The sequence below is a fragment of the Apium graveolens genome, chromosome 9 (assembly GCF_009905375.1).
Source record: "Apium graveolens cultivar Ventura chromosome 9, ASM990537v1, whole genome shotgun sequence".
Taxonomy (NCBI): Eukaryota; Viridiplantae; Streptophyta; class Magnoliopsida; order Apiales; family Apiaceae; genus Apium; species Apium graveolens.
Genome location: NC_133655.1, coordinates 173,897,908 through 173,969,996, shown reverse-complemented (window position 1 = coordinate 173,969,996; position 72,089 = coordinate 173,897,908).

The following is a 72,089-nucleotide window of genomic DNA, read 5'->3' as shown; positions in this document are numbered from 1 at the left end:
ATTGTCAACAAGTTGCCGATCTGCACCTATGTCAGATCCACTATCCGCAGATGCATCCAGGGGATTTAAGCCTGGGGAGGTAGACACTGACCACTGACATATGGCTTTTGGATCAGTATCCTCTCCTAACACCTGTAAAGGCAATTGGTCCACTAACGAACCTTGAACAATCGAATCTGACCTTAAAATGGTCGAAACTCTTGTTTCCGTCAACTCATCCTTTGTGTGTGTAACCTCTTCTTGTGCATCAAGAATTATTTATGTTTGAAGTGGTGACACTACATCGGATACCTTGGCTGACAGGAAAAATTCAATAGACGCACCCTGTTGAGAGAATGAATCTAGTAACTGTTTTTGTGCCTTTTCAGCCATTACATCTTTTTGAGAAGATGTATGGGGGCTAGCAGTTGTCTCGGTTTAAATACTACTCATCTATGTAGGAGACAGAGCTACTGGGTTGACTACAAAACCTTCCTTATGTGGTGCACTAAGGCATTATCTCCCTCACGCTCATTCATACTACATTTAGTGGTAAGAGAGTGTTGGTTGGTTCTGTTTTTGTGTTTGTCTTTACAGTCTGGGATAGATGTTGTGGGTTTTCAACCTCATGACTGTCAATGAAAGAAAGTCATTGGAGACTGAACCTGTAACACAGAACATATGGGAATAGAGAGAAAATGATTTACACTAGTGATTTCAAAAGATTTTACATGAAATAAGAAACCACTAATGTAGAAAGAAGTTTGATTTTGTATTTCAATATGAATGAGTTTTTGATAAAACATTGATCACTTAGGGTAAAGTCTAAGTAATTCTCATTCATGTCAAAAGCTTCCAAATATCTGCAACATAATGTTAACAACATATCATTGACCGATACTTGTCAAGTACTTTAGATACTAATTGTTATGTTGCATAATCAATATATCACTGCACATATAAAACAATATGATTGTGCCTAACGATAAGAGAGTTAAAAATATGACGACTCTACTAGTTCATATTAAACAATAACTTCAGTTAGAGTGCCATACCATGTTCTTGACGATTGCTTGAGTAGTACACTAGTTCATACCAACCTGAAGTGAGATTGTGAAGAAGAGATTGCATAGTCCAATAGATCTGCAGCTGCAAAGTCCATGAACTGTGGTGCATTGACTTCCTCTTTTGACTCACCAACCAGGAGTACACTTGTACACATCTTACTAGAGTCCAATTCCAAGTGTAATGTGCAGCAGGTGCCTGATATGTCGTAATATTCTCAAGTCTCATCACTGGTGCTATATGTTAGATACTGCTTCCTAATAATAACCTAGCACACTATACAAAATTTCACTGATAACATTCCCAGCTTGCAAACAACCATATCCCTCAGATAAACCTTTGATGTTATCTCCAAAGGTAATCAGGGGGCCAGCTTTCTCAATCCACATTTGATAGCAGGGCTCTATCTCCGGTCATATGTCTTGATGATCCACTGTCAAGAATCCACACTACCGGTTACACCTGTATACTGCCCTGCACTTCAAATGGATTAGACCTTCTTCGGAACCCAAACTTGGTTGGGCCCGGCATACTTGTAGAATTGTCCTTTGTCAGGCAAAACAACATTTTTAATTTTAATGGTCTCAACATCCTCAATGACTGAACATTTGACCTTGTAAACAGCCTTAACAAATTTCTGTTTAAGCTTAGGCACAAATGTCTCCTTTCTAGCCTTAGAAGGACTAGCAGTCTTAGACCTATCATGTTTCTTGTTATTCACATGCTGACGAGGAGTAGTCTTATCATTAGACACATGCTTACCATTAAAATAAGCATACATCATATTAAAAGCACAAGACATACAATTAGCAACACCACATGCTTTATGAGAGTGATTAACAGCAGACAATTTATGCATGGTAGACATGGCATTATTGTTATCCAACTCATGTGTGTCTGAGTTAGTCTCAGTTGCTTTCACAACTTTGACTGGAACTTTCGACTCACTTGACTTGGAAATAATCTTCTCATTAGCATGATCCTCAGCACGTATTTCTTCTTGAATAACAGAAGAGGGTCGCATCAAATGGTTCAGCAATTGATGCTTTATAGAGGGGTTCATCAACACCCTTAAGCACATGTGGTACTTCCCTCCCTTTAGCACAGACATGAGGAGGGGAGTTTATGCCTAATTCTCCAATAGCAGCATTGTAATCATAACCTATTCCATATGTTTGATTAACAGCTTGCTTACTGTAGAACTCTTTAGCCTTCGAACAAGAATTGAAGTAGGCTCTAACCTTAGTCTCAAGACCGGTGATCTTGTCTTTGAGAATAGTTTCGAGTTTTCTATAACAGTCAACTCTATTCTCTAGAAAAGATACCTATTCTTTTAATTTGTCTTGATTAATGTGCACAAGTCTTAATTCATTGACCTCTTTCTCAAGGTCTGTAATCTGTAAACTTAACAGTTCATTATCACGATGTGCACAATCTAAGTTACCTCTTAGATGATAAACCATTTCAGCATCAGAAAGTTTTACCTCTATTCTTGACGATGAAGCTTTTCCATCAACAGCCATAAGAGCAAGATTTCCTTCTTCTTCATCTTCACTGTCAGTATCATCCCAGCTTCTTCCCTTTGCCAGATAAGCCCTTTCAGAGTTCTTTCTTACTTGCTTTGGCTTCCTACATTCTGTGGCAAAGTGTCCCAACTCATTGCAGTTATAGCATCTAATGGTGCTCCGATCAACCATCCCTGTTTTGTATCCACCACTGCTGGTGTTAGAGGATGAAGATCCACCTTTCTGGAATTTGTTGTAGTTGGACTTGTACTTAAGCTTGGGATTCCTCTTGAATCTGACATGGGAGAATCTCTTGACAATTTGGGCCATTGACTCGTCTTCCAATTGCTCCAGCTCTTCCAAGGAATAAAAATCATCACTTGATTGATTTGTAGTAGGAGGATCATATTCTGCTACTAACTCATTTTCCTCACCCTTGGAAAACTGTACCATTCTTTCTAACTGTTGAGATTGTTGTTGTTGTTGACCTTCAGCTACAAGTGCAGTAGATGTGCTGACCATTCTATCTTTCCCGTAGACTTCCTTCTGTTGAATCTGCTCCAACTCATAGGTTTTTAACACTCCATAGAGCCTGTCCAAAGAAATCTCACTCAGATCTCTAGCTTCTCTAATGGCAGTGATTCTATGTTCAAGATGAGCTGGCAGTGTTAAAAGGAACTTTTTGTTGACCTCCCTGATTGAATAATACTTTCCATTGATGTTCAGGTTGTTGATCAACGCATTGTACCTCTCAAACACTTCAGTAATTCCTTCTCCTGGATTTGATTTGAAATGTTCATATTCAGAGGTTAGGATTTCCAACTTGTTCTCCCTAACTTCCTCTGTGCCTTCATTAATTACCTCAATAGTTTCCCACATGTGTTTAGAATTTTTACAGTTCATCACATGTCTGTTCATCAAGGGATCAAGGGAATCAATTAATATTAATTGAAGGCTGGCATCCATGGAGGCTTCTTCCTTTTCAGCAGGAGTAAAATCTTCGGGCTCTTTTGGATAGGTTCTAGCTTTAGTAGTCACCACACCATCTATTATTACCTCCGGTTCAATAACCATCGGAGTTTTTATACCTTTCTTTAACAAGTTTGAATATTTGGGATTTGCAACTTGTAAAAATAATAGCATCTTCTTCTTCCACATGATATAATTCTCTTTATCAAATTGTGGAATTTTAACGGTTCCAACTTTATGTGAAGTCATTATGAATTTTTGAATAAATAAAAATTCAAGGAGTTGAAAAATCACAAAAGTCTAGGATCTTGATTTGTTCGCTAATCAGAAGGCTCTGATACCAATTGTTAGGTCCCAATGTGTTTGTAGAAGGGGGGGTTGAATACAAACAGTACCGAATAATCGAATTAAATGCGGAATAAAAAATGTGAAAAAAAATTCAAGTTAAATAAAAATATTATTAAACTTGAAAGGTGTTACAACAACTGTATCGATTACAAGGAATTAATCTCAAATTAATTATCACAAATTTAGAATAAATTCGACATGAACTTTTTCTATTTTTGCAATAATTAGAATCAAATGCTAAACGCGATTTGAGATTAAGTTCTAGGGATTTTGATCCGCTAGATTGTTACACAAGAACAAGAGAATGATTTCTAGTTGATTGGATTTAACTTTACAAACTAGAAATTTAATCTTGAAGTAAGCAGATGAAAAATGAAATATTTGCTGCGGCTGCTGTGTTCTTGTTTTTGACTTGTGTATTTGGATGGATAATTGATCTGCTGCTTGTCTGCTTCTTTTTAATCAACATAATAGAATTGAACTGGCAAGACAATCCCTGAGCTCAGCAAGACAATCGGTAGGACTATCCTTAGAGCTTAGCAAGACAATCAGAATGAACTAGCAAGACTTTCGGTATGACAATCAATTGTCATACCGATTGTCATAGTAGTTCAAACAGATTGTTTTTGCTGAATTAATAAGTGATTTTATTCTAATAATAATTCTGGTAAGACAATCAACTGAATTAGCATGACTTTCGGTATGACTATTGATTGTCATACCGATTGTCATACTAATACAATCAGTTGTCTTTTTGGAATTAAAACAGATTTTAACCAATTAAAAATTCTGAAAAACCTTAATATTAATTCTAAATTAATTAATCAATTAATTTAATTAATCAAATAAATTAATCTTTGCAGATATAATTTATTCTCTTAATTAAATTATATGACTTAATTAATTAATAGAGAATTAATACTAACCCTGAGCAGCAACCAATCTTCTGAATATCTTCTGAAAATCACTGAAAATTATGAATCAATTCCACCACTTCAACGTTGACACTCGATGTACTGTCTGGTTCATGAGTGACTAACTTCCGTGACGTTTCTTCATGTGTTGACTTTGATACTCTGATTTTCTTCAGATTAAATCCTTGTAATTAATGATACTCTGACGAGATCTCTGTCACTTGATTAAATCCACGATCTTGATTTATATCACTGAGGCATGATCAACTTCTTGAACTTCTTCCAGTGAATTAACTCCTCAAGTTTGTAGATGAACCTTGTTTCTGAATCCTTTGACAGATATTACTTTGCGAGATCTCTCTGACGGTAGATCCACTATTTACTTATTACATTCTTATTTGAGTTGAGTTGAATCCTCGAATATACAAATAGGTCTATGACATATGACTTACAGGCATCAATTGAAGAAAGCTGGGATTGGCACAAGAAACTCTCTCATTTAAATTTTAACAATATAAGTGAACTAGTCAAGAAAGATCTTGTGAGAGGACTGCCGAAATCAGTATTTGCTCCTAATGGCCTTTGTGATTCTTGTCAGAAGGCAAAACAAAGAAAATCTTCATTCAAGAGCAAGACTGAATCATCAATTCTTGAGCCTTATAACCTACTACATGTTGATCTATTTGGTCCAGTGAATGTCATGTCTATTACAAAGAAGAAATATGCTATGGTCATAGTGGATGAGTTCACCAGATACACATGGGTGTATTTCTTGCACACAAAAAGTAAAATTGCATCTATCTTGATTGATCATGTCAAGCAACTGGATAAATTGGTCAAAGATTCTGTGAAGATCATAAGAAGTGATAATGGCACTGAGTTCAAGAAGTTGATCATGGAAGAATTCTGCAAAACCATGGAATAAAGCAGGAATTTTCTGCTCCTGGAACTCCACAGCAAAATGGAGTTGTTGAAAGAAAAAATATAACTCTTATTGAAGTTACACGAACTATGCTTGATGAAGCAAAGTTGCCAACCTATTTTTGGGCTGAAGCTGTGCAGACTGCTTGTTTTACTCAGAATGCTACACTCATTAACAAGCATGGAAAGACACCATACGAGATGGTGAAGAAAAAGAAGCCAAATCTGAAGTATTATCATGTATTTGGATGTAAGTGTTTTGTTCTTAAGACTCATCCCGAATAGCTATCCAAATTTGATCTAAAAGCTGATGAAGGAATTTTTGTTGGATATCCACTTTCCACAAAAGACTTCAGAGTCTACAATTTAAGAACAAGGGTTATCATGGAATCTATCAATATCTCTTTTAATGATAAGAAGATTACTGGACTTGAAGATTTCAATGATCATGATCAGCTGAGATTCGAAAATGAAGTTTTATATTCTGATTCTGTAAATCCTGACAGTCTAAATCCTAATACTGTAAACTCTGATGGATTAAAATATGATGTTATTGAAACTGTGGTGACTACGCCTAAGGAAAATGCACCTGTACAGGGGAGCATACTGAAGATCCAACCACATCTCAAGAAGCATTAGAATCTATAACAGGCTCTTCAAGTTCTGATTCGTCAAGTTCTGATGGGCCAAGTTCTGATATTTCCGGAAACTCAAATTCTGAAGGATCCAACTCAGAGAGCATAATTTCAGGGGGAGCATCAGAAAATGTTGATGGAGACAACATGGATCATGGGGGAGCATCCAGTTCTAGAGATAACCTTCCATCTGCTAGGAAGTGGACTAAAGCACATACACCTGACTTAATTATTGGAAATCCTGATGCAGGTGTCAGAACTAGAACAGCTACATCAAATGAATGTCTCTATCATTCTTTTCTTTCTCAGACTGAACCAAAGAAAGTGGAAGAAGCTCTTCAAGATGCTGATTGGGTGCAAGCAATGCAAGAAAAGTTAAATGACTTTGAAAGAAATAAAGTCTGGACCCTAGTGCCAAGGCCAAAGAATAGGTCTATTGTTGGTACAAAGTTGGTGTTCAGAAACAAAACTAACAGTGATGGCATAATTACAAGGAATAAAGCAAGGCCGGTTGCAAAAGGATACTCTCAATATGAGGGAATTGATTATGATGAAACATTTACACCAGTTGCTAGATTGGAAGCCATAAGGATATTTTTGGCTTATGCTGCTCACAAGAAGTTTAAAGTCTTTCAAATGGATGTGAAAAGTGCTTTTCTCAATGGAGAATTGGAAGAAGAGGTATATGTTGAACAACCTCCAGGCTTTGTAGATCCCAAATTTCCCAATCATGTCTACAGGCTTGATAAAGCACTTTATGGCCTTAAGCAAACTCCATGAGCATGGTATGAGACTTTAGCTCAGTTTCTTCTGGAAAGTGGATTTAACAGAGGGACTATTGAAAAAACACTGTTCTACCTCAACCATGGAAATGACTTACTTTTAGTGCAAATATATGTTGATGATATCATTTTTGGTTCTACAAATGACATACTTTGTAAGAAGTTTGCCAAGTTGATGCAGTCAAGATATCAAATAAGTATGATGGGAGAACTTAACTATTTTCTGTGCCTTCAAGTCAAGCAGAATGAAGAAGGAACTTTTATTTGTCAATCTAAGTACACCAGAAATTTGTTGAAAAAGTTTGGAATCCAAGATTGTTCAAGTGCATCCACTCCTATGGCCACTGCAACAAAGTTGGATAAGGATACTGGTAAATCAGTAGATATTACTGATTACAGAGGTATGATTGGTTCACTAATCTATCTAACTGCAAGTAGACCTAATATCATGTATGTTACCTGTCTTTGTGCAAGATTTCAAGCAGATCCAAGAGAACCTCACTAAACAGCTGTGAAAAGAATTTTCAAGTACCTTAAGGGTACACCTGATCTGGGATTGTGGTATCCTAGCGAATCAGACTTTAAGCTAACAGGTTACTCAGATGCATATTTTGCTGGATGCAAAATAGACAGGAAAAGCACAAGTGGAAGCTGCCAATTTCTTGGAGGCAGATTGGTTTCTTGGTTTAGCAAGAAACATAAGTCAATTTCCACATCAACTGCAGAAGCAGAATACATTGTTGCAGGAAGCTGTTGTGCACAAATTCTTTGGATGAAGAATCAGTTACTGGATTATGGGTTAGAATTTTCTAAAATCAGTTTATACTGTGATAATCAAAGTGCTATTGCTATGACAGGTAATCCAGTTCAACACTCAATGATAAAGCACATCAACATTAGGTACCACTTCACAAGGGAACATATGGATGAAGGTACAGTGGAATTACATTTTGTTCCAACAGATCAACAACTAGCAGATATCTTCACAAAACCACTGTGTGAAGCTACTTTTACAAGATTGGTAAATGAACTTGGAATGGTTTCAGGTTCTTTCTCTAAATTTGCTTAGTTTATGTTCTGATACATCAACCTTTATGATCACTATTTACAGATATTACTATATTTGTGTATTGTGTGCTTAAATTGAAATTTGCTTAACTGCTGATTGTTGTCTGATGTGAATTTCTAAACTCTGATAGTGATATGAATGTTTCTGTGAATATTCAATCCAATGAGGATAACTGTGCTAGATGTTGACCTAGTAGTCTTTAATATACTAAAGATCCCATGTATGAAGTAATTGTTTATGTGGAAATCTTTTAACACAAGCAAATTCTGATATTGAGCTTAGTTAAGTTTACTTTGTGTATCTTATTACTAAGTCAAAAACTAGAATAGTGCTTCTTATCTGTTAAGTTCTGATGTTAGTAAATCTGATGGTTGTACTAAGTGCTGATAAGCCTCACTTATCAAAAGAAAAATAAAAGAAAAGAAATAAAAATCAGGTACTCCTTTGAGATCTAGAGTAAAAATATGAAAGGGAAGACCCAAGTGCATTGCTGGTATTAAGTAATATGCATTAGAAAATCAAAACAAAAATATTTTTCTTGGTGACTTTTCATACTCTATGATTACTAGAGAAATACTCTGATAACAGCATAAATTCTGATAAGCAGTCGTGACTCACTTACACTGAGAAGCCACTGTAAAATGGAATTTCAAAAGATGCATAAAATGAGCACAAAACAGTTGAGGTGGACTCGTGCATGAACTCATTCAATAGTAGGCTTCAGAATAATGACAGATTTTGAGTAAAGTTCTTAGTTATGCCTTATTTCTAAGATGTACTGAAGTGAATCAGACTTTACTCTTTGTCTAATATTTAGCTTAATGCACACACTTACACTCCATATGAATGATGAAAATTACTGTGGTTATAAATGTTGTTTTAGATGAACAATTTATGTATCAGGTTGCATAAATTCTAAGGACAAGTTCTGATGGAAGTTCTGATGATTAAGTTCTGATGATACCATATCAGTATTTGTGTGAAGAATTACAGGAATACACATTCACTTTTCGAGTTAAGGAGCCATATTCTGATGACTTTTAAATCCTGATAATAATCAAGTTTTGATGCTGATGTGGCAGTATTTATTTACTTGGTTTATTTTTGGTCATTACTTGAACGATAATATTTTTACAGAATATTGGTTAATGTGAGATAAAACAGTCATAATCATTATGGGTTAGTGATTAGCGTGTATGTCTTGAAAAACTACATGCACACAGTAATTATTATTATATCCCGTGCTCATTAACTCTGGCTTTAGATATTTTACTGACTGTTATTATTACTCATCAGTCTAGGAAGTCGAGGGGTCATTATTTTTACTTGTAATTTTTAACCAGTCCTCGCGTCCCTTAGTATTCCATTGCCTATTTAAATGACTGATCATTCATCAGTAAAACCACATCTGTTCATTTCTCTCAAACAATGGCACATTTTAGTTAATATTACTCTTATGGCACATAAACTGTGACTATCTTTCGAAATGGAATTCCAACTTCATATTCTATCAACAACATCCCATTTGTCATCCGGATTCAACTTCCAGAGAACATTAAAAATGATCTGTTGTCTTTCCAAAGAGAAGCTCATCTTCGTATTCTTAAACAGCAGGAGCAAATCTTTCGTCTTGCTGTTCTCTTTGTTGAAAGTAGGAAGAAGAATTAATTGTTATCCATCCGTTTCTCTTCACCGTCAGCTTTGTCAGTCTTCTAAGACTAGGACTAAGGTCGTTGATGTTAAGAATCGTAGAATAGAACTATCTTGTAATTTTTGCATGTAATTGCTTAATTTCATCAAATGTAATCATCTGATATACCAATGAAATTTTCTATTATTGCAAGATTTGTTCTTTGTTTCTCAAATTATGTGACTGTGCATGTTTAATTGCAATTTATTAATCTTTATTTCATCGATTTTTAATTTTATTTTGTGATGAATGTTTTGATTTAATTCTGTTGATTTGAGGAAACAACTGAGGAACAGGTTCAAACATCAGAACTTGTTGTTGTAGAAGCTGAGAAGGTTTCTTCTCAGAAAGATACTGTAACTTGGAGTTCTAGGCTCCTCAAAAGGCTTAGAAAGTTAAATTCTGATGATAAAGCTCCTACAGTGTCTCCACCGTTGAAGAAATTAAAGAAACAAAGAGCTCACAGGGACATAGTTGAGTCAGATTCAGAGGATGTAGTGGAAGCAGCTAAGAAAGGGGATCAGGAATCTCTGATCTCAACAGAACCAATTGTTATTGAATCACTTCCTTCTGCACAACCAGAAACTGCTCAAGACAGAATACCTACACCTCCTATGTCACCTATAGTTGATCCAGTACATACTGAAGAATGAGGTACTAGTGCTGAAATTGATATTTATAACTTGATTGTGCCTGAGGTTTTGTACTTGGAAGCTCCACCAATTCAACTCACTCCACCAACAACATCAATTTTGGATGTTGATCAGAACTTGGCTGTAGATCAGAATTTAGAGGATGATGTTGAAGCCTCTATAGCCTCACATACTGCTATTTTATCAGAGGATGCTGATCCTGCAGGATCTATAAGTTCTGATGCTGCCAATGAAGAAACTACTGGTGAAGCTGCTGCTAATTTAGATGCTGATGCAGCTGGTCCATCAGGACATGTACCTCAACAAATAGTTAATGAAGCTGATCTAATCAAGAAGTTTGTTAAGGAAGCACCAGTACCTTGGAATGAAAAACCTAGAGGAAAGGAGTGGAATAAGGAATGGAACACAGTTAGTTTTGTTCCTTCTGAAAAGATTCTTGCTGAGCATCTGGCAAAAGCTGATGAAATGCTGATAAATGATGATTTCAAGGAACAACTGAGAGTTACTGCATTGAGTACTAGGCACCTTCAAGGTCAACACTCGACAATTCATGCCAAGGTGAATAAAATTCAAGAAACTTTGATCCAGCAAGATATGAATGTGAAACTTGAAAAGAACAGATTTTTCGAGCCAGCATTTGACAGAATTGCCTACATTGAGAAAACTCAGGAGAAGCAACAAACTCAAATTGATGAAATTCTGAAGAATCAAGCTTCTCACCAAAATCAACTCAATGAGATCCAATCCTCAGTGGAATTGCTTGTCTCTCTTCTTTTACCTACTGATGCCAAAAAGGGGAGAAAGTGATTAAGTCCAAATGCAAATATATTCAGACACTGAAGGAAAAGGATAATGGAAATGATGACCAGGGAAACTCTAACAAGGGTAGAGGTCAAGGTCAAGGCAAAGGATTTTCATCAAGTAAAGCTAGAATTACAAGTCAAGGAACATGTTCTGATACTGGGAGAAGAATAAGTTCTAATACTAGTAAAATGATAAGTTCTGGTGAATATTTGGATCTTGATGAAGAAATTTCAAAGGAGTTATTTCCTAAAGAAAATCCAGGAATGGACTTTGAGAGTCTAAAGGAAGAAGAAGCTAGACTCAAAGCAGAAGGTGTCAAGACAAAATCTAAAGCTTCTGTTGTTGAAAAGAAATTTCCAAAACCAAGGGTATTGTGATAAAGGAAAGAACAAATTTTGAGGCAATCAAATCCAAATCACAAGTGGAAATTGATCCAAGGTCCAAAGGCAAAGAAAAAGTTGATGAACCTGTAAAGGTTTATATGCCAGTCATGGATGAAGAAATAACTGATGATGAAGAAGATGTTAATCTTACTCTGATGCATAAGAAGATTTTTCAAACAACCTCTGACATGGCTCATGTTGTTCAGAGTCAAGATGTAGTAATTTCTGATATGACAGTGAAGCAAGCAACCTCTGACATAGCTCAAGTTGGCTTGATATCAGAAGATAAGGAAAAGGAAACCTCTGACATTGCTCATGTTAAACCTTCAAAGATACTCCTACCAGGATTCACCAAAGCTAAACAGACTCACCCTTTGAAGATTGCAACAAGTGGTTTTGAAGCAAGAGTTGTTACAAGAAAGGAAGCAAGAGATAAATCTGGATTGGGTAGTTCCAATGAAAGAAGAGTACATAACACTACCAATGATCCAACTTCCTTAAGTGAACCAGGTGTTGGAGCAACTCCTGAAAGATTGAATCGACTTGAATCTGTACAAATGGTTTACCATACCTTTTTAAAAGAACATATCTTGTTATATTTTATGACAGATGGAAGGGTATACCATATTAGGCAGAATGCTATACCACTGAAGTATTTTGAGGAACTGGAACATGTTCTATTCCTACTTCAAGTGAAAGACAGATTAACAAATAGTGCTGCAGGTTATTTAAAGTCTCAAATTCAAAGACAGAAGAAGCTATATTCTGTAAAGTCTGACAGCACATACTGTCCCAAGTATAGAGATCACAAAGGTGATATTGTCGAAATGAAGCCTAACTCTGCTAAGATCATAACTACTTTTCTGGGTTATAAGGCTGTGGAATTCAATTTAGAGTCTGACGAGGCATATCTGATCAGACTAGATCAGGAGATAAGAAAAGCTAAAATAAATGATCTCAGAGCAGCTATTTTTCAAACTGGTGAAGATATAGTTGAATTGATAAATGCTAAAAGGAGGATGGTCAATGAACTTGAATATGCTGAGAGATGTTTGTTGAAGAACTATCTCAAAACAACTCCTGATATCAAAGAGATCAGAAATTAAATCCAAGTCAAAGATCTACAACTGCTTAAATTCTGAAGTGTATACAGACTGAAGTTGTTATCAGAAGTTAAAGATGGTAAAGCTCAAAAGACAGTAAGTTGTAGTTATCTAGTCAAATTCTCATGCATTTGTACTTAATGTTTTTGACATCATCAAATATCTGTTGAACTTGTATATTATGCTAATTTACAAGTTGGGGGAAATTGTTAGATATATTTGATATTGTCATGTGTAATATGATTTGTGTTTAGTTTTCAGATCTTACCTAACAGGACAAATCAGTACTTAACTGGAAATCAGCACTTATACTGAAGACAAAACTTAAGATATCAGAACTTAAGTTATCAGAACTTAAGTTATCAGAAGATATTTAGCAGGAGATAATATCAGGACTTAAGATGACTTTCAGATAAGGCAGGCGGCTGATTGAAAGGAAAGAAGATCGAGACTAAGACAGAAAGAAATATGCATGAAGAAGGAATTCTATGAAGAATAGAATACTTGGAAGAAAAGATAACTAGTTGATATATTTTAAGAAGCAAAATTATATTCCATATCAATTAGAACATTATCTTGTAACTGTGTAGTATATAAATACAGGCATAGGGTTTACACTATAAGTGTTATCATTATCGAAGTTATTATTCATTGTAACCCTAGCAGCTCTCGTGATAATTTGTTCATCACTGAGAGAGGACAGTTCCATATTGTAACAGAGTTTATTGTGTTGAATAAAATCTATTTTCTGTTACTTAAGTTCTTATATTCGATTTGATTGTAGTAAACACTGCATTCAACCCCCTTCTACAGTGTGTGTGACCTAACATCAATTTCATCTCTGAGACTATAACGTGTTGTGGTGTGTGTGTTATTGTGGGGTCACAACATGAGGTTATTTATTTTAATTAAGTTAAGTGATATTTATGGAAAGAATGACCGTGATGACCCGGATCCCCGACCCCGGATCTAGGGGTGTTACATATCATTATCCCTATCTTATATGATCTTCCTATCTTATCTTAACTCTAATATTTTTAAACCTGTATAATCATTATATAAATATATAATTATCCCTTTTCTACTACTAATCAGGATCTTTTAAGGTTAAGGTGTGAAAACAAGAACAACTGACCAACTTTATTACAACAACCTAAATAAACTGTCTTACAAACCTTCTTTATTACAAACTAGTTATCTACACAAATTTTAAACTAAGTTTTTTTTATTCAAACCATATCTACAACTGTTCCTGCTACACATGCTCGGGCATCTCAAAACTCTCTTCTAGTATTGAAATTAGCACCCTTGGTGCCAGAGGATCCCGCCATCTAACCCACTTCTTAACCACTCAGGTTCGGATGAGTTTCATTCTCAACTTTAACTGAAAAACAAGGTGAATAACAATAATAGGGGTGAGCCAAAATTGCCCAACAAGCCCGGAACAATTATATATACTGTAAAGAGAGAAAGTTAAATGAACCGGTAATCTGCTGGTTTGCGCAACCATCTGATTCAGTGAATAATAATGAAAGGCACTATCGACGAGTACCAAATGAATTAGACTGGATAAAAAACCCAACATATGCACTATAACCTGCTGACCAGTCAGGATATAGTGCGGATCAATACCCAACTGTATAGACCTACCAACATATAGGGTACCCATGCACTATGGCCTAAAAATCAAGGGTCCGGTTCATACCTGGCCCATATCTTAACCATCCAGTCCATAGCTTAGCATCCGGAATAATCGGTATGCTTTCGATGTATCCCAACATCGGAATATATCAGAGTATATGTATATGTGTGTATATAACTATTAGGATATGAATAGAGGATTCAATGAATTAGGAGAAATCAGGAATCAAAATGAAATAGGAATAAAGGAACAACAATTGTGTATCAGTGTTTGTGAACAAGAATTATCAAGGTATAACTGTCATGGAAAGTTGAAAGCAACTCACTATTCTGAACTTAGAATAGGGGAAAACTTGCCCGGTATACGCTCTGCTTCAGGTATTTCATAGCTCTCTATCTCCAGCTTGATTCACCTTATTGGTGTTGTTTCTATCAAAGAAAGATATTCATTTAGTTGTTTCTTATTGCAATCGTACATCGGACTGGGACCACGTATCCCTTATCGTCTACCCGTACGATTCTATTTGACTCGTATAAGTATTATCTAGCAATTAGGACTCAAGTACTCACATAAATCACATATCACATAAGGCACATAATTAATTTAGACTTACAAATATTTTTAGAATCAAAATCGGATCTATATTCGCATTAACAAACAATATCTGACTCGTTTCCTAATTTACCTGAGATTTATTGGACTCGTATTTATACATAATAAGGTCTGTAATCAAATAGGTACCGAAAACCGACTTGCTACTGAAAGAAATTATGATTTATAACTATTTTTAATGGAATCAGGTCAATTTTATGAGTCTAAGGGTCTTTGTTTCGATTAAATCCGATAAATGGTTTAATTACTGCGCAATAAACACGAATTAATCAATTAACAGTCAATTATAAATAATTATTCAAACATAAATAACCCTCAATTATATTTTTAAATCATTATCTAGGAGAAATCAAATTTTAAAATGATTTTTCCCTAATTTTTGGATTTAATTTGAATTTATTACAAATTATCTAATTAAATTGATTAATTATAAGTAATTAATCAATTTAAATAATTAATAAGTAATTTGGAAATAAGTAAATAAATAAATAAATAAATATATAAATAAACAAATAATTACATTTCAGAAGTTCTAAAATTTGGAACACAACTTAAATTTATTACGAATTATTCAAGTAAACTGATCAATTACTAAATAATTAATCAGTCTATATAAATAAACCACAAATAAGAAATAAATAAATATTTAAATAAACATATTTTTGAATTTCTAAATTAAGGAAATTATTTAGAAATTATTTACAAAATAAATCAGATTATTAATCAAATTATTCATTTGATTTACTAATTAATAAAACTGATTTTTCTGATTTTTGTAAAACAAAACTAAATAGAAAATACATAAACATGTTTTGGAAAATCAATTTGGGGGGAATAGGACCAAAACTGGGTCGATTCCGAGTCGAAACCGGGTCGACCTCGGGTCACCAAGAACACTACCACCATCACCAGAATCCGGCGATGGTGGTCGTTCCCTGGCGAGCCAAACAACGACCAAAACGTATGGTTTCAGACTCGATTCTTCTTCATTTTCGATCCACAACAACACAGGAACCTTCCCCCTTCCCTCGTCGAAGCCGGTAAATGGAGAAACGCCGCCGGCAGCGGCGATTTCCGACGAACTCAAAACAGGAATAAAACTCGACCAAACTGGTACTAAACGATTGCAAATCAAATGATCTACACATCTATAACACTAAAAATCATCTCAGCAAACTCAATCAAAATTACCCAAATCAAAATCAAACCCGAAAATTATGATTCTAAAATCGAATAATCCAAACATGAAATTGATAACAAAAATGGATAAAGAATTCAAAAAGCTTCAAATCGGTTACTTACATGTTTGATTTGGTGAACAGAAACACGATCAAACTTCTATTTGATTCCAAGAACTCCAAACCATAATTGCAGAGAAATTGGGGAATTTCTTAAATTTTCTGATTTTTTTTATAATAATTAATTAATTAATTATTAGTAAATCAGTTATTTATATTAGTAACAACAATACCCCTAAATAAAATTAAGGCCCTAATTATACATCTAATAAAATTAATTGGCCCTTAATTTTATAATTTTTGGGTATTAATTTAAAATTTTTAAATATCCAATAAATATAAAATATATATAAAAAATTCCCAAAAATTGGGAATAATACAAAAAATGCAAAGAAAAATAATATTTGATAATTTCACAATCCTATTAAAATAAAAATGTGATTTTTGTGGGGCTTTTGACTCCCGAAGGGACCCGAAAAGTCATTTTTCGAGAAACGAGAAAATTTATAAAACGTCTGGATGTTCAGAATATTGCGATAGTATAAGCCATACTAGGCAAACTAAGGCCAATGATTTTGTTTGAATTATAGGCTATTAAAACACTGTTTGGGTCGTACAACCTTTTGTTATAAAAGCATTTAACCTAGAATAAAATACCCGATAATTACCCAGGACACCCTCCGACAAAACAGAATACACGTAGCATCTAACAGTAAGGTTTCACAATTTAACACTCTTAATAACATATTAAAACATATAATTCACCTTTATTAAGATATAATACACACATAATTTTTCAGTAGTTACACTAACCCTGAGCCTTCCTCTCCCGAGCTCGAGCTAGAATCAGCTTCCTTCCTCTTCTTACCCTTGTCAACTAGAGGCTCCTTAGCCGCAGGGGTGGTTGTAAAAATGAAATATGTAGGACGTTCCCCGTCTCGAATTAAGTCACCCACCTTATTAGTGACTACACCCAGTTTAGGAATCTTCAAATGGAAACGAAATGACTCAACCTCAAAAACCTTGGGATGAACATTAAGAATGACCTCTACGGCCCCATGTCCAACTTTCCTTGTAGTTGGAAATAGTGCTATTGGCTTCGTCCAACTTTTTCTTGGTGTCATCGTAAGATATTTTGCAGGCCTTGGCCTGGAAAAGAGCCCCTTGGAAGTGGATGTCGGCATGGAAAATTATTGGTAATTGATATAATAAAATGCTAAAACTACCAAAATAAAAAGCGAATAAGATTTAAAGTTCTTAGCATCAACATAGATTGAGCCCCCAGCAGCTCATTCCCTTTCAAGTCCTTATCAAAGAAAAAATCCTTATAAATAATGGGGAAATAGAGTTAAGATGCTAATTCTTGACCACTTTAACATCTCCTAGAATCGATTCACTTCCCTAATTCCTCATGAAGGCTGAAAAAAGCACCCGGATTCTATTTTTCCCTCAAGGCTTGGATTGGCCCCTCGCCTACATCCACAGCCGCAGCTAAAAAATAAACTCGCGAAAGTCATCTCTGGGAAAGGATTCTTGAGCATCCTCGTTGCCCTTTTCATCCTTTTGGACTCTAAGTCCTTAGGTTTTATGACCGCTTTGATAAACTCAACCACTACGTAAAATGAGGTATTAGATACATATATAACGATAAGTAAGCAAAGACATACATTCAAGTAAAAATTAGGGCATACCTTTTATTGAAACATGAGAAAGCTCATGTTCCACAAGGACAGTCTACCTTAGGAGATCCTAAGAAAAGGTTTTCCTGTCATCCTTTGTGAGGATATCAAAATCCACCACCTCTTTAGGAGAGAGGACAATATCATTGGGGCTCCCGTCAATCACCTGGTTGAACGATTACCTAAAAAGGGTTCCCCGGCCTCCGTCTTCCCAAATTAAATAAACAACTTCTTTTTCCAGTTTTAGTTATTTCCTAGGACAGATTTCTCATTCACAATATGACGGATAGTACGGAGTTGGTTCAAGGAGACCTCGCCCGAAGTCTTTCAGGACTATTTTGAATTGGAATTTTTTCCTAAAACCAGCCACTGACAAATGCAACTTATTTTCAGGTATTGGACCTTAAAACATTGAACTAGACTCCATGTGTTGGGCGGGAGCGGACATGGACTAATTTTCATATTAGAAAAAACTGTAGGGATAAAATGGTGAAATGGGAAACTTACCAGCCCTAGGCATGTCTCTAAAGACACATATTGTGTCCTTCTTTCAAATGCTTCCCTATTGGCATCCCTATCCAAGACCACCTTGTGCGACTTCTCGATGTGATAGAGTCGTGCCATCTTCTCTATCTCTTTTTCGTCATGAAAAATGTTACCATGATCGAACGCTTCAAAGTGAGCACTTGAGGGATATTAGTCTCCCCTGGTGTTGATCATGTCAATGCGACACGATGTTAGTCCCAAAGTATCATAGAAGGGGGGAGGGGGGTTGAATACGATACCTACATTTCTCTTCAATTCATTTCATGTTCTTCGTTAAAATTACGGAATAAAAAATAGACACTAACATCGTAAAATGATTATCTAAAACAATGATTATCTACAACTAATTCACCAGCATAACAGTGTATGTTTACACATTTAATAAATATGGCCTTCAATGGAGCTTAGTAAAATTACAGTTGGTTGCTAAGAAGATGAAAATCTGAAGTTAATTCACTTCTGCTTCTTTTTAGTGTAAACTTTAAGAAATTTGGACACGTGGCATCACCTTATCCATACATTGCCTTTTGCTTCATCTCTTCTACAAATCAACATTACAATCCCATAAACTGACAGTACAAATTGTCCTAGTCGACAATTCAAATCTCCAAGTTGACAGGCTACAAATTGACATCTCAATTTTGGAAATTGACAGTGTATTTTTTATTTGTAGTAAATGGAAATCGACAATACAATATAATCTCATTTGTTGATTTATAATTTATGGGCTTTGACTACTTGGGCATTGGGCTGAAATGAGTTGGGTTTTAACAATTTCTTTTTGAGATAAATTTTCTTAGAAAAAATTATGAATTTGTCCATTTCTTTTGTTCATTAGTATTTTCAAACCAAGTCTTGTTTTCAACTGAATTCTTCTAATTTACACTTAAAGACCAAGTATTGATTTGTTAACATTTAGTGCACTGGTCTTTGGTTCACAAACGACTAGTATTGAGTTGATCATTTGTGTTCCTTGTTTAATACTTAGTTGATGTATGTCTTCTTGTAGCTTCTTGAGATTAGTCCACTGAAATCCTGAGTTCTTTAATACTATAAATCAATGTATTTTCTTATCACTAATTCCTTTGATCTTTTATTCTTTACGGAGGATGACCAGGTTACGGACTTAGTGCTTTAATTCCATGTTTTGATTCTTTGTATTTATCCAATCTTCGTCTTTTAGATTTTTGTGCTTCATAGTTAATATTATTTACCTGTTTAATTTTCATGTTGATTTATATTTCCTTAACTACATATTACGTTCCATTATACTTTACAATCTCCCCTATTTGATTTTTAGAGTTTGACAAGAAAATCCTTAAAGGACAACTCAACTCACAACTAAAGAAAAAGTAATTACGAAAAGCATGAATTAATATCATGTACATTCTAGATCATATATACAATTCCATATTTCTTAAATGTAAGTACATAAAAAGAAATGTTCCTCAAGACTGAATAAATAGATTATGTCTTCTTAGTTCTTGACTTCTTAGGCTTCTTGCTTTGGCTTCCTTCTCTTTCTTGACTGTATTTTGGCTGAGTAGTTTTTTTCCCTTAGAAACTCTCTACTTTAACTCTAAAGCTTGTACAGGTTATTGATACGAAATATCATCACAATTTTCTTCATTACCGAGCTCTTTTAAATCATCAAGTCTTCTTCTGACTTAGTCTCGAGAAAGAATCTCCAAGGGATTTTCAGGAGGAGGAATCTCAAGTGTTTGCAATAACATGTCAATCCAGCAGATATTATCAACAACATGGATTTGATAAAGCATCATTGAAGCTTTCTTTGAGAGCATATAAATTGTAACTCTTTCAGGATGATCTTGCACTCTATATTGTAGATCATTTATTCTTCCAACACTTCCTTGTAGGATAACATTATTAGCTGTAATGCAATTTTTCCTTCTTTACATGTTGACATTTTGACTTTGATCAGAACTTAATCGATTGCCCATGAATTGCTCAACCCGAAGTATGATATTTTTATCTTGCTATCACTTATCTTGAAAGCCATATGACCATCATCATCTTTGCAGATAAAGGGTTCATTATCTCTCATTAAGGTGATCTCATCTTCATCACCCATATGAACTGTATGATATTATTCCCTTGTGTCCCTTTTAACATCTCTTTCTTCATCATATATCTTACTATTCATTCTTTAGGCATAAAGAATATCAGCAGCAACGACATCTGTGTCAGTTCTTCTTACTCTATCAAAGGTTAGTTCTGCTGTGACACTCCTTAACCTACTTTCCAGAAATGTTATATATTAATATTGTAATCTCTTTAGACTTCCATCGATAGGGGTCAAATTGTGCATTGTATTATCTCTAAAGATCTTGAACACACAAGGTTTCTCAAATGCTTGAGGAGACACATCTATAATGGCTTGATAGATTTTATCCCTAAGACATTTATTTGCAGGTGTGTTAGTCTTAGAGACTGGAATCTTTTTAGCTAGAAAAAAACAGCTCAACCATATTCATCATCTTTAGAAATGTAGAGGCTATCTTCATTAAGTTTTCGGATGAGTGATTCACACAAATTCTCCAACCACCAGAGTGACACGTCGTTGTCACGTCACTGTTACGTTGGTTGTAATGCCTGTAAATATTTGATATGAATGTATTATACTATTATATTTTGTGCCATATAATTTTTATATGTCAGAAATTATGTGAATTCAATGTGTTCGTATACATTTTTTATTGTGTGGCATTGCGAACATTGTTAGATTATTTATAAGCGTACGCAAGTAAATTTCGTTATGCGATTAAATAATATTTGAGTTATTGCATTTTCTTATGTGACTTAAAGTTGTTAATTATAGTTTTATGTGGCTTATATATTAGAGTATTAATCCTAGAAAATTCTTTTAAAATATATTCTTGTTCAAAATTTTTGAAAATAATTTTATAAAACTTCTAAAATCTTATAGTATTTATGGTATTAATTTTATGATTTATGGAGTTGTACTTTATTTACTAAAATTCATTCTTTTTAATCATACTTTTATTAAATATTGAGTTACTAGTATACCCTTGCATGCATTTTAGCTTATAAAAGAGTCCAAGGCTAACACCGTCAATTCTAACCCCACTAACTTGCTAGTTTGCCTCTTTAACCTAGCATGCATTTTTGTCACTACTAGAAAGAGGGACAATTATGTACATTCCGCATTCCACTACCATTTTAAGAGACAAAAACCAAGTGAGTGCCCTCATTTTCATCACACACCTCACTCTCTCCTCTTTTCTCTCCCTCTCGGCTGAACTCATCCCCCACCCCCATTCTTGCCATTTACTTCACTTTCTTTTCATCTTCTTTACTTCTCAAGTTAGTCAAGCCAAGAACTTCATCATTTAATGGAGTAGCATCATTTTAAGGTGAGTTTTGTGTGTGCATGTTAGTAAAGCCGAAGTTGAGGCCTTGGTTCTTATGAACGCAAGGTTGCAACCATGGTGGCTTATAGAATGAGCAAGATATGATCTTGGAAAGGTGTTAAACTTCTATTTTTGTCAAGTCATGATCTTGTTCATAAACATTTGGCAATGATTTCTTAGGAGCCGAATGTTTAGAGTGTTGATCTTGGATAGTTTTTATAAAGAATGATCTTGCATGTTGATTCTAAAAGTATTTTTCTTTAAAAATATTGTTTTATCAATGTTAAACTCTTGCATGTCATTTTTCCTTCAAGATATCTTAATTTTAGTACTTACATGTTAATTTTAGCACTTAAATGTTGGATATAATACCTGCATGTCGATTTACAAGTGATTTTCAAAGTAGAAATCATACTTGTTGATTTTGTGCTTTGGTAGTTGACTTGTATGAGATGAATGTTGAGGTTTTTGGTTATAAAATTCTAGATGAAGTATTCCGTGTTGATAAGTGATTATATTCATTAAATATCATGCGATTATTTTGATTATATAGTTCGAATTTTTGCTTAAAAACTCGAAGACATGATGTTGTTATTATAGTTGTTCTTTTAACCTCTTGATACTTGATTTTTGTGAGTTGCATGCCATGTTTCCTTTGATAAAATGCTAGTTTAGATTATATATGATGGTATAAACTTAAGGTCATTAGGTGTCATGAAGTTACCATGCATGCATACTTCAAATTCATGCTTAAAAATGCTAAAATGATGGCTCAACTTGTGATGTGTTACTTTACTTATCTTTATACTTGGTTTTCATGCTTAAGGGATTGTAAATGAACCTTATATGTTGTAAATCAGTAGGTGTAAGTGTATATTAGGGTTTCCCTTTTTTGGTTATTGATTGTTTTTGGGTAATGTAGGGAGTTAAGGTGGAAGGAGTCATTTGGTCATAGCTGGCCAGATTTTTGTACTAGAAGTTTAGGTCATTTTAGGTGAGTTTTAGCAAGGCCTTGGTAGGCCTGAGTTCAAGGGAATTGTGACTTGGTTCATACTTGAGTCCAGTAGATTTAGATTGCATAAAAACTTGCATTTGGTTAGGCACACATAAACCCGAGAGTAGCTCAGAACACGGCAGATTTGAGTAAACTTGACTTTTGTTTGATTATCATCATGTCATATGTTATCCCTTCATGGGGACTTGGTTTAAATAGATATAATGAAGTCTTAGGAAGCTTAACAAGCCATTAAAACCAGTAATTGAATTGGATAGATGAGTTTTAAGTTGGTAAAATCAGGGCAGTTTGGTATTCATGGGAAACAGTTTTGTGTCTACTTCCACTTTAGGACTAGGGAGACCTAAGTGAGGCCTTTGAGTCTTTCCAACTTTGAGAGTCATTTTAGAGTCTTAAAAACCCTTGGAGTTGGTTTGGAGTGAAGGGCCAAGGTGGAGATACCTTATTTCCACCGAAACACCCGAGAGTCACTATAAGAGTTGCCTTCAGAAACTTTAGAGAAGTGTATTGCATATGTATGTCTTCTAAGTGAGGCCTTGATGTCAAACCAATTACTAAAGTTAGCTTATTGTCATAAGAAGTCATAGGAGTCATAATATAGGAAAGGCCCATTGTAGAACTTCATATTTTTGCCAAGGCATACAATTGGTGCCAAGGTGTGCATTCGGTAAGTCAAATTGTGTGCATTGCATTTGTGAGTCATTTGAAGTGAGGCATAAGTGTGCCTTACTAAATTTAGGTTGATTTGAGGTCTGTAAAGGAGGATTAGGAGTATTGGTCATGATAATTGCATTTTATATGATTAATTGCTTAAGTGACTAAGGTCGTAAATAGAGTCTAGGTGTGTACTATTAACTAAGTGATAAATTGCCATGCCATTTCTTGCTATGTGTTATGTGTTTTATGTGATGCATAAATTATTTGTAATTGGTAGAATTTAAGTATATATATCTGTGTGTATATGTGTATATATGTATTTATAGTATACGCGAAAGGGTAGTTAGCAAGAGTTGTAATGAGGATACTATTTATCATAGGTTCAAGTAGGCGGTCAGGAAAGGAATCCATTGACAATTCCATTCAAGTACTCAGTAAGCGTAGCTCAGGCAAGTGAACTCTTAACTTACCTCTATAATTCTGTTTCTTATGAATAAATATCATGTGAATGTATGACTACAGTTTCAATAAGATTAATTAGTCCCTAACATCACCCAATGATTAGATCTTGAATTTAGTTAATCTCTTTCATACTTGAATTGATCCATTTTCACCACATATTACCTCTTATCGATGTGAATACCCTACAATAGTCCCTTAATATATCATGTGAACCCTAAACCCCTCATAAATTAGAATCATATCTTTTGGAAACCCAAACACTAATAATATCCTCTCATTTAAACTTTAACAATACCATCCCTTGTTATCTTGTCCTTGATCAAGAACCTTTGAAATTAAAATGAATTATTAAAAGAAATTGGATGGTATGTTCTGATAAGACTGAGGCGCCAGTCACTGTTAAAACCTCAGTAGCAGGGAACCTGATGGTTTTATATGGCCAATGTCTGCCGAGGATCCTCAATAATTGTGCATCACTTGTTATGTGGTTCGGAGCTTTGATGTGGGCTGATCACCCCTCATTGCTCATAGTGTTGTGAGATTTCTAATGTCCTTTCACTTATTAGAAATTTGATCTTTTATTTGAGATTTCATATTGTTGATTATCTTCTGCTATCCTTTTATTGAGTATATGATGCATTGTTATTCACTTTTATTCACTTGTTGAGGGCTTTGCTCATTAATATTGTTATTGATTTTATACCTTCAGTGAAACCCGAAGATGGTTCGTTTCAAATAAACCGCGCGTAAGACTTCTGGGGACTCGGGGTATACCTACCGTCAGATGTTGGAGCAGGTAGGGAACTAGTAGTTCCTTAAGGATTATAAACTTTGGGTTAAAAAATTGGTAGTAATTTGACTTAAGATATTTTTGGTCTGTAATAATGAAGATGTTAGACGCTGTTCAAACTCATTCCTGTGTATTCGGGGTTTGTGGTTAAAGGTTGTAGCTTTAATATTCTATCTTTTGTAATACTTTACCAGTTTAATTAATATTATGCATATTTCTGCTAGTTAGTAGTGTGGGTCTGTCACAGGTTGGTATTAGAGCCACAGGTTTGAGTCACTGAACAATAAAGGATAAATGAATATAAGATAGGAACTTAGAGGATAGGATGAACTTAGATCATTTGGGTTTCGGGACGTTAGAATCTATAGGTATTCTAACCCTTTTTAATTATAACCGCGTATATGTATAAATATTTGACAGACATCATCCTCATCGACTCCCAGATTCCCTTCTACTGTGCCATTCCCTCTTTACAAGCAGATGGTATTGATGGTTCATCGACTGGAGGGCGAGAACGCGAATCTTTGACGTAGGGTGGACCAGCTGTACCGTGAGAATTCGAACGACGAACCCGACTGACTCCAACTGATAGCTAGGCTTGAGGAGATCATCCAGATGGCTGAGGACTGATTGGAATTGATGATTTCACACCGTGAGAGAGAGAGAGTCAGATCACTCTTACCGCCATTACTGAAGAGCTCTACCGAGTGATTAGCCATCTTCGTGCCCCTGTTCCCCCACCATCATCCTCTTAGACTCTCATATAGTCCACTTGTTTCCAGCATCGTTGTTGATTAGTACTTTGATTTCCATTTGTACCTTGTACCTGAATTGTTTCGTGAAGACTTTATTTGTACTTTATTTCCTGTTCGTACTTTTTTCGCACTTTTCATTCGAACTAATGTTAAATTCGCACTTTGATTATCTCTATAATATTGCCATCTCATTACCATGCTATATACTTGCTTAGATAGAATTTTGTTGTTGATCCGTTTAGAACTCGATTATGTTTAATCTTTCCCTAAGATATCCCTTGAATAAGACCTCATTACTTGATATTTACCCTTATTATAACTTGTGTATGCAAAATTGAACTGTGAATAAACCTTTCTTGTCTACATTCAGAATCATGCCTCCTCGTAGAGCCCGCAACATCAATACCGGGGATCATGAAGATCCACCACCCAACATGGCTCAACTCATACAAATATTTCACCAACAATCTGTTACCCTTGCTCAACAACAACAACTCCTTCAGCAACAACTTCAACAACAACCACCTCCACCACCGCCAACCCCTACAACTTTCAAATCATTTCAAGCTGTGAAACCACCGGAGTTCAGTGGAACTCAAGACCCTGTAGAATCCCAATCTTGGCTTAAAAAGATGGAGAAAGCTTTCATGTTAGCAGTTATAAGTGAAGAAAAGAAGGTCGACTATGTGTCTTATTTTTTGAAAGACGAAGCGAACTATTGGTGGGAGTCAGCCCGTGCTTTAGATGAAGAGGAAGTTATCACTTGGGGTAGATTTAAGAAGATTTTCTTAGACAAGTATTTCCTGAGGTATATGCGGACTCAAATGGAATTGAAGTTCTTTGAATTGAAGTAAGAAGGAATGACTGTAGGAGAGTACGAGAAGAAATTCACTGAGTTGGTTAAGATTGTTGGAGATTATGTGGACACGGATGAAAAGAGAGTGAAGAGATTTCAACAAGGATTGAAGCCTTGGCTACGAAGCAGAGTGGCTGCTTTTAAATTGGTCACATATGCTGAAGTGGTCCAGAAGGTGATGGTAATTGAAGGAGAAAGCGATCAAAATTTGAAGGAGAAAGGGACTAAGAAATGAAAGTTTGGAAGCAATGGTGAAGGATCGGCTCAAGGGAGCCAAAGTGGAAGGAATTTCAAGAATTTTGGATTCCAGAACCAATGAGGACCCCGAAGCTTTAAGAAGGGCAATAATAAGAGTCAGAAGAATAGGATTCAAGGGCCCAGTGGACAAAGATCCCAACAAGCAAATCTGGAGTGTAAATTCTGTAATAAGAGACACATGGGTAACTGCAATAAGGCTGGCATTGTTTCTTACAAGTGCAATTCGAAAGGTCAATATGCAAATGAGTGTTGAATCCCGAAGCCTCCTGTTATATGCTTCAAGTGTGCAAAGACCGGTCACATGTCGAGGGATTGCAAGACCCCCGGAAACAACAAGTTGATGCAATTGACGGTCGCCCTTTACAATCAAGCAACGACATAATCTGTTCCAATTCTTCTACTACCTTCAAATCAACCTTCTGAATCTGCAACCCCAGTGTTTCCTCCCTCTTATCCTGCTCAGGCCCGGACATTTAACATGAATATTAAGGATGCTATTTAGAGTTCTGAAGTTGTGGCAGGTACGCTTTTTGTCAACAACGTCAATGCTAAAGTGCTATTTGATTTCGGAGCTACTAGATCTTTCATATCTGAATATTTTGTTGGCAAGTTAAATTGTGAAATTAAACTGTTAGTTGAACCTCTATCTATCATTGTGGCTAATCAAGAACAAGTATCTGTTAAAAGTATTTTCCCCCGGTGTAAAGTAGAGATTTCAAGCTATAGTTTCCCTGCTTCCCTTATACTTTTTCGTCTAGGAGAATTTGACGTTATATTAAGAATGGATTGGTTAGTAGAGCATAGTGCTCAAATAGATTGTAAGAAGAAGAAAGTGATTCTTAAGTCCCTTCAAGGAAAGAAAGTAGAGTTTAAAGGGCATAAACAAGTTAAAATATTTTTGACGATGATTCAAGCGAAAAAGTTATTAAGAAAAGGATGTGAAGGGTATTTGGCTCATGTAAATGATATATCTAAGGAAACGCCGAATATAGAAAGCATCCCGATAGTTAGCGAATTTCCCGATGTATTTCCTGACGAACTTCCTAGACTGCCGCCTGACCGTCACATTGAGTTTTCTATCGACTTAGCGCCCAGCGTGGAACCCGTATCGAAGGCACCAGCAGAAATGAAGGAATTGGCCAAGCAACTACAAGAGTTATTGGATAAAGGAGTTATAAGGCCGAGTGTATCTCCGTTGGGTGCTCCAATTCTGTTTGTGAAAAAGAAAGATGGATGTATGAGGTTGTGCATCGACTGTAGAGAGTTGAACAAATTGACAATTAAGAATAGGTACCCTTTACCTCGTATTGATGATTTGTTTGATCAACTTAAGGGATCAACTTACTTTTCGAAGATTGACTTGCGATCGGGATATCATCAGTTGAAGATTAAGCCGAAAGACTGCTTTCAGAACCAGATATGGACATTAAGAGTTTCTATTTATGGCATTCGGATTGGCAAATGCGCCAGCCGCTTTTATGGATTTGATGAACCGAGTATTCAAGGAGTATTTGGACAAGTTTGTCATTGTGTTTATCGACGACATTCTAATATACTCAAAGACCGAGGAAGAACATGCTAAACATCTGAGAATAGCTTTGGAGACTTTAAGAAATGAGACGTTATATGCAAAGTTTTCGAAGTGTGAGTTCTGGCTGCGAGAAGTTCAATTTTTAGAGCATATTGTCGGAAGCGAAGGAATTCGAGTTGATCCTACAAAAATGGAAGCCGTAATAAATTGGGAAAGGCCGAAGACCCCGACTGAAGTTAGAAGTTTCATGGGATTGGCCGGATATTATCGAAGATTTGTGAAGGATTTCTTAAAGATTGGCGTACCATTGAAAAAATTGACCCGAAAGAATGAGAAGTTTGAATGGACGGAGAATTGTGAAAAGAGTTTTCAAGAATTGAAGCAGAAATTAGTCACCACTCAAGTATTAGCCCTGCCAGATGATCAGGGAGACTTCGTAATATTCAGCGATACGTCACACAAAGGATTAGGTTGTGTTTTAATACAACACGGGAAGGTGATAGCCTACGCGTCAAGACAACTTAAGCCTCACGAGCAAAGGTACGCAACTCATGACTTAGAACTGGCTGCAATTGTATTTGCTTTGAAGCTGTGGAGACATTACCTATATGGAGAGAAATATGAGATATATACAGATCACAAGAGCCTGAAGTACATTTTCACTCAAAAGGAATTAAACATGAGGCAACGAAGATGGTTGGAGTTGAGTAAGGACTATGATTTCACGATCAATTATCATTCTGGGAAAGCAAATGTAGTAGCGGATGCTTTAAGTCGCAATGAGAGATTGAATATGTTGGCTATGGCCCAAGAGTCATCGAAGGAATTTGAGAAGATGAGAATTAAAATTCGAGCTCCAAGTGCACCTACAGAAATGATTTGTACGATGACTTTTCAACCAGAATTATTACAAAAGATTAAAAAGTGCCAAGAAGAAGTGATGAATCAAAGGATGAATGAGTTGACCGGAGAAGAGATTTGTACTCAAAAAGATAATCAAGGAATTTTAAGATTCTCATCAAGAATTTGGATACCAAATATGGAAGAATTGAAGAATGAGATTTTGAAGGATGCTCACAACTCATAATTTTCTATTCACCCGGGAAGCACAAAAATGTACCAAGATTTGAAACAGAACTTTTGGTGGCCGGATATGAAGAAGGAGATTGCACAATGGATTAGTAGATGTTACACTTTCCAAAGGGTAAAAGCCGAACTTCAGAAACCGAGTGGACTAATTCAAACCTTAGAGATACCTGAATGGAAGTGGGAACACATTGCAATGGACTTTATAGTTGGATTACCAAGGAAAAAATCTAATCATGACGCTATTTGGGTAATAATTGATCGATTTACTGAGTCAGCTCATTTTCTACCGATCAACGAGAGATTCTCAATGGACAAGCTGATTCATATGTATTTAAAAGAAATTGTTACTCGTCATGGAGTTCCAGTATCTATTGTGTCGGATAGAGACCCTCGTTTCAACTCTAGATTTTGGAAGCAATTTCAAGAACATTTGGGAACTCGACTCAAGATGAGCACTGCCTATCACCCACAGACAGATGGACAAAGTGAGTGTACGGTTCCGACCATAGAAGACATGTTGAGATCTTGTGCTTTGGACTTCAAAGGAAATTAGGATGAACATTTGCCCCCGGTAGAGTTTTCGTATAACAATAGCTTTCATGCCAGTATTGGAATGCCTCCGTACGAAGCACTTTATGGAAGAAAGTGTAGATCACCTTTATATTGGGATGAAGTTGGAGAGCGAAAGGTAATTGGCCCCGAACTGATTCAACAAAGGAAAGAAGCGGTAGATTTGATTCGAAATCGATTGATCGCGGCTCAGGTTAGATAACGAAAGTATGCTGGTCCACGCAGAAAGGATGTAGAGTATAAAATAGGAGAAACCGTTCTGTTGAAAGTGTCGCCCTGGAAAGGGATAGTTAGATTTGGCAAGAAAGGAAAGTTGAGTCCAAAATTTGTCGGACCTTTTGAGATTTTGGGTAAAGTTGGAAAAGTGGCGTACGAGTTGGCCTTACCGCCTCAAATGCAGTACATTCACAACATTTTTCACGTATCATTGCTTAAGAAGTTCAACCCTGACGCCAAATGTATCACAGAGAATGAACTAGTAGAGATTGAGCCAGATTTGGCTTATGTCGAACAACCAGTTAGCATTCTAGATAGAAAGGATAAAGTGTTAAGGAATAGAATAGTTCCTTTAGTAAAAGTTTTTTGGAGAAATCCCAAAGTTGAAGAGTCAACATGGGAATTAGAAAGTGATATGTTAGATAAGTATTCTCATTTGTTTGCTTAGATTATGGGGACAGAATCTTTTAAGGGGGAAGGTTGTAACGCCTGTAAATATTTGATATGAATGTAATATACTATTCTATTTTGTGCTATATAATTTTTAGATGTTAGAAATTATGTGAATTCAATATGTTCGTATAAATTATTCATTGTGTGGCACTGCGAACATTGTTAGATTATTTATAAGCATACATAAGCAAATTTCGTTATGCGATTAAATAATATTTGATTTATTGCGATTAGATAATAAGTGTAATAGTTGCAATTATGCGATGGATCATACTTCGTATAATAGCGGCTTAGAATCAAGTTATTTGCATTTTCTTATGTGACTTAGAGTTTTATGTGGCTTGTATATTAGAGTATTAATCCTAGAAAATTCTTTTAAAATATATTCTTGTTCAAAATTTTTGAAAACAATTTTATAAAACTTCTAAAATCTCATAGTATTTATGGTATTAATTTTGTGATTTATGGAGTTTTACTTTATTTACTAAAATTAATTCTTTTTAATCATACTTTTATTAAATATTGAATTACTAGTATACCCTTGCATGTATTTTAGCTTATAAAAGAGTCCAAGGCTAAGACCGTCAATTCTAACCCCGCTAACTTGCTAGTTTATCTCTTTAACCTTGCATACATTTTTGTCACTACTAGCAAGAGGGACAATTATGTACATTCCCCATTCCACTACCATTTTAAGAGACAAAAACCAAGTGAGTGCCCTCATTTTCATCACACACCCACTAACACACCTCACTCTCTCCTCTCTTCTCTTCCTCTCAGCCGAACTCATCCCCCACCCCCATTCTTGCCATTTTCTTCACTTTCTCTTCATCTTCTTTTACTTCTCAAGTTAGGCAAGCCAAGAACTTCATCGTTTAGTGGATTAACATCATTTTAAGGTGAGTTTTGTGTGTGCATGTTAGTAAAGCCGAAGTTGAGGACTTGGTTCTTATGAACTCAAGGTTGCAACCATAGTGGCTTATAGAAATGAGCAAGATATGATCTTGGAGAGTGTTAAACTTCTATTTTTGCCAAGTCATGATCTTGTTCATAAACATTTGGCAATGATTTCTTAGGAGCCGAATGTTTAGAGTGTTGACCTTGGATAATTCTTATAAAGAATGATCACGCATGTTGATTTTGAAAGTATTGTTGTTTAAAAATTTTATTTTATCAAGTTTAAACTCTTGCATGTCAATTTTCCTTCAAGATATCTTAAGTTTAGTACTTGCATGTTGATTTTAGCACTTGCATGTTGGATATAATACTTGCATGTCAATTTACAAGTGATTTTCAAAGTAGAAACCATACTTGTTGATTTTGTGCTTTGGTACTTGACTTGAATAAGATGCATGTTGTGGTTTTTGGTTATAAAATGCTAGATGAAGTATTCCATGATGATAAGTTATTATATTCAGTAAATATCAAGTGATTATTTTGATTATATAGTTCGAATTTTTGCTTATAAACTCAAAGACATGATGTTGTTATTATAGTTGTTCTTTTAACCTCTTGATACTTGATTTTTATGAGTTGCATACCATGTTTCCTTTGATAAAATTCTAGTTTAGATTATATATGATGGTATAAGCTTAAGGTCAGTAGGTGTCATGAAGTTACCATGCATGCATACTTCGAATTCTTGCTTAAAAACGCTAAAGTGATGGCTCGACTTGTGATGTGTTACTTTGCTTATCTTTGTACTTGGTTTTCATGCTTAAGGAATTGTAAATGAACCTTATATGTTGTCAGTCAGTAGTTTTAAGTGTATTTTAGGGCTTTCCTTGGTTGGTTGTTGATTGTTTTTGGGTAATGTAGGGAGTTAATGTGGAAGGAGTCACTTGGTCATAGCTGGGCAGATTTTTGTACTAGAATTTTAGGTCATTTTAGGTGAGTTTTAGCAAGGCCTTGGTAGTCCTGAGCTCAAGGGAGTTGGGACTTGGTTCATACTTGAGTCCAGTAGCTTTAGATTTCATAAAAACTTGCATTTGGTTAGGCACACACACACAAACCCGAGAGTAGCTCAGAGTAGGGCAGATTTGAGTAAACTTGAATTTTATTTGATTATCATCATGTCATAGGTTAGGACTTCATGGGGCCTTGGTCTAAATAAATATAATGAAGTTTTGGAAGCTTAACAAGCCATTAAAACTAGTAATTGAATTGGATAGATGAGTTTTAAGTTAGTAAAATCAGGGCAGTTTGGAATTCATGGGAAACAGTTTTGTGTCAACTTCCACTTGAGGTCTAGGGAGGCCTGAGTCAGGCCTTTGAGTCATTCTAACTTTGAGAGTCAGTTTGAAGTCTTAGTAACCTGAGAGTTTGTTTGGAGTGAAGGCCCAAGGTGGAGATACCTTATTTCCACCCAAACACCTGAAAGTCACCATTAGAGTTTCCTTTGGAAACTATAGAGAAGTGCATTACATTTGTGTGTCTTCTAAGCGAGGCCTTAATGTCAAACCAATTTCTAAAGTTAGCTTAAATTCATAAGAAGTCATAGGAGTCAGAATATAGCAAAGGCCTAAGGTAGAACTTCATATTTGTGCCAAGGCATACAAGTGGTGCCAAGGTGTGCATTAAGTAAGTCAAATAGTGTGCATTGTATTTGTGAGTCATTTGAAGTGAGGCATAAGTGTGCCTTACTAAATTTAGGTTGAATTGAGGTCTGTAAAGGAGGATTAGGAGTATTGGTCATGGTAATTGCATGTTATATGATTAAATGCTTAAGTGACTAAGGTCGTAAATAGAGTCTAGGTGTGTACTATTAACTAAGTGATAAATTGCCATGCCATTTCTTGCTAAGTGTTATGTGTTTTATGTGATGCATATATTATTTATAATTGGTAGAATTTAAGTGTATATATATGTGTGTATATGTGTGTATAGTATACGCGAAAGGGTAGTTAGCAAGAGTTGTAATGATGATACTATTTATCATAGGTTCAAGTAGGAGGCCAGGAAAGGAACCCGTAGGAGGTCTTATTCAAGTACTCAGTAAGCGCAACTCAGGAAAGTGAACTCTCAACTTACCTCTATAATTTTATTTCTTGTGATTAAATATCCTGTGAATGTATGACTACAGTTTTAATAAGATTAATTAGTCTCTGACATCACCCAACGATTAGATCTTGAATTTAGTTAATCTCTTTCATACTTGAATTGATCCTTTTTCACCACATATTACCTCTTATCCATGTGAATACCCTATAATAGTCCCTTAATATATCATGTGAACCCTAAACCCCTCATAAATAAGAATCATTTTTTTTGGAAACCCGAACACTAATAATATCCTTTCATTTGAACTTTGATAATACCAACCATTGTTATCTTGTCCTTGATCAAGAATCTTTAAAATTAAAATGAATTATTAAAAGGAATTGGATGGTATGTTCTGATAAGACTGAGGCGCCAGTTACTGTTAAAACCTCAGTATCAGGGAGCCTGATGGTTTTATATGGCCAATGTGTTCCGAGGATCCTCAATAGTGATGAATCACTTGTTATGTGGTTCGGAGCTTTGATGTGGGCTGATCACCCCTCATTGCTCATAGCGCTGTGAGATTTCCAATTTTCTTTCACTTATTAGAAATTTGATCTTTTATTTTAGATTTCATATTGTTGATTATCTTCTGTTATCATTCTATTGAGTATATGATGTATTGTTATTCACTGTTATTCACTTGCCGAGTCTTTTGCTCATTAATATTGTTATTGGTTTTATCCCTTCAGTGAAACCTGAAGATGGTTCGTTTAAAGCAAACCGTGCATAAGACTTCCGGGAAGTCGGGGTATGCCTATCATCAGGTGTTGGAGCAGGTAGGGAACTAGTAGTTCCCTAAGGATTATAAACTTTGGGTTAAAAATTTGGTAGTAATTTGACTTAATATATTTTTGGTCTTTAATAATGAAGATGTTAGACATTGTTCAAACTCATTCCTGTGTATTCGGGGATTGTGGTTAAGGGTTTTAGCTTTAATATTCTATCTTTTGTAGTACTTTACTGTTCAATTAATATTATACATATTTCTGCTAGTTAGTAGTGTGGGTCCGTCACATTAGTGATCACTCGACTCAACTCATTATTGATTATGGATATCATCATATCAATTCCTTAAGTCCACTAAGAAGTTTATTATAATTTTGTTCCCATTATCATTCTCAAGATATATTTCCGGTTTGTCCATCTTCTTCTTTATTCCATCATACTGGCTATCTTCCCTTATTTTCTTTAGAGTCTTCTCTCTTTCTGCTCCGGCTGGCTTCCTCACTAATGCTCTTTGAATCCTTTCTCTCATCCTCGTGATTGAGTCCTGAGCTTTAGCATAAGTGCAGTTGATTATTTTATTTCCATATTTTAAGCAGTCATCTGAGAAGGCGTCTTCATCCTTTAATTCCTCTTCCTTAGAGACTTTAGTTTCCATTTTATTTAATCGAAAGGATGGTTCAAATCCAGCAGGAACATCTTTCTCGATTATATGACCTTCTTCTATTTCTTCTTCATCTTCCATGCTAAAAGGAAAGACATCTGATAACAGTTTCTTCTATTATTTAATTATTTCACTTCTATGGTCCTTTTTTGAGAAAGGTTTCTCCCTAATAGGTGCTTTATCTTTCTCTATTTCTAAACTCTTCCAGAAATCCTCTTCTACTTCTGCCTTTACCCAAACCTCAAATGCTTTCTCTCTCTTTGATTCCTCTTCTCTTTCTTCAAATGAGGTGTATGTAAATGGATCACTGATTTGAGCTTCTAGCATACTTGCAGCTTCAACTTCCTTTAATACTGATAAATCTTCTTTCTCCTTTATCGATTGTACAATAGGAGCAACAGACTCAACAAACTATTTTACAGCTTCAACCATGGATTCATTTTCCAAGGGAGGATTCTTCTAAACTTGAGCTACCTGAGTTACTTTTATAACTTCCCTCTGAATTTGAGCTATTTTTTCTTTAGCGACTTCCTTTTTTCTCCCTCAATTGGGTTATCCTTTTGAATCAGAGCAGGGGTTGATTGAGATTCAAATTTCCCTTCAATAGAATTAAGTCTCTGACCATGAGTTTTAGCCAATTTTGATGTTGTGCCCTTAGTTGTTTTCATCTGCGCCATTTCTATGTCCAACCTCCAGTTGATCTTTTTCATCTCATTCTTGTGCTTAAGTTTGAGACCAGCTATATCATTTTCATGTTCTAGATGAGTCTTCTGAATGTTGCTTCGAATATCTGCATCTTTTTGTTGAATCATTTTAAGGAATTTTTCTTCATTTGCAATCAACATTGCTTCCACATCAAATTTTAGAATGTATAGTGACATATCAAGTCGTGATGTTGTTGGATGACGGGTGTCTCACTAGGCTGCTCACCAAGTGTTTCTCTTTGCACTCATTCACTTAGCTTAGGGTCAGGGGTGTCACTCAACCTCTCAGGTAGTGTTTCACTCCTCTCAAAACTCTTTAGAATAGATGTACCTATAGGAGAAATTACTAGACCCATCCTTAAGGAGGTCACCAATGGTGTAATGGGGTTTTGCAAATCCCCGTCCTTGCCTAAGACAAGTTTTCTATCATCCGAAGATGATTCACTCAGGGTTGGAATCCCTGTGGGAGTAATTGAAGGCATTGCATTTGGAATCTATGCCTCAGTTCTCTCTAGTGTCGGTGAAGACACTTTCCCCTTAGGCTCATCAGATGAACCTAATTCATCGCTAATGGGTTGCCGACTTGCACCTATGTCAAGTCCCCTACTTACAGTGGCATCCAATAAAGTTTGTCCTGAGGAGGTAAGTGTTGTACTCTCAATGGAAATAACCAGCACCCTCTTCTAACACTTGTGAAGGAAGGAACGATGCCAGTAGATGTCCCCGTCAATGCTTCCGGAGTGTGTGCAACCTAAATTTATGCAATACGAGTTGTGGATTCAGGTGGTGACACTCGTTCAGATGCCATGGCCGACTGAAAAGTTTTAATATATTCATCTTGTTGGGAAGATAAATCTAGTAACTGTTTATGTGCCATTTCATTAAATATTGGCTACAGGTTCTCTTATTTCTACATCCTTATTTACTACAATGTCTACAGTTACTTCCTCAACACTCTTACTAAGTAATGGTTCCTGAGGGACCAAGGGTTGTGAAGAGAGGAGAAGTATTTCAGTGTTTGGTTCTAAGGGTGGGTTCTGAATATGTGGGATTTCATATCTATTATTCGGTTTTATGAGAAGTTGTGAAAGGTTGTGAATGTATATCTATATCTTGAAACTCAAACAAACTAAAAAGAGTGTCAGAAGTATTACCCGAAGAGGAAGATGGTGTATAGGCATTGTCACCTTATTATTGTGGAACCTACTCTAGCTCTGGAGCTTCTGCAGGAATGAATGGTTCTTATTCCGGTTCAACATCCATTGGTTCAGCTTCAAAATTCTCAGTTCCAAGGTTTTTTTCTTGAAGAAAAGCCTCTTGCATTGCAATACCTTGAGCATCTTCATCTGCTTGACCTTGTATCTCTTCTTCTTTAACTTGGACTTGCTGTACAATCATGGGGAATATAACCTGTAAATGTTCAGTGATGAATACATTGCCTCTTCAATGATTATTTTCATATATGGTATCATTGATAAAAATCATTATTGATGACCCCTTCTGAACTGGTGGATCAGCGGGATTTTCACCACAAAAAATTGCAAGCTGTTCTAGGGAGAGCTTCTTGGAGAGAGCATTTTGTAGCAACCTTGGATGGGTTATATAGTTATGACTGATGGCTGTTCGTGAATCCATTACATGATCAAACATCCATAATTAACTCTGAGGTTTTGAGCGACAACTACACCAAATTGTTGAACCATTGTAGCCAAACTTACCCAGCCTCATGTCTTCGGTCTTAGGGAGTATGATATGACTGTGAAAAATAAGTTCCACTCCTTAGGCAAAGCACCCTTCATGGATCTCCTCAGAATTCATCCATTTTCTAATGTAGCCTTGATTCTTTACAAGAAGGCAAGTAGCTCTGCATCAGTGGGTAGCTCGACGAAGTTGTCTCTGGGAAAATTGAGATTTCATTAAGATAATCTTCTGAAAGTCTGAATAGTTCGTTACCCACTATAAACTCAATGCCAAGGTTATCTTCGTTGTTAACAACATGAGAATTATATCGAATAAAATAAAGTAAATCGACATTTGGTTGCATACTGGAAGTTAAGGCCGTACTAACATCGCAGATGTTAATTCAGATAACGTACCCAATAATAAAAATGTCCATGTTTAGCACAAGGACAATCTAAAACTTACATAAAATTATTTCACTTAATTACAAAATGATCACCCATTTTTGGAAAATGATTAGAAATTATTTCGAGATTAAGTGAACGGAATGTTGTATTGTCACAACTACACAAAACAAAAGAAACACTTAAAATTCAAACTTCACGAATCTAAAACAAATTCAAGTATGATATACTACGTGAAATATGATACACAAACACGAGTTTAGATAAATAAACAAATAACAATTAAAGTTCAAAACTAAGCCTAAAGTTCAAATGGTTCGAAATTAGATCCCCCAAAATACTTGGTCAAAAGTAGTGAAATTACTGTCCAAATGTAGAGAAAGTAATGGGATACTTAATTCTAGAATCATAACAAAATTTGGGCAGAGTAACAGTACATAAATAGCAATTGAAAAATTTCCAGCTCGAGGTCCAACAATGGTGTATGTATATGTGTATATTACTCTGGAAATCGATAATGATAGATAACCAATCAAGAAAATACCAAAGGGTTTTACTACTAATCGACCATATTTTTCTGTTAATCGATAATAGAAAATGACTTGTCAATTTTCAACAAATGACTTGTTGATTTTTAGAAAATTGACTTGTCGATTTTCAAACAGACATGCAAAATTTGAAGTTGAATTCAAGTGAATGATTTGAAATCATAAAATTATAACACTTATCATTTAATTAATAATATCATAATTTTTATGATTAAAATTGTGCTTCTGTTTAAATTACTCATGATTTAATTATTGACAACTAAATCACTTTCAATTAAATTGAGAATATTTATGTGCTTAAATATTTATTAATTAGATACAAGCACATGAATATTTGATATACGGGAATTGAATACTGGTAAATAAATTCACAGGTCCTAAAAATATTGACATTATTTAACAAGTGAATTTATTCGAAAAAAGTTACAGTTCTTGACTTCTAACTAGATTAATTAGAAAGATTTAACATCTCAATTTTATTAACTAACTTAGAGAAAGTGGATTCATCAAGCGGTATTGTGAAGATGTCTTCAATTTGATCCTTTATCGGTAAAAAATATAATTTCACAATACCATTTGTGACATGTTCTCTGATAAAATGATACATTATATCAATGTGCTTGGTTCTTGAATACTGAATTGGGTTGTTGGAGATTTCTACGCAACAAGTGTTATCACAGAATACTGGAATTTTTTACATCAACAGCCCATAATCCCGAAGTTGGTTCCTCATCCACAAGATTTGAGTACAACAGCTTCCAACAACTATATATTCAGCTTCAGCAGTTGATGTGGATACTGAGTGTTGCTTCTTACTATGCCATGAAACCAATCTTCTTCCAAGAAACTGACAGCTTCCTCAAGTAGTTTCCCGATCAATCTTATAACCTGCAAAATTTAAATCTGTATAGACAACTAGGTCCAAACCTGTACCTTTAGGTCTTGACCCGATCAAGGTTAGTGGCTGTTGGAATTGGAGTCTTTGCTGGAGTTGAATCTTCCATATTATACTTCTTGAGAAGTTCTCTGTTGTACTTGATATGACAAATAAATATACCATATTTCCTTTGATTCACTTGTAATCCAAGAAAGTAGTTCAACTCTCCCATCATACCCATTTCATACTTACTCTGCATTAACATATAAAATCTCTTGCAAAGATCATCCTTGGTAGAACTAAATATAATGTCATCAACATATACTTGCACCAATATCATATCAGTTTTATGCATTTTTAAAATAGATTTTTATCTATAACACCTCTGGTAAAACCATTTTTAAGTAAGAATTCTGAGAGAGTGTCGTACCATGTCCTTGGTGCTTGACTGAGACCATAAATAACTTTAAATAGAAAGTATACAAAGTCCACCGGATGGTGAGAATTCTGAGAGAGTGTCGTACCATGTCCTTGGTGCTTGACTGAGACCATAAATAACTTTAAATAGAAATTACACAAAGTCCACCAGATTTGGATATTCAAAGCTTGGAGGTTGTTCCATGATAAGTGGAATTCATATCCACTTGGAATGCTTCATATCGGCTTAAGTTGGTGTTTTGGATTGAAGTTTGTGTTGTTTTTTATATGTCTTTGTGTTGAGTCATTGCAGGTCACTAGTCAGGAGGTAGAAAGGAGCTTTACAATGATTTTATGCTAACAAGGGGTCAAAAATTGAGTTTCGGAAGATCACACGAAGAATGGAGTAAGGGAAGAAAATGCAGAAAAAAGAACAGAACCCAAGCGCGCCCATGCCTGAAGCAGGGCGGCCGTGCCATGTTTGTAAGAAAGCCAACGTGCCCGCGCCATAGAGCTGCGCGTTCCCGCCCATCAAATCCTGCAGAATCCTGTTTCTATTATAATTCGAAGATTTGGAGAGTCCAGGCGATCCAGGGGCCTATATATAATGAAAAGAAGTCGTTTTAAAAGAAGTAAGCCAGGGAGAACATTAAGAAGACCTAGAGCACATGAGATGGCTAAGGAGAAGAAGAATTAGTTTCATACTTTTGTATTCTTCGATTTAGGCGATACTTTTGGATGCTTATTTTTGATTTGTTCTGAACCCTAGTACTTTTATATTATCTCATAGTATTCTGAACTTATTTAGTTTCATGTTTTCATTGGAACCCATGGTAATGATGCGTTCGATCATGAACTAATCATTGTCATGGAGTTCTAGCGGATTTATTTATGGATTTCAGTAGTTGATTGTTCTAAATCTTTAGTGTGTGGTGATTCATGATTTCCTAGTTTGGTTGTGCTTATTCATCTTTGATGCGTAGCTAACATCTAAGATTGTTTGTTAATCTCTATTGAAGTGACAGTGAATATAGAGGTTTAGAACTTGCCATGCTAGCATATATTTATGTATGAATTGGCATGCATGTTTCATAGTGTAATTTTAACCATCTTACACACCCTATGTAATCATAATAGATAACTTGTTCTTAAACCGTTATGTTTTCAAATTTTATAGACATATAGGTTCTAAGCATAATTGGTGTCTACTCAACTTCTATCTTGATTGTGGATGTTTAGTAGTAGGGTTTACGTATATCGAAATATAGTGTATACTAATTTCGTGTTATCTGATTAGTTATCATCACCATCGCATATTATTGGTAAATACATAAATTTTGGATGAAGTATTTAATGAAGTTAAAATCCCATGTTTTATTCTCATATAGGTAATTCAGTTTTAATCTCTTAGTTAATGCATGATAATATAATCTTTTAAGTAGTTAATCAACTCAAATTTGTTACTTGTCTTAAAGATAATCATACATTGTTGCATAAGTGCATAATCTGAATTTAACCTAAACCATTCTCTATAGGAACGAACTTGACTTAAATCTTATACTACTTGTGATCACGTATGCTTGCGTGTATTTTCGCGTGTGTTTTAGTGCGAACAAGTTTTTGGTGCCTCTGCCGGGGATCATTGTTAAATTTTGTTTATGTGCCTGACATTAGTGGTCGTTAACGTTCACTGACTCGGATTATTTTACTTATAAGGTTACTTTGCTGTGTTTTAGGGATTCTAGAGATCGTGTATGCGAACACGGTCTCAATCTCGTAAGGAAACACTAGACGAGGTTGAAGAATTGGAAGAAGAAGTTGTTGAAGAAGTTGAAGATGAAGCGATCATTACAATGGGGGAACCAACAGTAGCAACGAAAGCGTTGATGGATTAATTTCAACCAAAGATCAATGACATTCAATCTAGCGTTGTCAGGATAGTTGTCACAGCTAATACCTTTAAGATCGAGCCTGACACGCTTTAGATGGTACATAATTTAGTCCAGTTTGGGGGTTCTCCAATGGAAGATCCCAATATGTACATTAGGGCTTTCATCGAGATCTGTGACACCTTCAAGTCCAATAATATTGCTGAAAATGCTGTGAAATTGAGAATTTTCCCATTCTCTCTGAGGGATAAGGCTAAGAGCTGGTTGCACTCTCTACCACTAGTTTCTATTGCGACATGGGAGGATCTTGCTCAGAAATTTCTTACTAAAATTTTCCCTATGAAAAAGACAGCTGTAATCAGGAATACTCTTACTCAATTTATGAAGAAATCAGGTAAATTTTTATGTGAAGCTTGGGTGCGCTATAAGGAGATGCTTAGGAAGGGTCCTCATTATGGAATTCCTGATATGATGGTGATCAATTGCTTTTATAATGGTTTGGGAGCACAGTCAAGACTTATACTCAATGCAGCATCAGGTGGAGCTTTATGGGCTAAGAGCTATGAGGAAGCTTATGATCTAATTGAGATGATGGCTGCTAATGAATATCGGAATCCAACTCAGAGATTACCATAAGGCAAGGTGGTAGGAATTCTGGAGGTGGATACAGCTACGGCTATCGCTGCTCAGCTAATGGCGTTAACTATGAAGGTCGATTCTCTGACCAACTATGGTGTTCATCAGATAGCTAGTGTTTGTGAGCTTTGTGCAGGTGCACATGCGATGGAGCAATGTGCTATATCTAGTGAATCGGCTCAGTTTGTGAGCAACTTTCAGAGGTCGTAGCAACCTATTCCTGCTACTTATCATCCTAACAACCGCAACCATCCTAACTTCAGCTGGAGCAATAATCAGAGTGGTATGCAACAACCGCAACAGCCTTACCAGCAGTTTGGAAATAAGCAATTCAATTCTCCTTGTTTTCAGCAACAGTTTGCACCTTGGGATGCCTGTGTCCATAAGAAATCGCGGACCTAAAATGCACCATTGGGCTAACACTCTTCGTGAATGCAGCAATTTCAGCCACAGAGAGTGCAACAACAATAACTGTAATAACCCCAATTTTTGGAAATTTTTGAAACCCTTATGAATAGTGTTTTTGCTGAATGAGAAAACTTTTCATGCCACGCTATGTAGGGGTTCTGTTATTGATCTTATGGGATATTATTAGTACTCTATGTGGTATATAAGTGTATGTAAAGATCGTCAGAATCCAATTCCGAACACTTTGATTTTTCCCGGAAATCCACAATATACGGAGAGAATTGAGTATAAGGTAACAGGATAAAAAGGATTTAAATTAAAGGATTATAAGAGAGGATCATAAAAGGAATACAATGTATTGAGAAAGGTTAAGGGGACCTAAGTAATAAGATCCCGGGTATGATCCTTCAAACGATAAATGAAAGCGAAAGTTAAGCGAACCGTATAACAGATCAGCGGTCATTAGGCAACGATTAGGAAGTTAATCAAAGGGATGAATGGGAGTGATGTCATCCAACCAATAGAAAGAAGACAAGGAAGGAAGGATGACATCATGGGGATGAGGTAAGCATGACATGGGAAGAAGGGAGGTGTGGTTGATTAAGGACCACACAAATTCAAGGGCAAGGTAGTAATTTGCTAAATCAAAAACAAAACCAAGCCAACCAAGCTAGCAAATCATTTCATCAAAAATCAAAAAATCAACCAAGGCATTTGTTCATCACCTAGCTCTCGGCTTTTTACACTTTTTCAAGGCTAAAATTTTCAAAATCAAGATCCAAGCATCCTTAATTGGTAAGAAAATTCCCTAACCATCTTCATGCTTAGTTATGGCTATATCATGAGTTTAAGCCATTAATTCTTTCTCTAACTTCTTCATTTAATCAATGAAGAAGACAATGAATAGTGTTTTCAAGATTTTTAACTTGAAGTTTGTCTTGTTTTCTTGAAGATCCAAGCTTTCTTAAAACTTCTCCAAGCTTCTTAAGGCTTCCTAGCTCCACCCACCACTTCAAGGAAGGTATACCATTTCCAAACCCTAGGTTCATATATATTATAAGGTGATTTTGATGAGTAGGATGTTATTGTAGCTTGTTGTTATGATTTAGAGTTTGAGATTTGGTATGGTAGTGAAATGGAATGGTAATTGTTGTGGTTTTGATTTAAAAGAACTTAAGCATGATTAAAGTTAAGTTTAAGTATAAGTATAAATGATTAAATTGGATTGGTTGGGGTTGTTATGATATGATAAGGATGGAGGATGGTTGTATGTTGGATTTGAGGTTGATTTGGGTTGGTTGTGAATGGGTTAAAATTTGGAAATCACGTAAACATAGCCGTCGTAACGTCCGATTTTCTTTGGACTGTTTTTGTGCATAGCATTAGGACCCGAGAACCCCCTGCTAGATTATGACCACTGCCATGTTTAGATAGCTCATGTTACGAGCTTCGTTTTGATATGTAGTTCGTTCGATTCCGATGCACGGTTTAGGAGAAACGACCGTTTCAAGTAACGGCGTTTCGCGAACGAAACTTTTCCCCTCGCCTTACTTTGAAATGTAGGTTAAAGACCAAAAAGGGTTAATTAATGCATGAAACATTTATGGTAAGTGTTTTAGGCAGTTGGTAAGTCACTCGAGAAGGAATCGCTTTAAAACTCGTAAAGGTTAAATTATTAAAAATGGTGGAGCCGAGGGTACCCGAGTGACTTAAGCGAATCAGTGAGCGCAAAACAAGCGTTAGAGTCTAAGTTAGTTAAAGTATAGATTTACAAGTGACTTTGGTTTAATTCCAACTTACTTGTTGTTTATAGGTTACCAGACTCGTCCCGAGCCATTCGTAACCCCCAGTCGCTCAGGCAAGTATTCTATCCGTTATACTGTTGTTGTGATGTATACACTTGTATATGTATTATCTTGCGATAGATGCATGTTGGTTATTTAGCAAATTCTTGCGATATATTGTAGCATGTGATATGGTATATATGCATGCCTGTTTCATATTCTTGAAATATATATCTGTTGGTTCAGTTGATAATACCTATGCTAGAGGATAGCGGTATCTTGCATATACCCTTAGTATAGGGACCCAAAGGTGAAAATATTTTCTAAAACCGGGAGTCGAGGATCCCGAGTAGATTTTGTATATATGGATATGGATATATATATATATATATTTATATATATATATATGGTCATAGTTTTCAAAACTATTAATCGAATAAGGTTTATTCGATAACTTTAACTTTACTTTATTAATGAATATTATTTTGAATATTCATTCGAGGACTTATGACTCCTTTTACTTTATTAATGAATATTATTTTGAATATTATTCGAAGGCGTATGACTCCTTTTATTTATTTATCTGAATATTATTTGAATATTCATTCGAGGGCTTATGACTCTTTTATATTATTTATTGAATATTATTTGAATATTCATTCGAAGGCTTATGACTCAGTTTATATTATTTAATGAATATTATTTGAATATTCATTTGAGGATATATGACTCCTTTATTTTATTTAATGAATATTATTTATAATATTCATTCGAGGTATTATGACTCAGCTTATTTTATTTATTGAATATTATTTGAATATTTATTTGAGGATCTATGACTCCGATTATTTGCTGGGATATATTCTTTATTTTATTAAAGAATAAGGTGTAAATAATCAAACTTATTTTCGATTATTCAAATAAAGATAATACTTTCATATAAGTATATCTTTGGTTATTTAATACTCGTTTCAAGTATAAATTTTAATACTTCTACTTCAATTATTTTTCTTATAAAGATTATTCTTTATGGGAATATTATTTAATTAATAATATTCAGATATTTTCTAATATTCTGGGGACTGATTTACTTCATTAAATCAGCTTTACTCCAAACACTCTTTAAAGTGTTTTCGAGTCTTCAAAATGATTTTTAAAAGTCAGAGCGGATCCCAAAACTCATTTTTATATTTAAGATCTTCCTTTTTAAAGGGGATTTAAATACTCGCTCAAAACCTGGGGAATCCGGCTCTGTGGTGTATTTTATATTCGCAACGAGGTTGCAGATTTGGTAAATGAATTGATTACTTGCCCAACGTTCGGGAAGTAAGCCCATCTCATTGAGTCGGCATAAGCGACAGGCCGGGGTACGGTCTATTATTGTGTAAGTGGCTGGGTGGCAGTCCATCAACGCGTGAGGGGCCGGGGTACGGTCTAGCGCGAGGTCCTAATGCGTCCAGGGTGATGACCGGTGAGGAATTCATCCATCTACTAGTAGAAAAGGTTACTTATTGGTATCTTTGCCTGATCAGCAAGATATCGGGTTTATGCCAAAATTCTTTTCCTTTCCAAAATTCATTGGATGTTTCAAACTCTGTTCATACTTTACATAACAGAGGTTCCAGGAAATGTTTAAAGGGGTATATATATGTGGATATATATATACCGGGACTAAATAAAGTATCTCGTAACTTTATTTCATTCAATAATATTTCAAAGATTGAATCTATTCAAATCTTGTCTTGTAGTCTCATCTATGTGATGAACTTTTAAAACTGGTTATAACTTGAACGGTGGTAGTTCAAGTAGTATTGGGAAAGATATAAGTATATTGGAGTATCTTGTAACTTCATCTTTTAAACTTATATCTAGTTAATAATTGTCTTATGAATGACAAAGATTTTCAGAAAAACGTTGAGACAAGGTTAGATATATTAGATCACCTTGCAACGATATTTTTATACAGTTATACACTGGGACTTTGTGTATATTATGCATGGAAGAGGACTTCCAATATTTTGAAAAGTATATATGTATATATACTGACTATTTTGTGACTTCATCGCATTAAGATATCAAACTTGGTTCATTTCTTTTGACCAAGACTTTCATGAGTATTATGAGTAGGCTCATATACTAGTAAGTATATACTAGTAATTATCTTACACACGATAAAAGATTCTAGTAAGTATCCATTTAGATACTTATATTATTGTTATCACTATATATTATCTTGCGAGCTGTAAGGCTCACTCTTGCTTTATTTCTTCTTCATACAACAACAGTTAGGAAAGACGGCCAGACTCCAGCAGACCCAGCGCAAGCGTGTGGGAAGCGTCCCGCGTCTTCCCGTTGATATTGTAGCTGCTATAGCTGCAGAGGTAGATCTATTGTAGATCAGACCATCTACTTTTGAGAATCAATTATGTATAATTATAACTTGTGGCAGATAATGGCAATTAACTGTAAAATTATCAAGTAATCATTTTGGGTTGTAATAACTTTTAAATTATGGATTCAAAGACTTGTACTTATTTAAATTTCATCTCTGAGACTATAACGGGTTGTGGTGTGTGTTAGTATGGGGTCACAGCATAAGGTTATTTATTATTAATTAAGTGAAGTGATATTGTGGAAAGAAAGACCGTGACGACCCGGATCCCCGACCCCGGATCTGGGGGTGTTACAGAAATGGTATCAGAGCTAAGCGTTATAAACCTCAGAGATGATGGGACGTTAAGATAATAAGTTAACTAAGATAATAAGAACTCTTGCCAAGTTCATAGTTGGGCTACCTAACGTAGCACTGACAGTTAAAACCCTTATGGGAACCCTTATAAATATCGTGATAGTAACATAGTTCGTTCTCGTATATGGTAGCGGGACTCCGAACCCTGAGGTTGAGGAGCAACAGTGCGATGATATTTTATTACTAATTGGAGATCGGATTGTGGATCCGATAGAGTGTCCTAATGCAGGACCGGATGATGTTGATATTAAGGGTGTAGCGGTTGAGGATGTTGTCCTAGAAGGGATTGTTGCTGAGGAGGATCCCGTGGAGGATCCTGACAAGAATGAATAAAGGACCACTGAGGAATTGATGACCATGGTTAGGTCGACTACCAGAGGTAGGATTGGTCGGTCACTACCGGAGGTTCGTTCAAGTTTGTAAAGATAGTAGCCCCTTTAACGTGGCTTACTCATAAGACTGAGAAGTTCGAATGGACAGAGAAATGCGAGAACAACTTTCAAGAACTGAAGCATAGGTTGGTGATGGCCTCTATGCTGGCGTTGTCGGATGGAAAAAGGAGATTTTGTGATTTATAAGTGACGCTTCGCATAAGGAATTAGGGTGCTTCTTAGCACAGGAAGATAATCGCGTCTGCGTCAAGACAATTAAGGTAATATGAAATTCGATATCCCCGCTCATGAGCTTAGGCTCGTGGCAATAGTTTACCCTAAAGATTGGAGGCACTACTCGTATGGAGAGAAGTGCGAGAATTACCTAAGCCATAAGTGCTCTAGTACATTTTCGTGTAGAAAGAGCTCAACATATGCCAGAGGAGGCAGTTAGAGCTAATCAAGAATAATGATTGGGAGATTCTTTATCATTCGGGGAAAGCCAATATGGTGGCTGATGCCCTTAGTAAAAAGGAGAGACTCAAGATGATAATGTCTTTTGGAGAGTTTATAAGAGATTTTGAGAAAATGGAAATAGAAGTGAAGGTAACCGGAGCCGGTACCGAAAAGCTGTTTAAGATTGCAATACAGCCCGAATTATTGGAAAAGATCATATTGTGCCAGAAAAAGTTATGAATGAAGGCAGGGAGCCAACAATTAGATAAAAGATTAATATCGAGAAAGATGATAAGGGAATAATGAGGTATTCCTATAGAATTTGGGTTCCAAAAGTTCAAGAGCGTAAGGATGAGAACTTAGATGAGAGCCATAGTTTGAGGAATAAGATTTAGAGCAAACCCTGAACGTGATAGTCAGGGAGGTCGCCATCAAGATAGAAGGAACCCATGACATAATGGAGTGGAAAATGAGGATTTTAAATTAAAAGATGACCCCAATTATGGGGAGTAGGATGAAACATTTCATACTAAGGAAACAGAAAGTCGAGTAAGGAAAGGAGACCCGAGACGGTACTCCTATACGGCAATTCATGGACCTGTCTAAAAAGAACTTAGACTATTATCCCCAACCACCACCTTGAGGAAACAATGCGATAGGAAATTCTTTCAGGACCTTTAAGTCTCTAAGCTCTCAGAGTTCCAAGGAACAGGTTGACCCAGTCGAGGCAAGAGCCTGGCTAAAGGAAATATAGGAATCATTGGAGATTCTAAATGATTGACGAATCACCAAAGACTGTTTTTGTCACTTACCCTCCTAAGAGAGAGACCACTCGCTGGTGAAGACTAAGAAAGGCACGGAGCCAGAGGTTAGAATAAACTGCTTAAAGTTCAGTCAAATGTTTTCGGGAAAGTAATTCCCAAGGTTATGGAGATAGTGTAAAAGCTTTGGAGCTAAAAAAAAAAAAAGTGGATGAGTATGATAAATTATGAATCTAAGTTGTAAAAGTTATCAAGATTCGTTCTGAGGACACGAATCCAGAATGACGGGATGTTTGAAATCAATGCTTATGTTGTGTTGGTTCATGAAATAATGATAAGAGAAAGGAAAATAAAAAGAAATTGAAGTGGAAAGGAATATAACGGCAATAGAGTTTGAGGTATGATAAGGGAGTTGGGTATGAGGAAACCTTAACGACTCGTAGCAATAGAAATAGAAAAGTATGCATTCGTCAGGATGAGGGTGATTCACCATAAGTTAAAATTGATGGTTGAGGGCATAAGAGATACATATAGTTTATCCCCTGTAAGTTGGGAGGATTCGAGGAAACCTTGAGATAATTCGAAGGATAAATAATGAGACGCGGATAGACTAAGGGGACAAGAAAGTAAGAAATTAAGAAAATTGGATGAAGGAAGTGACCCTCAAGAATGGGAAATGTAAGACCGGTGGCTTGATACCCAGAAAGGGAGATGCCAGGTATGAAAGATATCCCAACATTGAGGTGACTGTTGAGATAAACAACAAAAGTAAATAAAGATTTATTAAGAAGAAGTTCACGTTGAACACGACCAATATCTTCCAGATCATCCATGTGATCATTACCAAATCAGGAAAGAAAAGCGGATAACCATTTTTATCTTTTGAAGGCCATGTGGATTGACCTTAACTTGAATAAGGATGCTATTATGAAATTCGGTATAGACTATCGAGGTGGAAATGATGGAATAAGATACCCTTATCAGGGATGTATGACTTTATTTATCCATGGAAGGATGCTTGTACCTTTTTAAAGGTGGAATTAAGGATAGAACATCGGTAACTTAAAACGAATCCTAGGGGAATGCATAAAGGTTGGCATTTCACCCTTAATAGGGATAGTATGAGTTTTGACAGTATGAATTGGAAAGGATTAAGGTAATAATAACCTTTAAGGATCAGTGGAGAAATTTTTCAGAAGTAAATAGACAATGGTTCTAGTATCAGTAAATGGTATTTTGATATGCCCTGTATATAGGGAATACAGGGGGAACGATTGAAGGATAACCTTAGAGGTTTTACAAGGAGAAAGGAAATATTCGAAATTCTCAAGAATAAAAATGTTGATAAAGGAAATATGACGTAATTATATTGATGCCAAGTGAGGCACGTGTTAAACCACGAGAAGGTATGGATCGAACCAGTAATGGTCAAAGTTGTTCAGGGCAATTAGGACTTAAGATAGAAGATGTTCTAAGTATGATCGAGAGTCAGTCTTGACAGTGATTAACCTCTAAAGACTGAGGCAATAACTTATGGAAAAATGGTGATTTTTTTTTTACTCATCAGATTTTAAGGAAAGCATTTTCACATAAGCTGTGATTGAAATAAGGTAGAAATTTATTGGAGGTGGTTAATGTGACATTGACTGTAAGGAAATTTTACTATCAGGAAAGGCCAAAGAGGTGGCCGACACTTTAAAGGTAAGAGGATAATTATAGGCGCTCGTGCGAGAGGAATACAGTGATGATGGTTAAAGCTGTGAAGGTTGTATTATGGTTTGGAAGATTGACATTCCTTCTGATGACTGTGCAATACCCGACCGTAATAGTAGTTGGTAAAGGTTTAATTCACGTAATCGCCATGAACGGGCTATCTATCTTAGGAAGGTCCTCTAAACAAACCTTTGAGTTAAGTCTTCTATTGAAGGCATATGATTACGAATGGTATTAACCTGCTATCGTTGCTTTGATTAAAACTCTTCTGCACTTTTATCTGCTTCATGTCATGAAAGTACGTCAGAGTTTGGAGTGTTCTTCATGAATTGTGATTGGTGGTTATGTTACCTCCTTAGAAGGATTTGATACGACATGTATGGACTCCGTATGGTTAGCTATTAAGACTTCATGGAAAATGAATGACTACAGTGGGTCAGTGGTGGACCATAGTAAGGCAGCAATGATTCTGCGAGTAGTGAGCTGATTACAACCGTGAGAGTTGTATTGGAATGGGTATTGAGATTGAGTACCACTAATCGGGTCGTGGTAGTGTATAAGTTATCATTGATAGACTAATTAAGTAGAGTATCTACCTGGTGAATAATTATTCTTTCTTATCAATAGAGAGTCGTATTATTATACGAGGAAGGTTGCGGTGCAAGCATAGAATTATAGTAACGATGATGTATAGAATGAGATCCCAGATTCGATTTTCGATGTCGAGGGAGTTTCAAAGGTGATTATGTATAAGCTCGAGGAAGAGTGTGGGTCCATGGAATGATGGATGGAATAGAAATATTTAGGCATGGGAAATACGATGCTATAATACTTGATGTTGATATAAATACGTTTATGTTTTGTTCTCCTATGACAAACCTCTATAATTCAGAGGTAGGTTCCAAGCCAGATAATTTGTGGCAGTATATTTTTTTTATATATACAATTCTCTTCAGTTCGTTCTTTTCTCTTCTTTTCATTTCATGTAATCTGAGAAGAACAACCCTTCCAGAAAGGGGAGGTATTGCCGAATGACTATCTATCTGTGTGATAGAAGCCTAGTAGGATACCATCTATTGTTTAATTGCTTGTCAAGTACTAAAGGCTGGCCACCTTCTGTACTAACTATGCAATATAACAAGTGTTCATGATCATAGTGATCTCTCAACAAATTCCTTTACTTCTATTTGATTGATCAAATTTCGGAAAATAGAAACAACTGAAAAAGGAGTAATAAAGTGGTGGTAGTATGCGGAATGGGAACACATTCGTGATACTAAGGTTGACGTGGTTATTAAAAGGTTATAGAACGCTAACGAGCAAAAGTATAACCAGTATAATATTAGGAACGGAAGGTGATAGCGATTACGAACTGGAAAAGAATGGGTATTGAGAAGCAAAAGCTCTAATGCTAAACGCTATAATGAGAGTCTGTGCAGTAGACTTGAAAGAATTTGGAATGATCACTTAACACGGATTGAGTTTTCTTACGACAATAGATCATATGTCATTATCGAGGTGTCACCTTATGAAATCCTTGAGGGAAGACAATGTCGATCTCCCTTATGTTAGGATGAAGTTGTAGAGCGCAAGATGCTCGGACCCGCAGTAGTCCAAAGGACCAAGGATATGATAGATCTAATCAGAGGACGGCTGGTAGTAGCCCAAGATGGTCATGATAAGTATGTTGATTTGACACGAAAGGATAAAGAGTATGAAATAGGGGACCTAGTAATGTTATAGGTATCCCTTGGAAAGGATTGATGAGGTTCGGAAAGAAAGGAAAGCTAAGTCTATAATTTGTTGGACCCTTGGATATATTAAGACGTTTGGGAAGTTAGCATATGAGCTAGCCCTAACCCAGAACATGTAGCAGGTCGTAACGTGTTTCACGTATCAATGTTAAGGAAGTGTAATTCAGATGCCAGATAATAGAGGCATATGAGCGCATAGATATGCAACCCGACGTAACCTATATGGAGCAACCAGGAAGGGTTATAGAGTGAAAAGGAACAAGTGCTTAGGAGAAGGATTATCAAACTAGGCAGAGTTTGGTGGTAGAACCACAATGTGGGAAAATTGACTCGAGAGTTAGAAAGTGTAATGCTAAGCAAGTATTCCCATTTGTTTTCTATCTGATTCCGGGACGGAATCCTTTTAAGGAGGGGAGACTGTAATAACCCCAATTTTTGGAAATTTTTGAAACCCTTATGAATAGTGTTTTTGCTGAATGAGAAAACTTTTCATGCCACGCTATGTAGGGGTTCTGTTATTGATCTTATGGGATATTATTAGTACTCTATGTGGTATATAAGTGTATGTAAAGATCGTCAGAATCCAATTCCGAACACTTTGATTTTTCCCGGAAATCCACAATATACGGAGAGAATTGAGTATAAGGTAACAGGATAAAAAGGATTTAAATTAAAGGATTATAAGAGAGGATCATAAAAGGAATACAATGTATTGAGAAAGGTTAAGGGGACCTAAGTAATAAGATCCCGGGTATGATCCTTCAAACGATAAATGAAAGCGAAAGTTAAGCGAACCGTATAACAGATCAGCGGTCATTAGGCAACGATTAGGAAGTTAATCAAAGGGATGAATGGGAGTGATGTCATCCAACCAATAGAAAGAAGACAAGGAAGGAAGGATGACATCATGGGGATGAGGTAAGCATGACATGGGAAGAAGGGAGGTGTGGTTGATTAAGGACCACACAAATTCAAGGGCAAGGTAGTAATTTGCTAAATCAAAAACAAAACCAAGCCAACCAAGCTAGCAAATCATTTCATCAAAAATCAAAAAATCAACCAAGGCATTTGTTCATCACCTAGCTCTCGGCTTTTTACACTTTTTCAAGGCTAAAATTTTCAAAATCAAGATCCAAGCATCCTTAATTGGTAAGAAAATTCCCTAACCATCTTCATGCTTAGTTATGGCTATATCATGAGTTTAAGCCATTAATTCTTTCTCTAACTTCTTCATTTAATCAATGAAGAAGACAATGAATAGTGTTTTCAAGATTTTTAACTTGAAGTTTGTCTTGTTTTCTTGAAGATCCAAGCTTTCTTAAAACTTCTCCAAGCTTCTTAAGGCTTCCTAGCTCCACCCACCACTTCAAGGAAGGTATACCATTTCCAAACCCTAGGTTCATATATATTATAAGGTGATTTTGATGAGTAGGATGTTATTGTAGCTTGTTGTTATGATTTAGAGTTTGAGATTTGGTATGGTAGTGAAATGGAATGGTAATTGTTGTGGTTTTGATTTAAAAGAACTTAAGCATGATTAAAGTTAAGTTTAAGTATAAGTATAAATGATTAAATTGGATTGGTTGGGGTTGTTATGATATGATAAGGATGGAGGATGGTTGTATGTTGGATTTGAGGTTGATTTGGGTTGGTTGTGAATGGGTTAAAATTTGGAAATCACGTAAACATAGCCGTCGTAACGTCCGATTTTCTTTGGACTGTTTTTGTGCATAGCATTAGGACCCGAGAACCCCCTGCTAGATTATGTCCACTGCCATGTTTAGATAGCTCATGTTACGAGCTTCGTTTTGATATGTAGTTCGTTCGATTCCGATGCACGGTTTAGGAGAAACGACCGTTTCAAGTAACGGCGTTTCGCGAACGAAACTTTTCCCCTCGCCTTACTTTGAAATGTAGGTTAAAGACCAAAAAGGGTTAATTAATGCATGAAACATTTATGGTAAGTGTTTTAGGCAGTTGGTAAGTCACTCGAGAAGGAATCGCTTTAAAACTCGTAAAGGTTAAATTATTAAAAATGGTGGAGCCGAGGGTACCCGAGTGACTTAAGCGAATCAGTGAGCGCAAAACAAGCGTTAGAGTCTAAGTTAGTTAAAGTATAGATTTACAAGTGACTTTGGTTTAATTCCAACTTACTTGTTGTTTATAGGTTACCAGACTCGTCCCGAGCCATTCGTAACCCCCAGTCGCTCAGGCAAGTATTCTATCCGTTATACTGTTGTTGTGATGTATACACTTGTATATGTATTATCTTGCGATAGATGCATGTTGGTTATTTAGCAAATTCTTGCGATATATTGTAGCATGTGATATGGTATATATGCATGCCTGTTTCATATTCTTGAAATATATATCTGTTGGTTCAGTTGATAATACCTATGCTAGAGGATAGCGGTATCTTGCATATACCCTTAGTATAGGGACCCAAAGGTGAAAATATTTTCTAAAACCGGGAGTCGAGGATCCCGAGTAGATTTTGTATATATGGATATGGATATATATATATATATATATATTTATATATATATATATATTTATATATATATATATGGTCATAGTTTTCAAAACTATTAATCGAATAAGGTTTATTCGATAACTTTAACTTTACTTTATTAATGAATATTATTTTGAATATTCATTCGAGGACTTATGACTCCTTTTACTTTATTAATGAATATTATTTTGAATATTATTCGAAGGCGTATGACTCCTTTTATTTATTTATCTGAATATTATTTGAATATTCATTCGAGGGCTTATGACTCTTTTATATTATTTATTGAATATTATTTGAATATTCATTCGAAGGCTTATGACTCAGTTTATATTATTTAATGAATATTATTTGAATATTCATTCGAGGATATATGACTCCTTTATTTTATTTAATGAATATTATTTATAATATTCATTCGAGGTATTATGACTCAGCTTATTTTATTTATTGAATATTATTTGAATATTCATTTGAGGATCTATGACTCCGATTATTTGCTGGGATATATTCTTTATTTTATTAAAGAATAAGGTGTAAATAATCAAACTTATTTTCGATTATTCAAATAAAAATAATACTTTCATATAAGTATATCTTTGGTTATTTAATACTCGTTTCAAGTATAAATTTTAATACTTCTACTTCAATTATTTTTCTTATAAAGATTATTCTTTATGGGAATATTATTTAATTAATAATATTCAGATATTTTCTAATATTCTGGGGACTGTTTTACTTCATTAAATCAGCTTTACTCCAAACACTCTTTAAAGTGTTTTCGAGTCTTCAAAATGATTTTTAAAAGTCAGAGCGGATCCCAAAACTCATTTTTATATTTAAGATCTTCCTTTTTAAAGGGGATTTAAATACTCGCTCAAAACCTGGGGAATCCGGCTCTGTGGTGTATTTTATATTCGCAACGAGGTTGCAGATTTGGTAAATGAATTGATTACTTGCCCAACGTTCGGGAAGTAAGCCCATCTCATTGAGTCGGCATAAGCGACAGGCCGGGGTACGGTCTATTATTGTGTAAGTGGCTGGGTGGCAGTCCATCAACGCGTGAGGGGCCGGGGTACGGTCTAGCGCGAGGTCCTAATGCGGCCAGGGTGATGACCGGTGAGGAATTCATCCATCTACTAGTAGAAAAGGTTACTTATTGGTATCTTTGCCTGATCAGCAAGATATCGGGTTTATGCCAAAATTCTTTTCCTTTCCAAAATTCATTGGATGTTTCAAACTCTGTTCATACTTTACATAACAGAGGTTCCAGGAAATGTTTAAAGGGGTATATATATGTGGATATATATATATACCGGGACTAAATAAAGTATCTCATAACTTTATTTCATTCAATAATATTTCAAAGATTGAATCTATTCAAATCTTGTCTTGTAGTCTCATCTATGTGATGAACTTTTAAAACTGGTTATAACTTGAACGGTGGTAGTTCAAGTAGTATTGGGAAAGATATAAGTATATTGGAGTATCTTGTAACTTCATCTTTTAAACTTATATCTAGTTAATAATTGTCTTATGAATGACAAAGATTTTCAGAAAAACGTTGAGACAAGGTTAGATATATTAGATCACCTTGCAACGATATTTTTATACAGTTATACACTGGGACTTTGTGTATATTATGCATGGAAGAGGACTTCCAATATTTTGAAAAGTATATATGTATATATACTGACTATTTTGCGACTTCATCGCATTAAGATATCAAACTTGGTTCATTTCTTTTGACCAAGACTTTCATGAGTATTATGAGTAGGCTCATATACTAGTAAGTATATACTAGTAATTATCTTACACACGATAAAAGATTCTAGTAAGTATCTATTTAGATACTTATATTATTGTTATCACTATATATTATCTTGCGAGCTGTAAGGCTCACTCTTGCTTTATTTCTTCTTCACACAACAACAGTTAGGAAAGACGGCCAGACTCCAGCAGACCCAGCGCAAGCGTGTGGGAAGCGTCCCGCGTCTTCCCGTTGATATTGTAGCTGCTATAGCTGCAGAGGTAGATCTATTGTAGATCAGACCATCTACTTTTGAGAATCAATTATGTATAATTATAACTTGTGGCAGATAATGGCAATTAACTGTAAAATTATCAAGTAATCATTTTGGGTTGTAATAACTTTTAAATTATGGATTCAAAGACTTGTACTTATTTAAATTTCATCTCTGAGACTATAACGGGTTGTGGTGTGTGTTAGTATGGGGTCACAGCATAAGGTTATTTATTATTAATTAAGTGAAGTGATATTGTGGAAAGAAAGACCGTGACGACCCGGATCCCCGACCCCGGATCTGGGGGTGTTACAATAACATGCAGGTGTCGATCCATCTTCTAATGAAAAATCTGAATTGGAGGAGTTGAGGCTTATGTGCAAAAGCCAAGCGGTTTCGATCAAGACTATGGAGAATGAAATAGGGCAGATTATTAATGCCCTATTGAACCGACCTTAAGGAACTCTTCCAAGTGACATAGAGGATAATCCAAGCAAGAGAGAATTCAAAGAACACATTAAGGCAATAAACCCTAAGGTCTGGAAAGGTGGCGAGCCCCAAAAATCACAAAAACAAAAAATCCAGAATGCAGGCGTGCCCGCGCCCTATAGCAGCGCGCCCGCGCCGTCCCCAGATTTAGAAAATGAGATTTTTGTTGATTCTGCTTAGAAAAAGGATGGCGAAGCTGAACCAAAGAAAAATGCTGTTCAAAACACTCATCCTGAGTAGAATACAGGGGATAAACAAGTATATCCTCCACTTCCATATCCTAAAAGGCTTCAAAAGCAGAAGTTCGATAAGCAATTTGCTATGTTTTTGGAGGTTTTCGAGAAGTTGCACATTAACATACCTTTCGCGGAAGCTCTAGAACAGATGTCGAGCTATGCTAAGTTTATGAAGGGTACTCTATATCGGAAGCTAAACCTTGAGGAGTTGGAAACCGTTGTATTAACAGAAGAGTGTTGTACCGTGTTGCAACAGAAACTACCTCCTAAACTTAAAGATCTAGGAAGCATCACGATACCTTGTACCATTGGCAATCTATCCTTCGACAAGTGTTTGTGTGACTTGGGAGCTAGCATCAATCTGATGCCCTTTTCCATTTTCAAGAAACTTGGTTTGCCTGATCCAAAACCAGTAAACATGTCCTTGCAACTGGCTGACCGTTCCATCACTTATCCGTGAGGTGTAGTGGAAGATGTCTTGGTTAAGCTGGATAAACTCTTCTTCCCTGCTGATTTGTCATTCTGGACTTCGAGAAAGATAAGAAGATTCCCATTATCTTGGGGAGACCATTTTTAGCTACTAGTCGAACGTTGATCGATGTGTAAAAGGGTGAGCTTACTATGAGGGTTCAGGGCCAGGACGTGACTTTCAATGTATTCAATACAATAAAATTCCCTACTGATGAAAAGGAATGCTTTAAGATAGAGTTGGTCGATTTTATAGTGACTTCGGAGCTTGATCAATTGCTAAGGCCTAATGCCTTAGAAAGAGCCTTAACAGGGGAATCTGATAGTGAAGATGAAGAATGGGCAGAGCAGCTGCAGTATTTGAATGCTTCTCCATGGAAAAGGAGATTGGATTTTCCATTTGAGTCTCTTGGATTATTAGAGATTAAAAATTCTCAAGAGGGTCTCAAACCATTTATTGAAGAAGCTCCCACACTTGAGCTCAAACCACTGCCTGATCACTTAAGGTATGCATTTTTAGGTGATGCGTTTAATTCGCCCTGTTATTATTGCATCTGACCTTTCAGGTAGTGATGAAGACAAGCTCTTGCCAATTCTGAGAGAATTTAAATCAGCGATTGGATGGACTATAGTAGATATCAGGGGAATCAGCCCTTCTTACAGCATGCATAAAATTCTGCCTTAGGAAGGAAGTAAGCCAACTTTTGAACAACAAATAAGACTCAATCATATCGTGAAAGAGGTTGTGAAGAAGGAAATTCTTAAATGGCTGGATGTTGGGATCATCTATCCGATTTCTGACAGTTCATGGGTGAGCCCAGTGTAGTATGTGCCTAAGAAATCAGGCATTACAGTTGTTGCTATTGAGAATAATGAGCTCATTCCTACTCGAACAGTCACAGGGTAGAGAGTATGCATGGACTATTGAAAGCTGAATAAAGCCACCAGGAACAATAAAGCCATTTAAGGAAATTCTTAAATGGCTGGATGCTGGGATCATCTATCCGATTTCTGACAGTTCATGGGTGAGCCCAATGCAGTGTGTGCCTAAGAAATCAGGAATTACAGTTGTTGCTATTGAGAACAATGAGCTCATTCCTACTCGGACAGTCACAGGGTGGAGAGTATGCATGGACTATTGAAAGCTGAATAAAGCCACTAGGAACAATAAAGCCATTTAAGGAAATTCTTAAATGGCTGGATGTTGGGATCATTTATCCGATATCTGATAGTTCACGGGTGAGCCCAGTGCAGTGTGTGCCTAAGAAATCAGGCATTACAGTTGTTGCTATTGAGAACAATGAGCTCATTCCTACTCGGATAGTCACAGGGTGGAAAGTATGGATGGACTATTTAAAGCTGAATAAAGCCACCAGGAAGAATCACTTCCCTCTTCCATTCATTGATCAAATGTATTAGGAATATGTGTATTAGTTTGATGATAAGATAAACAAAATACTTAAGTAGGAATCCAGTGTCTGTAGCCTCAACGGATAAGACCATTCTGGCTATCCGTTGATGGAGTAGCTTTACATAGAAATAAGTTTAGTATTGTAGCACATTTCAGTTTCTATATTCAAGTTATGATTCTTAGATATTGTGGGAAATTATAAGTAATGTTGACTACTAGTGGATATGCAAATAGGAGGGCTAACTGTAAATATTTCATGCCTTGTAATTTTGTATAAGTGAAGTAGTACAACTGATAAGTTAAAGGCCTTCAGCGGATAAGAAATAAAGCTTCAACGGATGTCTCTAAAGCTTCAACGGATAACATCCATCAACGGATGAGTGCATCAATGGATAAAGCTTTAACTGCTAATGCATCAACGGATAAAGCCATCAACGGATGAAAGCTTCAACGAATGCTAAGTTCAATAGCAGTTGACAGTGACAATTCATAAGCTGACAGAGGCACATGGGTTGACAGAGACAATTGGAATGTGGCAGCCTCTTGGAGGAATCAAGAAAATGCAGCATTTCCATTCTGGTGCAAACAGGAAGTATTCAAAGATTCACAAATCAACCTAGATTGCATTGGATAGAGAAATGAAGAAGAAACATGTGAAGAATCTTTATAATTGTACTTTTGTCTTCACTTGTAAACTTGGTGATATATAAACCAAGTTGCATCTAGTAATTAGAGTGTGAAATCTCCAGAGCTGTTTAAAAAACATTGAAAGAAAATCTAGTTTGTACTAGGACGCAGCTGTGATCAATTCTTTGAATCACAGATTTTTTGAAATAACACATCTCTGGTGGAATAACAAATCTACCAGAAAAGTTTTTAAGTCTTTTGTGTTGTTTATATTTGTGTTTGAATTTATATTTGTCTACATTAGCTCAAAGCAATTCACACACACTTGTTCATCAAAACACATAGCCTTTGAAACTGCTCAAAACTTGAAAAAGTTTTGAGATTTACATTCAACCCCCCTTTTGTAAATCTCATTGTTAGTTCCTTGGGAATAATAATTGGTATCAGAGCAAGCTCTTAACTTACAAAGAGTTTAAAGATCTATTTTACTAACATCATGAGTAAGAAGGATATTGGTGTAAAGATTCCAATCCTGGAAAGAGATAATTATCATCACTGGAAAGTGAAGATGCATCTAAATCTTCTCTCTCAAGATGAAAGCTACATCAACTGCATTGAAAATGGTCCTCACATCCCTCACAAGGTGGCCACAACTGCAAATGCCACAGTTGCTATTGGACAGTCTATTCCCAAGCCAAAAGCAGAATGGACTGATGAAGATATTGAAGAGGTTCACAAAGACAAGAAATCCATGAACATTTTCTTTAATGGCCTAGATCAAGATATGTTTGATAATGTCATTAACAGTCAAACTGCTAAGGAAATTTGGGATACTGTGCAACTTATCTGTGAAGGTACTGAACAAGTTAGAGAAAATAAAATATAGCTTCTCATTCAATAATATGAATACTTTCATTTTGAAGAAGGAGAATCACTGAATGATACCTTCAATAGATTTCAGAAACTGTTGAATGGATTGAAGCTGTATGGCAGAGTGTACCAAGTCAAGGACTCCAACTTAAAATTTCTGAGGTCTCTACCAAAGGAATGGAAGCCTATGATTGTTTCACTAAGGAATTCTCAAGATTATAAGGACTTCACACTTGAAAGATTACATGAAATTTTGAAGACCTATGAACTTGAGATGGAGCAAGATGAGCTGTTGGAAAAGGGAAAGAGAAAAGGTGGATCAGTTGCACTTGTAGATGACAATGAGAAGACTGAACCCAGGAATCAAGAAAAGACAATGCCAAGTCTCAAAATTGGCACAAACAAATCAGAATCAAGCAAGGGAAAGGAGCAAGTAGCTAAGGTTGAAGATAATTCCAGTCAAGATGACTCTGATGATGTTGATGAACATCTGGCTTTTCTGTCCAGGAGGTTTGCAAAGATGAAATTCAAGAAAAATGCTAAATTCACTAAGTCAAACAAAAACATGGTGGACAAATCTAAGTTCAAATGTTATAACTGTGGCATAAGTGGACACTTTGCAAATGAGTGCAGAAAGCCAACCTCTGATAAGAAGAAATTTGAGCAGGTGGATTATAAAAAGAAATATTTCGATTTGCTCAAACAAAAGGAAAGAGCTTTTCTGACTCAAGATGACTGGGCAGCAGATGGAGCCAATGAAGATGATGATATGGAATATGTCAACCTAGCCCTGATGGCTAATTCTGATGAAAATGAAACTAGTTTATCAAGCAACCAAGTAATTACTACTGACCTCTCTCAGCTTTCTAAGATTGAATGCAATGAAGCCATAAATGATATGTCCAATGAATTATATCATTTACGTGTTTCCCTTAAATCACTAGCTAAAGAAAACACAAGAATCAAAGAGAATAATTTGTTTTTAAGTGATAGGAATGCTGTGTTAGAGGGTAAGGTAATTGAGCTTGAAAAGATTAAAATCAAATGCTTAACTGTTGAGAGTGAACTAGAAGAATCTGTTAAGAAAGTAGAAATTCTTTCTAAATAACTAGAACGTGAGCAAGAGGTAATCAAGGCCTGGAAAACATCTAGGGATGTTAGTGCTCAAATTGTCAAGGTTCAGGGAATTGAATCACTCTGTGAGAATGCCTGGAAGAAAAACAAAAAGGAAGTAGAATTAATTGATGGATTATCAATGGATGTGGAATCAACGGATGATGAAAGTTATCCGTTGAAGGAAGAAAAGGAGCATCCGTTGAAGGCTCATCAATTAAAACATGCAAGTGACTCTAAAAAGAACAATTTGAAAAATCTCAGTAAGAAGTTTGGTTCAAATTCCAAGAACTTTGTCAAAGAAGAGGCTAGCACATACAAAGATGCCAGTAAGGTGAATATAAGACACATGACTTTAGATCAGTTAAAAAATAAGCTTAAGATGGTTGAGGATAAAAAGGAAACTAAAAGAAAATCAAATAGAAATGGGAAGGTAGGGATTAACAAACACAACAATTACACACCTGATAAATATGCTCCTAGAAAAAGTTGTGTGTATTGAAAAAGTGTTAATCATCTATCTGCTAACTGCAAGTCAGTTAAGAATGCTCCCATGCCTTTAACTCCTTCCATTACTAACATGTCTATGTCACCTCTGCATGCTATGCCTGTTATGTCTCAACAGAATCCTCATGCACATTTTGCAAACATGCCATATGTTAATAATCATTATTTTGCTGCATTCAGTATGCCTCAAATGCCATACAACATGCCTATGTGGAATTGTTTGCACAATCTATGCCTTATCAAATTCAACCAAATGTGCTAAATGACTCTGTGACTAACCCTACACTTCAACCAACTACATCTGAGACCAAGGTTGACCCAAAGTTACCTAAGTCAAAAGATGCAGGAGGTATGAAGTCTAGGAAAAAGACTAACAAGGCTGGACCCAAGGAAACTTGGGTACCAAAATCAACTTGATTGATTTTGTTGTCAGAAAGGAAAGAAAAAGAGAGCATCATTCAGTAAGAAGCTTGAATCAGCAATTGATGAACCATTACAACTGCTACACATGGATCTTTTTGGACCAGTCAATGTATTATCAATTTCAAGAAAAATATATTGCCTAGTGATTGTAGATGATTTCTCAAAGTTTTCATGGACCTACTTTCTTGGATCAAAGGATGAAGCTAGTGAAATCATCATCAATCTTATCAAGCAAGTCAACAATCATCCATATTTCAAAGTAAGGAATATCAGGAGTGACAATGGAACTGAGTTCAGGAATTCTACCATGAGGTTGTTCAATGAAGAAAATGGGATCATGCATGAGTTCTCAGCTCCAAGGACTCCACAACAAAATGGTGTGGTGGAAAGGAAGAACAGATCACTAATTGAAGCTGCAAGAACAATGCTTAAAGAGTCAAAACTCCCAACATACTTTTGGGCTGAGGCTGTTAACTGTGCATGTTACACTCAGAATATTTCTCTAATCAATCAGGAAAAAGGCATGACTCCCTATCAATTGTTCAAGAGAAGAAAACCAACTTTAAACTTTCTTCATGTCTTTTGGTTGCAAATGCTACATTCTAAGGAATCAACCTGATCACAAAGGAAGTTTGATGCAAAGGCTGATGAAGGAATATTTGTTGGTTATTCTGCTGGAAAATCATATAGGGTCTACAATCTAAGAACCAACATTGTCATGGAATCTGTGCATGTTGTGTTTGATGATAAAAAGATTGATGGACTAACAGATGAGGGACATCATGAAAGACTCAAATTTGACAACATTGAGATATATTGTGATGATAGTGAAGATGAGAATGATAGAGAAGGCACCTCGAAAAGAATTCAAAATCCGCCTTTGGATAATGCACAAAATGCTGCATCAGTTGAAAGTCACAATTCAGCATCCGTTGATAGAAGTAATGCAGCATCCGTTGAAAGACGAAGTACACCATCCATTGAAGTACATAATAAAGCATCCGTTGATCATAGTCTGTCAACGGATAATCAATTCACTTCATCAGTTGATAGAACTCCCAGTTCCTTTCAAAGGATCAGTAACTCAGGGGGAGTTTCAGCCAATCAACACTCTATCTCACATCATGACAATACTGAGGCAACCTCATCTAGAGCTAATCTACCACCTCAAAGGAAATGGACCAAGAATCACCCTTTTGAATTGATCATTGGTGATGCATCATCTAAAGTGCAAACTAGAAGGGCTACTCAAGATGAATGTCTATATAGTAGTTTTCTATCACAGGAGGAACCTAAGAGAGTGGAAGAAGCTCTATTTGATCCAGATTGGATTTTAGCAATGCAAGAGGAGTTAAACCAATTTGAGAGGAACAAGGTATGGAAGTTGGTACCCAAGCCAAAGAACAAGAGCTCTATTGACACAAAATGGGTATTCAGGAACAAGATGGATGAAAATGGCATTGTCATAAGGAATAAAGCCAGATTGGTTGCCAAGGGCTATTCTCAACAAGAGGGAATAGATTTTGATGAGACATTTGCTCCAGTTGCAAGACTTGAAGCCATCAGAATCTTTCTATCCTATGCAGCCCATGCTAATTTCAAAGTCTACCAAATGGATGTCAAGAGTGCATTTCTGAATGGAGAATTGGAGGAAGAAGTTTATGTAAGCCAACCTCCAGGATTTGAAGATCCAAATTTTCCAAACAATGTGTATTATCTGTTGAAAGCACTCTTTGGACTAAAGCAAGCACCTAGAGCCTGGTATGAGACTTTGTCAAAATTTCTCCTAGATAATCACTTCACAAGAGATGCAGATTATGCAGGTTGCAAAATAGACATGAAAAGTACAACTGGCACCTGTCAATTTCTAGGGAATAAGCTTGTGTCATGGTTCAGCAAGAAGTAAAATTCTGATTCTACATCAACAGCTGAAGCTGAGTACATTGCTGCTGGTAGTTGCTGTGCACAGATACTTTGGATGAGAAATCAACTATTTGACTATGGTCTAACTGTTGACAAAATTCCAATATTCTGTGACAACACAAGTGCCATTACCATTACTGAAAATCCAGTACAGCACTCAAGAACCAAGCACATTGACATCAAGTACCACTTCATAAGGGAACATGTGATGAATGGTACAGTGGAACTTTATTTTGTTCCAAGTGAAAAGCAGATTGCAGACATATTTACCAAGACACTTGATGAATCAACATTCACAAGATTAGTAAGTGAGCTAGGTATGCTTAATTATTCATAAATTCATGTCCTCATTATAATCTGCTTTGTAGCCTGAAATGAATTTGTTGCAAGAACACAGTTGGCTTTAAGTAAAGATTATTCTTTCAATGGATATTCCCTATCCGTTGAAAGCCAAAATTGTTCTATCAGCGGATGTTCATTATCCGTTGAAAGATAAATACATTTTTGGTAATTTTATCCTTCAACGGATAAAACTGTGTTAATCTTCAATGGATAACTATTTACCTTATCCGTTGAAGTGTCACATCAGTTATTTTAAGTAAGTCACAACCGTTGATTCTTTTACTTAATCGTTGATACATATATATATACACAATTGTATGTATTTGTATTAAAGGCAGTTTTAGAATTCATACAGTTTTCTTTATTCTCAAACAGCTGTAATTTACTTAAAAGTATTATTTAATCATTCTCCTTACGTTTTAATTCGAGAAAGTATAAAAGCCTTTTGAATTCTTATTTTCACTTTATGCCTTCTTGCAATTTTTCAAAAGCTTTTACTCTCTTTCTCTCCCAAAACTCTCAACTTTTCTCTGCAACCTCTACTCACTACAATGGCACCAGTAGTAAAGATAATGTCCCAGTCTGGATTTGTCTATGAGAAGAACAATTTCGTAGCTTTGGTGGAAAAGAATGAAGCCCACTCAGATTATCACAAGATGATGGACTTCATCAAAAACTGCAAACTAAGCTATGCAATGCTGGAAGCCCTAGCTATTTACTATGAGGTAATTGAGGAGATTTGGACAACTATAGAGTTCAATCCCACATATATGACCATCACTTTCTCTCTCAAAGGTAAGGATTACTGTATTAACTGTGATGATATACAGTATTGTTTTAAGCTACCTGAGAACAATGCCATGACACCACACACTGATAATGATGTATCTGGTATGTTAGATTCCATAGGCTATTCTTTTGATTCTGCTAGTTTAGGGAGCATTAGAAGAAAAGGCCTTAGGAAAGAATGGAGTTTTCTTAGTGATGCCTTTATCAAGGTTTTCTCAGGGAAAATTAGTAATTTTGATGCCATAACTTCATCTCTTGTTAATATGCTCTATATGCTAGTTTCTGATAGGTACTTTAATTTTAGCAACCATGTCATGCTAGAATTAGGTTCCAGGTTAGGTAACAAAGCTAATAGACCTCATAACATCTACTATGCTAGATTCTTTATGTTATTGGCTAACCATGTTGCTGAAGGTTTGGTCATAAACAATGAGAGTAATAAACTCAAGTGCTGGGCACAAGAGACAAGGGTCCTTGAAGACCTTTTGAGAATTAACCTCAACAGTCAGGTGCCATTGGTATATTTGCCAATAATGAATGCACCTCAGGTAAGTGAGGTAAATACTTCTTCAACTCCTACTACTTCCAACCCCACTATTTCTTTACCTTCAAGTGTGGCCATGAAATCTGTGTCTTTGTCCCAACAGATTCCTACCAAAGCCATTAAACCTAAAGTTTCAAGAACAAAGTCAAAGAAAGCCACCTCTGTTGTTTCTCAAAAGACAACAGTTGTAACAACTACCATTAACCCCGAGGGGAGTGAACAGGGTGTGAGTGGTGAGGGGAGGGGTGAACATCAAGAAACCCCCCAGGATAAGGTAGGAGAAGTGAGTGGTACCCCAGCTAGCCAAGCCACAGTTTCTCAAAAGACTGTAGTGGTTGAAAAGGATTCAAACCCATTCCTAGTTGCATCCTCCCAAAAGGGTGTAGCTATTGAAAACTATCCCCAACCAGGGACACAGAACAAAAGAGGGAGGGACACTGAAACCACACACTCACCTGTAAAAGCCTTTACAAGAAGAAAGACGGATAAAACCTTAGTTTCCACACAGGGGGCACACACTGCACAGATACACCCACATCTATCTATGCCTTCTCAAATTCAGCTTGATGTGACTCCAACAAATGTGGAGTCACAACCCCATTCTCTCAAAATTGACACACATCAATCACCAAATTCTCCATCACCATCTCTGGATGTGGATATGATATTCACATCAATTCCTGATTCTCCATCCTTACAACTCAGGGAGGAGCCCCACTGAAATACTGGTGATCATCATCTTTTAGATGATTTGTTGGATCATCAGCCAATTCTTTCAGACTTGGTTGAAGAATTCGTGTCTCCTAAATTAAAATCAATCCACACAGATTCAACAATCATATCACTTTCAATCTCTACTTCTTTTCCTTCTTCAACGGATATTTCTCATCCGTTGACAAGTGGTTGTTCCTCGACGGATAAGCTTAACAGCAGTTATCCATTGATACCATCAGTTCCTACTTCAAAGGATACTCCCTATCCGTTGATAATCTCTACACAAATAACTGAATCAATTCCAAGTGTAGAAGACATGGTTATTGTATAATCACTTCTAGGATTGAGGGAAGGGAGTGAAAATTTGAGTAAAAGGCTGGGTTGCTCCCAGGCAAAAGGAGAGTTTGAGAGTCTAAATATGCATGCTATTTCTTCCAGCATGGCAAAAGAAAGTGAGAGGAGTGCCACCTTAGTAGGTGAGGGTGAGGATGTGAGGTGTGTGAGCCAGGGGGAGCCCCTGATGCAAGAATATAGATAAATTGAGAGAAAAACAGGTATAGAAGGTATAAGGGTGGATCCAGCCATTGCTAGTGAGTCAATGATTATGGATGATGCTGAAAAGGAAAGACAATTTCAGCAACATTACAAAGCTGTAATTGATAACATTTCCTTGGATGCTGACACTTTTACTCATCCTATGTCAGCCTATCAATTATTGGCTGCTCAGGGCAATGTGGAGGTAGAACAAACTTTGAACCTAATACACACTTCAGAATCTCTACAAAGGGATAAAGCTGTTGTCAATAGGATGCCTTCTCAAGCTGGTGAGCCATCTAAAGAATTTGGAGTAAATTCTAATGATGATGACTCTGTCTCATTTGATGGAAGCATGAACTTAGGGGGAGATGCAGGCCCTAGTTCCGTTCCAAATTTACCTGAATGGGCCTTGACTAAGGAATCTACACCAGGACAGTTCAGTGTATCCTTGGTCAGACAGGTTATGGCTATTCAAAAGGCCCTTCAGGAAACTTCAGATGCCGGTACCAAGGCTATTCTTGAAGCCCACCTAGAGTCTCTACATCTCATGAAGCTACATCAACTAAGACAGAATCTGAGTGTGGATGAACTCAAGAAGGATATAGCTGACTTGAAGTCCTACAATTCTGAGAAGCTGGATTCAGTCATGCCCTATGGTACCATGCAGGACTTGTTACTGAGATTGAGAAGAGAATCAGATGCTGAAAAGAGGCTGGCCAAGTCGGAAGACAGAGTTCAAGTCATTGAAAAATCTGTGGTCACCATTCTTCAGATTCAACAGTCTCAAACAAGTCTACTTATGCAGCTGGCAAAAGCACAAGGCTTGACCCCTCTCCTTGATGATAACAAAAAGGGGAGAATAAAAGGGAAGGGGAAGGAGATCCATCTACAACCATTCAAATATCCAAAGTGCTAGTTCCCGCCATTAATACTTCTCCAACACTTCAAATCAAAGGAAAGCTTGATGGAATTGATCTAATCCGGCTAGCAGCAGCTGAGATGCAGGTGAAAGAGCAAAGGAGGAGAATTGGTGAAATGATGCAACAAGTGTTTGGCTCTACAACAACAAAATCCTTATCTGTGAAACATAGCACAAAGGTTGAGCCAATCACTATGGAATATAAGCCAGTAAGAAGGAATAAGGTTGGAGAAACTTCCTTCAAGAACTTCAAGCCTGTGGTACTCAAGCCCAACACTAGACTTAACAAGGACTCTATAAAGAATCCCCTTAACTTTGCTTAATTGAAAGAAGTGGACTTTCCTCTTCTAAAGCCTGATGAAGACAAAATTTTGGGTGGCAGCATCATAAAGCACAAAGAGACCAATGATGTAGTGGAAAGAATGAATATGGCTATCATTTATAGAGAGGGAAAGAGTATCTGTGTGGTGCAAGGACATCCCAAATTCTCAAAAGCCAAGAGGGAAGAGACAAAAATGCTGAAGGAAGAAGCTGAAAAGCTAAGGGCTGACAAAAGAGCACAAGCAAAGCTTGAAAAACAGCTAAAGTCAAGTCAAATTGAAGAGAAGAAAGAAATTGAAGACAAGGGTGAAGATGAAGGTATGGGGAACATGTTTAGTGAGGATGTAGAAGAAAGAAGTGAGGAAAGAAAGGAATGGCAGAAAGGGAACAGAAGAAAGGCAAATGCAAAAAGGAAGATTGTGGATAACACTGAGGAAATCCAATCAAAATCCAAACCACTACCTTCTATTCCTGAACCCATTGTGCCTGATCCCTATTTAAATATCCATGGTGAAATAATCATTCCTAAGGAGGAACCCATTGATTGGGACACCATCAAATTGCCCACCTTCTTAAATACTTCTCCACCACGAAAGAAACAAAAAAGAAAAACCAAATCAACACCTCCCCTAACCTCAAGAAAATTCACTCAGAAACCTAAGCCTAAGCCACAAGCCTCAAAGGATGATTATGTTCACATTTGTGACATAAAGGAACAGACAGACATTGAACTCTTCCTGGATGAGCTGGAGGAAGTAAGGGGAATAGATGCCTACAGACAACTACCAGAAAGATTAGTGTTGAAGTATAAAGGAAATGGGGAAAGGACTTGGCCCCTTTACAGAATTCTGGATGAAGGCTATTCTACCTTGATTAGAGTCTACTCAGCTATAAAAAGGGATTATGGCTTTACCAGGACTGCCAAAACTATTCTCAACAAGATTTCCAGCATAAGGAAAACTTGGTGGGAGCCCAATTCCTTGCCTAGAACATTACTCATCCCCGAGCATGGAATTACAATTCTTAAATCACCTCATTGGATGATGGAGTTCAGAGACAATAAAGGAGTTAGAAGATTCTTCAGACTTGAAGACCAGCTTAAAATTGCCAGTAATGAAACTCTCAAGGACATGCAATCTAAGTTGGACATCAGTGAAGAAGATGAAGCTGAATTCTACAGACAACTCCAACTCCAAGTAGAGGAAAATGACATGAGGCTAGGGAAGAAAATAAGGGATCAAAGAAAAAGAAAATAATATGCTCAGTCTAAAGGAGCATCCTTGAAAACAATGTAATCCTTCAATTCTATCTCAGTACATACACTTTTGCAGCCTTGATTTCAATTCATATCTTTGTTAAGTGTTTTGTTATCATCAAGTTAAACCCAAATTTATGCCTACAATTCTAGTATACATAAATATGGGGAGATTGTTAGGAATATGTGTATTAGTTTGATGATAAGATAAAAAACACTTAAGTAGGAATCCAGTGTCTGTAGCCTCAACGGATAAGACCATTCTGGCTATCCGTTGATGGAGTAGCTTTACTTAGAAATAAGTTTAGTATTGTAGCACATTTCAGTTTCTGTATTCAAGTTATGATTCTTAGATATTGTGGGAAATTATCAGTCATGTTGACTACTAGTGGATATGCAAATAGGAGGGATAACTGTAAATATTTCATGCCTTGTAATTTTGTATAAGTGAAGTAGTATCAACTGATAAGTTAAAGGCCTTCAACGGATAAGAAACAAAGCTTCAACGGATGTCTCTAAAGCTTCAACGGACAACATCCATCAACGGATGAGTGCATCAACGGATAAAGCTTCACCTGCTAATGCATCAACGGATAAAGCCATCAACGGATGAAAGCTTCAACGGATGCTAAGTTCAATAGCAGTTGACAGTGACAATTCATAAGCTGACAGAGGCACATGGGTTGACAGAGACAATTGGAATGTGGCAGCCTCTTGGAGGAATCAAGAAAATGCAGCATTTCCATTCTGGTGCAAACAAAGAAGTATTCAAAGATTCACAGATCAACCTAGATTGCATTGGATAGAGAAATGAAGAAGAAACATGTGAAGAATCTTTTTAATTGTACTTTTGTCTTCACTTATAAACTTGGTGATATATAAACCAAGTTGCAGCTAGTAATTAGAGTGTGAATTTTCCAGAGCTGTTTAATAAAACATTGAGAGAAAATCATGTAGTTTGTAGTAGGACGCAGCTGTGATCAATTCTTTGAATAACAGATTTTCTGAAATAACACATCTCTGGTGGAACAACATTTACTTGTTCTTTTGGCACTTTTGCTTTCTGTCGAGTTTCTTTCGGACTTTGTGGTGCACCTGCTACTTTTCAGAGATGCATGATGGCCATATCTCTGATAGGATTGGCACTAATGTGGAGGTGTTCATGGATGACTTCTCTGTGTTCGGGACTTTGTACGACGAGTGCTTGCATAATCTTGGCTTGGTGCTGAAAAGATGTGTTGAGACCAATATGGTGCTCAATTGGGAAAAATGTCACTTCATGGTGCAACAGGGTATCATTCTTGGGCACAAGGTGTCTAGCAATGGTCTTGAAGTGGATCAGGCCAAGGTGGAGGTTATTGAAAATCTTCCTCCACCAATCTCAGTTAAAGGAGTCCGTAATTTTCTTGGTCATGCGGATTTCTATCGGCGATTCATCAAAGACTTCTCCAAAATCTCTAAACCCTTGTGCAATCTGTTAGAGAAGGATGTCCCTTTCAAATTCGATGAAGAATGTCTAGCTGCTTTTGAGAGCTTAAAGAAGATTTTAATTACAACACCTGTTATTACTGCACCAGATTGGAATGAGCCATTCGAGATGATGTGTGATGTTATTGACTATGCAGTTGAAGCAGTTCTAGGCCAGAGAAAGTAGAACATATTCCATGTGGTATACTATGCTTGTAAAACCCTTAACGGTGCTCAGCTGAATTACACTACTACAGAGAAGGAGCTCTTGGCAATTGTCTATAGTTTCGAGAAATTTCGATCTTATTTGCTCGGGACAAAAGTGATAGTTTTCACTGATCATGCTGCTATTCGATATTTGGTTTCGAAGAAAGATTCAAAACCTCGCTTGATTCAATGGATTTAATTACTTCAGGAATTCGAGCTAGAAATCAATG